Source organism: Agelaius tricolor, unplaced genomic scaffold, assembly GCF_023055355.1.
Source record: "Agelaius tricolor isolate 1412-34295 unplaced genomic scaffold, bAgeTri1.0.p SCAF_2, whole genome shotgun sequence".
In the NCBI taxonomy this organism is placed as follows: domain Eukaryota; kingdom Metazoa; phylum Chordata; class Aves; order Passeriformes; family Icteridae; genus Agelaius; species Agelaius tricolor.
This window is the reverse complement of record NW_027269262.1, coordinates 9,203,116-9,275,204: the sequence shown is the minus strand read 5'-3', so window position 1 is coordinate 9,275,204 and position 72,089 is coordinate 9,203,116. Positions and strand designations below refer to the sequence as shown.

At 38.3% G+C, this 72,089-nt stretch overlaps 1 long non-coding RNA gene across 1 annotated transcript; it reads left to right on the top strand.

The window, feature by feature from the left end:
- The first annotated feature begins 21,571 nt into the window (after positions 1–21,571).
- On the top strand, positions 21,572–33,653 carry LOC139600488 (uncharacterized). The gene is made up of 2 exons (XR_011682567.1): positions 21,572–21,665; positions 33,600–33,653. It is a non-coding gene; the product is annotated as an uncharacterized lncRNA (long non-coding RNA).
- The last annotated feature ends 38,436 nt before the right edge of the window (positions 33,654–72,089 follow it).

Genomic DNA, 72,089 nt, shown 5'->3' with positions numbered 1-72,089 from the left:
TGTGTGGCTGTTGCTCATATGTGTCTCTAACTGAGTTTTTTCTTATGTCTTGCCTGCAAATCTTCAGGGATTATTTTCTTTTCCTGATTCTATTCTATTTAGATAGACAGTGTACTATATAGTAGCAAATAAGAAAGAAAAAGGGGGAAAAGAAAAGGTATTTATATTCTTCTCCTGTTATCAGAGGTAAATGGAACCAAATCTTAAATCTTAAGGCTTTTGCTGTCCAGCCTGCAGTGTCTTGCATACTTTTTATACATTTCTACGTTTTCTTCATGCCTAGGAAGGGATTAAATATGTAGTTTCTGCAATTTTCCCACTGTCCCATGTAGCTGAGAGCTATATTGCTAAGCTTTCTTCATGACTGCTATTTCAGAATTTAAATTTGGATACTGTAACTGTAGCAGTATTTTGTGGCTTTGCCATTAGCTTCTCGTTTTTATAGATGGGAATCCTAAATGCTATGTGTGATGCAAAAAGGTATGATTTGCCATTATGGTTCCTCTCTTAAATCCATTTAGCTTCTAAGTCTTTGTGAACAGCTTCATGGAGGTAAAGATTGGGATTATGAGTCATAAAAATGCCATTTTATTTTCTGTATATATATTGTGGGCAAGGAAGAACCAAAGTAATGTTTATAAAAGAACACCCTGGGAAAAGTTATATTGATTTTATCTAGCCTACCCATGCTTTTTCATTTTTAATCTTAGTACTTTCTCTGCAAGACATGAATTTTTCCTCTTTTAGTGTTTTCAGTAGCTTAAATTTACTCACCTTTGGTCACATCAATGATGGTTGCCACAACTGCTCTCTTAGGTTCCTGGAGCTCCATGAAGATACTCACTGTCACACTTATGAAGGAGAAGAATAGAAAAATCAATTTTACTTAGATGGCAATTGGAAAAAATACATTTCTGTTCTGCATTCTACTTTCAGGATGTTTTATTCAGCCTGCTTTTCTAGAGGTAGTGCTGTTTGAGTTTTGTGATTCTCTTTAAAGTCCAATTCATGCTTGCAATATTACCATTAAGGGTTTTTTTTTTCCTTTTAATACTTTATGAAAAAAGAACTAGAATCAATGTTGGGTATGTGCCGTGACAGTGAACACTTTCTGAGGTGTGGATGTATTTATTTAAAAGGTTACTTAGAAATTTCATTTAAACTTCTACAGGACTAAGCTGTACACTCGATCATAAGGATTCTGGATTTCCATGGCTTCAGGTTTTAAGATTGTTTAAGACTGAAATGTGAAATGGAGTAAATCCATTCCCAATATGCAAGAGCTATATCTTGCTTTCCTCTCCTGGTGGGTTCACAGAACAATTATATTCAGGAAAAGTAAAATACAATAGTGCAAAGGTGGATGAAGCACATGAAGTTAGTCCATCAGTTTCTCCAGTGAGAGGCTTAGTCACTGACAAAAGTCAGGCTTCAGGAGGACTTCTTCAGCTGAGATAAGAAACTCTTCCTTTCCCCCCTTATAACCTACTTCCCTTATCTATGTGCAATGTGTGAGTGAGAGAAATAAGAAGGGAGAAGAAAGATTTTTCTAAATGTCAGCTACCAGGAAAGGAAATGAAGCATGAGTATCTATATGTTTTTGGGAAAAGGAATTTTACTGTATATAATGTGTATATATATATTTATATAACTATATTAAAAAGTTAGATGCTAGCAATAATTGATGAGCACATCTTAGACTGTGATTTTTCAACATCAGATCAGTCATGACTGAAACTATCCTTCTGCTTTTTCTGAAAATATAAAAAACCTGGAAAATGGAAAAGATTATGCAGTTATAATACATTGCATTCAAAGATATTTTGATTTCTGAACACAATTTCTCTAAATTCTTTTTTTGCCTAGTGTTCAAGGGTGCATGATTATCTAAGGAAAGCATAAGCATCATCTAAGCTGTTGATTTGAGTATTAAACACATTTTTTGTGCTAAGATGTGGATGGGTGTTTTTCAATTATTTTTCTTACGCAAAGGAGTTGCTACTCTTAAGCACTGGGATTCTACTTGTAGCAACTCTCCACTTTCAAATTTTGGCTAGTGGGTCCTCCAAAAATATGTGTACATAATGATGTGCATGAGAAAAAAGGCCAGGGCATTATGGTTTTAGCTGAATGTGCTGTATAAAACAACTTTACCCTAGCAGTCATACATGATCTGATCCACCAGAATATTACATTTAGAATATTTATTTATGGGGTTGAAGCTCAAATCTCTAATTAGTAGAAAGAGATTTTTGCAGAAAATATTTTTTGTAACTTAAATATAGGCTCTCAAGCTCTTTTTGGCATTACAAGATTCCAGCCCAACAGTGTTGTGTGGCATTACCCTGGAACATTAAACAAAAGCTGGAGCTAACTAGCACAGCTCCTCAATCTATAGTTGATGTTGTTTTGCTGTTTATACAGATCACCAGGTCTCTGGATAATGAGGATGATGGACAGATGATAGCTTGATTATCCTGCTGCTGTGCTTTTGCCGGGAACTGATGAATCCTTCACACTTTTTACTATCTCAGGCCAATGGTACTGGGGAGGATGAGAAAAAATCATAAAGATGACATGTTTGCTGTCCTGTTCCCTGATGGGGCTCCAATGTATTACCTGGATCTAATTATCTCATCTCCAGTTGACAGAGAGGCTTCCATGGCATGCTTTCCATCACTGGGAGCCTCCGCCAAGCTTCCAGTGGGCTGTCTAATAGCTTGATATATTTTTGGACCTCCTGCTCATTGGATGAACAAGCTGAAGTAAATCATGTGTTGACCTCAAAGCATTTATAAACTGTAGAACATTATATTCTCATCAGAGCCATAGGGGCAGTAAACTATAGTTTCTCTGCTGTGAAACATGGTTTTGGTTATGCACTGTGTTACTAGGGTTGTACTTAAACAATAATATATCATTTGTGGCACATGTCGCCTTCTTTATTGAAAGGCAAAACAAAGAGTTGAGGACAAAAATCATTACTACTTTAGCAATTTTTCACAAAATGCTTTTGTTTTGTACTTGACACACAGATGGGACATTGTACTGCAGTGTAAATGATGTACAGCAGCATGACAAATTTCATTTCCTTTATAAAATGAGAATAAGAATAGTGGATGAATTTGGGGAAATGGTGTTAACTTTTTTTTTTGTTAGTGTTAAAAAATAAATTAAATAGGGGAATAAATTAAAAAAAATAATAAAAAAAAAAGAGATCGATTTCCAAGGGAAAATTCCTCTTGGAAACTATTTGAGCCCTTTAATTGTCTTGGCAGATATTGATCAAAGAGCTTAAATGAAAATATTGAAAACAATAAACTCACTTGTTTTGAATCACTGTGATAGTGATAATCCATGAGCAAGGAAGAAATTCACACAAGGTGTTAATGCTATGCCACAGCTGGACTAAGCAAACAACAGAAGATGAGTTCTGAGGAAAGTAAACTGTATTCTCAGTACTGCTTTCAATCATGGACTCTTTGGTGCTTCAACCATGTTAAAGAAATATAAATGCTGCTTCTCAATCTTCTTGCTTCAATTTAAGTCTGCATCACCAGGGTGTATTACTGTGTGATACATCACACTGTGAAAGGGGTCTAGTTCTGGTGAAGAGTTTTGAATTTGTTTTTGTTCACATGGCATAGCTTTGCCTTTTCCTTTTATGGTGGATTTCAGGGAAACATGACCAAAGTCTTTACTATGTTTCCAACTAGCAAATTTTACTTAACATTTCCTTGTTATTAATCTTCAATAAGAAAACAAGAATTGAATGGCTGTAACATGAGAATGTTCCAACCCATGCACAAGCACCAGGATCCTGTATTGTGAAGTGTTGTGCACACATGAAATGGAGAACAAATTAATGAGAAAATTTCCATTCCTTTCCCAAAACTTTGTGTGAAAGTGTTTTACCTCAGTCCTGTTTCAGGCACAGTTGGAAACCAGTCCCATGGTTCTGAAATACAACACAATTATTTTTCTCTGTTTCAGCAGGAGCTAAGTTTTGCCATTTTCACAATAGCCAAAGCTAAGGAAATTTTTAGCTATTTGGCTTTGTGACTGCCAAAATCCTCAGTCTGGACTGCCATATCTAGATTGTAAACAATTAAAAGTTGGAGGTTTTTCACATCTACTAGTCTGGGGATGGTGTCTTAGAAAGATAATGTCTGTCTGCTAAGTATGGGTCTGAACACGAGCTGTCCTTTGAAGTCCTCTTTCCTTTCTGCTACCAAAGCTTAGAAATATTACAAATTTCTTTGAAGCAGGTGAGGAAAAGATATCCATAGTAGATAAGTGAAAAAAAAGAAAAGACTAGGAAATTTTTCTATGAGCAATGAGCTTATGAAATCTGTAGTTAGGTCCTGTGTGGACTCTCTCATAGTGAATAGTGAGGTTTGCTAATGATGCCATCTTTATCTTAGTCAAGGCATGTTTTTTGTCTTTTTCCTGACAGATTTGTTTTGGAATTAACATGCAGTATTCAAAGTCTTAGAGACTCAGACACACACACACAAAGGAAGAATTATATATGTGTGATTTCCCCACTCTAAAAGAATGTATTTTGTTTGAACAACTAGAACCAGAGACTACAGAGATTTGCTTTATCTTTTCCCCAATGTTACTGTGTTAGAAACTATGGGCACAAAGCTGGAATAAAATCATGGTGACTATCTACTTTCCCTGTAAATTCCCATCACAAGTCCAGTATGATGCCATTTATTTTGTCTACAATTTTAGGTATGAGCTGTAATGATTTGCACTATTTTTCTTGTTTTGTGGTTAAGAGTATTTCTTTCTTTTATTCCCTCCTGTCTGTCTCTGCTTATGTCATAAGAACTTCAGCCCTATCCTCAGCTGGTCTAAGTTGACACAGGTTTGCCTACATTTGCATTAACAATGCTGCAGTTATTTACATAAACTAAGGATATTGTCATGTGTATGGGATCAGCATGAGTCTAGGAAAACAGAGCCAACTTGCCAGGAAGTATCCAGGACAGAGGACTTGTCTTGAAGCAAATAATTGGCCCTGATAATAGAATTGTTTTTCTCCAAATGGTCTCCTTTAGAGAGTATGTTTAATAAAGTTGCTGGATTTATTTTTACCAAGGTTTATTGAGGTATTTTGCCAGCATGTGGTCTGCAGGTTCTCCCAGGGCAGCAAGGTATGTATCATCCCTGCAGCCTGACCTTGGCCTGTTTTTGGTCCCTCAAAGCCTAGGAAAAAGTGGGATATATGAAAGAGGAACACAACAGTCATCACACACCTGGAATTTAGTCACAGTCTAGGCAGACCATATTCACAACCCTAGTCATAGCTGGATCTGATATTTTAATAGCCCTTGTCTAGGGTATACACTTAGAAATCCTTCCTTACATACTGGGCAATGCTACCTTGAATATAGAAGATTGGTTCAGTTGGATTGTAGGAAACATGATTTTTCAGCATTTGTCCAGCTGAACACTGCTTAATATATCCTTTGTCAAAAGCAGCTTCCTGGGTGTCTTATGTGTGTATCCACAGCACCTTCTTCTCTGGCAAGATGGAAGATGTCTGCCAAAAAGAAATCTCAGAAAGATGAACTTACCTCTCTGCTGTTGTTGGCAGAAGCTGTGAAAAGACATCCTGAAAATCTAGAGAGACTTTTGGGTTAATTGTTCTCTCTTGTGCTAACTTTCTGTGGGTATAGCCTTTTGGCCAACTTATGTGAACATCTAAACTAAATGGGGGATCAGTCTTTTCATTAACTTCAGAATTTCTCGCCAGAACTGCGATTTTCTCTTATTAATGTGCTGTGTGATTTTGGGTTTTTTTGGTGGTATTCATCCTTTTCTGACGAGAACTTCAGTAATGGAAATCTGAGACAAAGAAAAATTATATTTTTTTTTACTGTATAGTTGACAGTGGTTGGAGTGGCTCTAACCACCTACATTAGCTGCTAAAATGCCTATTGAGGGTTTCATTTAGAAAGGGAATTCTGACAATAGTGCTGAGAAGGTGAGATCCCAAGGAGCCCAAAGGATAGTGAAGAAGTTAGTAGTAATTATATTTTGGACTTGGAGAAAGAGAAGGCATCAGGTAAAAGAATCTATTTCACATAAGCCATATTGCTGTAGAGAGACGGAACACACTGAGACCAAGCCCTGTGATAGCCATAAACTGCCAGCTGTGGCCAAATCCCTTTGAATTACAACTTGCCATGGCTTGTTGCATGGTGATGCTTGGATAATAATTTAAAGAGAACAAGACTTAATTTGTTTTCTTTTTGACATACAGCTGCAAGTCTAGGACAGGCTCAACTGCATAGGACATGGTAATAATATTCAACCATGCTCTAGACATGACGACAGAGCAGTGAACTTCAAGCTGGCCTAGCTTCAAAATGAGCAGTGTGTCAAGAGTGAGGTACATCTTTGCTTTCAATGACAGGAAAATGTGTCTGGGAATTTCATACTCTGGGCCTCTGTGCCATGCCCTACCCCTCTTCCCCACTGATCAATCACCTCAGGCCAGCCATCTGCTACATCTTGACCTGGTGGGTAAAGATGAAAATCAGGTATGAGCTGCTATCATTCTGCAATGAAAAGATGGAGATAACTTGAAAATCAGGTGAACTGAGATTTAGATTTTAAAGGTCAAAGGATTATGAATGTCTTTTCATTCCATGTGCAGTATTGCAAATACTCTTGATTAGAGAGGCAAATAATATGTAAAGCTGGGGCTGTGCTCCCTGCTTTCCTATAAAAGCAATAGGTACATTTACAAATTCAGTAATTTAACCTCTGGATTACTTCATCTGTGTTTGTTCATTGCTCTATGAGTGCTGATCTTGTTAAAGATAAAGATGTTGCTAAGGAAAGAATCCTTTGTCACTACTTGCTGTTCACAGTACAAATGTGATGCAGAGGGAAAAGCATATCAGGTTGCACTGTAGAAAGGTTGGGAGGAGTGCCACTCCTTTGCAGGTGGGAGAATCAGATCATGGACATCTTAAAACCAGTAGCAATTTTACTAAGTTATGTTCTAGGATTGGGGCTGAAGTGACGTGTTCCTCTAGTTCCTGTGAAGCCTGTAACAATGAACAGTCTGCACAACACTAATCTATTATGGGAGCTTATTTCAAAAATTAAAGCATAATGAAACATACCCTTACATTTTCCACCTGCACCTCAGGTAAAATTAATTTTATTTTAAGTCAAAGTGAACAGATGTGTTTCACAATGTCATGAAAATCATTATGCAATAACTTTTTTTTAACTGCTATTAAGGTTTCTCACATGTGTGAGCTTTTTTCCCTCTGCTCCTTGACTTCCATTTGCAATGTCTCTTTAGGCTACCAGCATTTGGAACAATTTATGTCTTATGTAGATATAAAAGGCAGACTGTTATACACCATAGGTACAACTGTATCTAGAAATGCCTGCTGAGGCGATGACTGGTGAGAATTAGGGTTCATTTAAGTTAAAGACAGCCAGCCTCTGCCCTATGGAGCTGGAATTGATGAATCCAGAAGGGAAGGAAGGTGATAAGAAGAAGGAAGCAGTAGCAGGAGAGTGTCAGTTTGTGCCATGGAGTGAAGCAGTTGCTCCAGTCCAGCCACATGGATGCATGGGACTGAACAGCCATGTGTGCCTGCGCCTCATATCTCAGCCCTCAGGGTAGACAGCAGGAGGATTCTGGTCAATCTTAACTGCCTAGTCACAGTCCATCAAGTTAGCTGTAAAAACTTCTGTTTCAATTAAATATAAGCTCATTGTATTTTCACACAACAGTTAGTAAAATAAAACTCATTAGGAATATAGCATTTAGACTCGAGCAAGTGATATTTTTTTGAATATCACAGTGAAAACCACATTTCCTGTAGTCAGCATCTGCTGTGTGTTAGGCTGCCTATAAAATGTGGTACATTGTTGACAATAGGGAAAGATGAAAACAAACAGGAAAACTACAAAAGACATGGTATTAACATCAAAGTGCATTAATCCCTCCCTTTCCTTGGCATATGAAAAATTATTTTTTCCTTGACCCTAAACAATTTAACTTTCTTTCCATCAATTTCAATTTTGTACAACAAGGGTGAACAAGTAATGGAAACTAAGTAGGGGATTTCATGTAAAGTGAAAAATGAAATGAGACAAAAACAGGAGAAGATAACACCAGTCTGAATAAATTATTTTTTTTTAATGAAATCAGCTCCATTATTTTGGAATTGATTATACAAAAAAAAGTTTACAGAGACAGGAGTACTGACATTTCCATGTAGTTTATGCTTGTGCAAATATTAGTGTTTCTGTAGTAACTTAAGGATTTCATGTGAAGAAATGTATGAGAAAGCTGTGAGAGCACAGTGTGAAAAAAAGGAAATAACAGGCACTGTGTGGGGTTTTTTCCTATCTAAATATGTAACTATTGTTTATTATTCAGTAAATATTAAATATAGAGATGAAACTTGTGTAGATGACTGATTTCAACAATGGACTAAATGCAAATGACCGTGAGTCTATTGTATTTAGTCAGTAAGCTGCTGAATACCTGGGGTGAATGAAGGGAGGTGACTTCCTTAATCATTAAACTAGTCCTTGAATATGGAGGACAATCACATCATCTCTAATCCCATTCATAAACACATCATGGTCCAAAGTTAAAATCATTGTGATTTTGTTCCCTTCTATTACCATTAGGAAATATTTCACTGCTCTGATGGTTAGAAATCCTCCTGTAATTTCCAGCATAATTGTGGCTGGTTTATACCTATTTGTTTTTGTCAGCGCTGTCCTTCAATGTGAATAGCTTTCTTCCTCCCTGCTGCTTACCCCCTGATACATTTATAGACAGCAATCACGGCACCTCTTAGCCTTTGTTCTGCTCTGTTAAACATGCAGCGCACTGTTGGGCTCCTCTAATAAAATAGGTGTTCCTTTCCTTCAATTGTTTCTGTTCAGTACCTACTCTTTAAACTAATCGATCTTAAACGTGTTTGACCCCAATGGGGCTTCATGGTCTGTCTGAGTCCCCATGCACAAATCCTTAAACAGGGGCCATTGATTTTTTTTTTCTGCTTCTGGAATGACTGAACCTGATGCAGCACTGGGATAATACCCACAGTTTTCAAGGACCCAGTGCTGACCAGTGGTCATCCTGGTTGCTGCAACTGTTTCTTTCTACTCCTTCATGTCCTCCACCTGATGATCCCCTAGTTTATGGGAAGAATCATCATCAGTATTTCTTGAAGGAGGGCAAGCTTGTAAGTTCAACATCGAAGTAACAGGCCCAGCCTGGTGCCCAGGTTCCTCTCTTAGGATGGGGTGACTTGACTCTGGAGATTCCCTTCTGTGTTGGCTGAGCAGCCAGACTTTGAGATCTCTGCCAGTAAGGTGGGGCTGCCATTTGAGATGGTATCACCTTTATAATCATCACCAGTACCAGAGAGGCTTCTTCTGTCTCTTGTGTGGCTGCCTCTTCTGTGACAAGCCCTGTCTCTGGACTGTGTTATCAGCAGGTTCATTGACACTTTCCTAATTGCTTATTCCTAGAGCTGTTCCACCTGTTGAAAGTTCTGCATGAAATACAGATGTACAATTTCCACCCTAAAGCCTATGGAGTTGAAAAAGAGTCCCAAGTGATAAAAGAAGCACCGAGAAACAATGGACTTTACTAAAAAGAGCTTTCTATTGGTAAGTCTTTATTTTGTCGATGCCTCTGCTAAGGTTTTAACAAGAAAATCCTGCAAAAATCTCACACATACCACAGGTAAAAATCCTTTTTGAAAATAAGAATTAGGAACTAGTGCATTTTATTTTATTTTTCCTATTTTAAATCAAAATGGACTATATCAGACTTTTTGGACTATACCTATAGGAACAGCAGAGGCCACAGGATGTGGAAAACCAGTCTACTATATTTAGTACATTTTTTTAAAATGTTTATTAGGGTTTTTTGTAAAGTAAATGTTGTCTATTAAAACTAAGGTATTCAAATTGTATAATGTAAAGTAAGAGACAAGAATAAAAAGTTTCAAGCAGGCTGTAGGAGAAAAAACCCCCTTAATTTACCATTGCTTTATTCTATTGTATTTATTACAAACTGTTTAAATTATAATTAATTATTGCTGTAATTAAATATTGTACATATTTTCAGGGGATAAAAATCAGGTAGAAGAGGATGTTTCTTAATTTTTGCATGACCATTTGTGGCAGTGTTTGCCAGAGGACTGTGTCTATGTTAGGACCCTGCTTCTTCCCACTACATTTCCTGTCTGGGTAGTAATGCTACTTTGATGAGACATTTTATTTTATTTACTATAAGGAACACAGGAAAGTGTTTGGGAGCTCCTAAGAGCAGTCTCCAAAGTGGTTGCAAATGCTGTGTGAATGCTCACCTGCATAGTTCACACCTCCCTGTGTGTATGAGGAGTAGGAATGCTCCCAGGCCTGCCCATAACTCTTGTTCTGATATGCCTGGTGGCATGTGAGGACTCGTCCCCTTGTCACATCTCAGGCCCTGCCCTACCTGCATGTTCTCTGTACAAACAGCAAATCTGACCTGAAAGAGGGCATTGCTTTGAGTGGAGCTTGGGTCAGATGCCCTCCAGAAGTCCCTCATTGACCAAATTATATAAATCTATATAACTGATTATTGCTGGATTTCTTCTACCTTTCTATGAAGCACCTTGGTGCTGTTTACTAAGGCAGAATATTGGACTAAATGGGTTTGAAATATCATCCATCCTGGCAAGTCTTGTATTTCCATGTGCAAACAGGATTTATTAGAAACTCAATACATATCGAATGTAGGTCTTCAGGGATCTCTTATTTACTTTGGGCAGGTAAATATTGAATTCTTGTGAATGGTATTTGACTCCATTTTGGAACATAAAGCAGAGGAGGTTAATAGAACAAAGAGAAGAAATCAACACCAGCAGTAAATGGTAACACACATTACTGTATATCCCCTTTGGACATTTCATGTTTTGCATAGCTGTACAGAGCAAACTTCATAGTATCACAGGCCTCAGAGAGGTAGCAGGACTGGGAGGGTGCTCTTGTAGTCTTGTCAGACTTGTTTGTGAGTTCCTTTCCCATGACAGTTATTTCAGCTATGTTTCTTGTCTTTTTGGAAAAAGTCAGCTAATATGGACTTTTTTTTTTTTTTTAATCAGTTACAGGCCAGATGAAATCCTGGTGGTTGCAACTTTTCATGGCCAATGTAGAATGTCACTGGGAAGCTGAGGCACTTTGCAGGGTTTCCCACATCCACTCCAACATAAGGAGCAGGGAGGAATGGGAATGTAAGAGGTCTTAAGGATTGCAGGTGCCCCACACCATGGCTGGAGCCAGGGGACCCAAGGATTTAACCTGGTGCTGCAATGAGTTGTCTTTTTCACCCACTGGAGATACATTAATGACACTCTCATGGGAATATCAGTGACTCTGTGTGGGAATGGTTGGCTGAAGCAGCATCCGTAAGATAGCTGTTCTCAAAATGCTATCATTTCTTGATGGTAGTTTTTCTTTCCCTTTGGGGATTTCCCAAAGGGAAAAGAAGGTTGAAGTTTCACTCCCCCTTGCACAAGTTTTAATAAGTTTCCTAGTGTCCCATGTGATATAAATATCTTTTTGAGATTGCCTATTACTGTTGGTAATATCATTAAAGGACTAAAACAGTTTCCTGCAAACATTTTTCCATTAATTCTTCCTTTTTATTTCAATATAATGCATGCTTCAGTTGCTGAAGATTTCAAGTTTTTGTTGCATCTAAAGTAGAGAAAATGGAAATATTTGGACTCAGTGAGAAGTGTTCTTTCTACAAGTCTGTAAATCAGTAGAAATTGGTATAGGAAGAATTTCAACTCACACTGTTCTTTCAGACCTAGAGACTTGCAAACAAGTCCATACAAATATTACCATCCCATGTAATAAGTAAGATTATTTAAGGCAGGAACTATTGCTGACAAGATAAATAATGCTCTAAATGAAACTGTACATATCAGTTGACCTGCAAGATTTTTTATCTACCTTTTTTTTTTTTTCCTAGTGAACACTACTACATTTAAAAATGTCCACAGGAAAGAAATGTTTGTTTTTACTGATTAAAATGTGCAGGCTGTCTTTTTAGCCTCCCTGTCAGTGTCATTCTTTGCTCTCTCATCACAACACAAAGAGACTCTGTTATTTACCCTGGGAAACAGGTGACTGAACTTATAAAAATCACTACAGGACAAGATGTATTGAGGCCTGGCACAGAATGACAAATTCTGGCGGGGTTTGCCAAGAAGAGACATATTGATTTTTAAATGATTAATAAGGAGAATATAATTGTATTTCATTAAGATGGATGGGATTTCATTTAGTCTGTCTTCTCCTTTTCCACTTCAGATGCGAAAGGAAATCAAGTCATCATCAGTGGCACCTTGTGTTAGCCTGCCATGGAAACGAGGTCATTGATTGAGTAAAAGAAGTTTCTGAGAGGCTAGCCTGGTCTTTAATGGAGTTACTCACATAGATAATGTGGCAAAGATAACAACACTTTGTTTCTCTCGTTATTTTGAGAACAACCAAGACGATATTGATAACATCTCTGTTATGGATTCTGATGCTTTTCAAGTTGCATATTGTCTCAAGTAAATAGATTTGGATGCACAAATACCCAGGAATTATATTTTTTTTCTTTTGAATTCATTTGAAGACATTCTACTGTCTAAGACTGTGAAATTTATAGGCTGAAAAAGGGAGGCAATCAAAATCCTATAATCTGTATGTCTTGTAATTCTTATCAAGACAATCGTGCTCTAAATCATAAGTATACAATTAACTTTTCAGTAGATTTTAATGTATTTTAGGACTGTGTTAAAATCAAACTTTTTCTTCCACTTCCACCTGAAATTGAGGGTTTTGTGAAATTTTTAAGCATTAGCTTAACAAATAGAAGGGAATTTCCTCTTCTGTTATCCAGTACATGTGCCCAGGATGCTAACTCACGTTACTTCTGACTGGCTGTTGGTTTTACTTTTCCAGAAGTTTTTATTCTAGTTGTTGATATTATCCAGCTGCTCACATGGCAGTGTCCAAACTGCCTCTGAGGATGGTGTGTTAAGTAAAGTGGTTTTCATTGCATGGGCAGTTTCTGTGTCTGAGCATATCAGTCGTTTTTGGATCATCAATTACATTGATTACATTGCAGTTTTCATCAGAAGCTCCAGATAAAATACTGAAAATAGTTTAGTGATGGGTGAGACCGAATCAGAGGTATTAGGTATTAATTAATGAAAGATGAAAGAGTATAGCAGTTAAGGAATTAAGAGGGGATGGAAGGAAGAACACATAAAGGTGATAATCATGTTCATACAAAGAATGCCTGCTCTTTTTAAATTACAAATATATTACAGTGCAACACAAAAATTACATATTATTTTGGATGCAATTGAAGACATGAAAGACGTCAGTCTACTACTGCAGTTAGAGGAAGCTGGATTTACAGTTCAACAACATGAAAGTAGGTGAAGATGGAGGGGTGAAAACATGTATGATTAATTAAGAACTGATAAACCAAAAAGCTAATTTTGTATTGAACAGGTGGAGAACAGATTTTCATGTATCATAGATGAATTAATTATAGTGAAGTCAGAGTGACTACTCATGCATTCAGACACTGTAAACTGTAGTTTAAAACTACAGTTGACAATATACAGCATGTTATCAAGCCCATTTTCCAGGGAAGAATGCTGAGAAAAATGAAGTGGAGTGGATTATATTCTGAGGCAGGTTATGAAGGATCCATGAGTTTGTTCCTTGAGCTAGATATTAATTTACTGTAAGAATTTAAACAAAATGCTTAGAAGTCATGCTAAGATGGTGATGTTGGTATTTAGTTACATGTTTCTTGTGAGAATTAAACAAGGTTTTCCATGCAGTTTCCTGTAAGAGTCAGTTACTCCCTGTAATGTGGAGGCACAAAAATATGTATGTATACATAGCTGATAATGGAGCTGGAGGGACATTTCTTTTTTGTATAAGCTAGAATTCTTGCTTCAATGGAGGCTGAGGAGACCAATTCTTGGGATATGCAAATAAGGGGAAAAAGTAGGAAAGTGGGGTGGAAAAGGCAGACCACAAGTGCTTTCTATATCTACATTGATATTGGTTTCAAAACAATGTAGGAAAACTGTTTTAATGGAGTTCTTTGCTACCGTTGGGAGAGATTCTATAGTCATCTTGTTCTACCACTTCAAATATTTACTGTCTGTGAAGCCACAGTTTCAAAGCTTGGCAAAATTACCTTACCCATCTGAGCTTGTGTAGATTCCTCCAGAATGCTTGGTGGGGCTGTGCAGCCCAGGCCTATGCAACAGAAACTGTCTTGGATATGTGCAGCTGTAAAATGACCTCTATTGCATTTTGGAGCACAGCCTCCCAACCCCATACTGCTACCAAAGTACCCAGGAAATCACTTTGCCGATACACAATGCACTATGATTCTCTGATAGGAATTTGCTAACTGATATCCTGCTGGATAAGAGGAGATACATATACATTTTTAGAGTAGTACAGAATATCCTAATTCACTAAGGCATGACTTATCCTGACAGGTTCCTAATGAAACACCAAAAAAGGAACAAATCATGGTAACCAGGAAAAGGAATGAGAATGTGGTTTTGATTCTGGAGATGGACTGTGGTGATTACAGCAGAAATTTTCTAACAAGAATGTCCTCCAAAAGTAAAATGTGGGTTAAAAACCCCTTAAATTTGGGGTTATATTTGAAAGGGTCTCATTTAAAGCAGAAATACTACTATCAAAGTGGTGTCTATGATATGCTGAGGTTTGTATCTGGTTACTGTATCAATCAGGAAAAGTCCTGGAATCTGTGACTTCTGTCTTTGGGATTAATAGCTATGATGAGGCAGTAAGGGTAATTTCTCATTTCTCATTGCATAAATTTGTTGTAGATTTGAAAGACTTTAAATTCAAAGAAAGGATGGAATAATTTTGAAGACTGAAACCTTTCAGTGGTATGGGAAAAAACATGTAAGTTTGGCTTTGCTAAGGACATGTTCTCTGGTTTTGTCTCAGTTTTTTGGGATGTTCAGCATTTCATTTTTGACGATATTAATCTTTTTCTCAGAAAGATCTTATACTCTTCTATCTTAAATGTATGGACCCTCTCTGTATAAAAATTGTTTGACTGTGTTTTGAATCCAGAGCAGTGTTAATCATCACTTAATCTTTTTTCTTATTTGGTTAAATTATTTTGTTCTAGCTTTTCTTCCTTTTCCTTTCTTCTTATGAAGTCTATAAATATGCATTCAGGTCTTCTCTGTTTTGTTTTGAGAGGCTTTGGAAATGTCTGAGATGATTTCTCATCGGCTCTAACATCAAAACCAAAGGGATGAAGAAATTAGATATTTAACAAAGTCTTCATTTGTTCTGTAAAGTTAATTAGTCACTCTTGACCGTCAGATTAGATTAAAATTAAATATGGGTCAATTAACACTTGTTACTTTTGTTAGCTTCATTTCTGTCCAGTCACGCTGAAATTATCACTGAAAACCACAAGTTTATTTAAGTGGAAATTAGGATGCAGGATTAGCTTTCTCATTTTTACTAAAATACTACTGGTTTTTTGTTTTGTTTTGTTTGGTTTTCTTCAGAGCTTAAATCTGGTAATCTTTTTTATTTTGGTCCAGTGATATATTTAAATATGAGGCAGAAGTTTAATGTCAGAGAAGACTCACACCTTTTTATTATGTATGAATAGATTGTTTCCCAAGAACTTCTTAACTTTAATGGTTAATAAACTCCCCTGACCAAACTTCATTGTTTACACGAATCACATACATTAGCTCTTAAGATTGTACTCCAACAATTTTCAAGTTTTGGAACTAAATCTTGCTCTTGGTCCTTTACCCTGAGTCAACCTTGTGCTACATCTTAACAGAAGAAGATTGTATCCTTGATTTTTGCTTGTAACCAACAAGTTAGAGCCTTACCTTCTTTCTGGGTGTCCACTAGATCTGCTCACTTACTGGACAGTGCCTTTACACCAAGCAGACTTCTCAGGACTGCAGTTTTCCTCCCTCATATTTCTGACAAGCTAAAAGTCAGGGTAAGGTGTCCTTTCACTTTATCAGGAAAACTGTGGCAAAATCAAACATTTGCCAATTTGATTACCACTTTCTCTGTTTTTACCTTCTGAGCTTGTGGCATGTTGCCATTATTGCCCTGGTTATTATGGATCCCCACTAATTAAAACATGCTTTTGACTTGTTAATATAATTTAAAACCAAACAAACTGAAGACAAACCAAACAAACCCACTGTTTCAGGTTAGAAATTATTTTCAATTACCTTTTTTTCTTTGAATGTTGCTCTGCTTTCCCCACCATTTTTTCCATTCCTTCCTTTCAGTCCATAATTTATTTTTATTGGTTACAGTAAGACTGCAGGCTTTTCTGCAGCTGAGCACAGCTGCTAATGTTTTGCTATTGATTCCACATGTTAGCTCAAAAGTGTATAATAATCTGTTTTAATCGCTGCCTTTGGCTTTTCCTCTTCTCACTCTGAGAAGTGCCCTCTGCCTCTGGCCTGGCATGGCCATAACCAGAAACTGATCCTAATTACATCAAACCGCTCTCTGCCAAAATGCCCAAATATCCGTAACGTGTTTGAATAACAACTGTTGGGAGACATAACTCCATCCGGCTCCCTGAAAAATGCTTCAAATTATCAACTGTACATGTGCTGACAGAAAGAAAATCTTGTGGGCATGGTAGGAGGCTAAGCTACCTCTGGCCCAAAAGGGAATACCTCGGCAGTACAAATGTAATGCTATTTAAGTCCCCCCCTGCTTCAAATCCCTGCAGCTCTGAGGAAGCTCCAAATTATAACAGGGCTCCTAAGGGAACGGCACATAATCAGCCCTACTGAAAACATGTTGAATAGCGCTAAATAAATCCCAGGTCTAATTATGTTACTGAGGCTGCACGGGGACTGCGCATCTGGAAGTGCCCCCACCAAGTCCAGTGGTAGCTGCACAGTGAGGCACAGCCAGCTCCTCCAGTGTCTGTGCTAGCTCAGCAGCCATCTCCAGGAAGGAGCTGTGGGAGTCCCCTCACAGTGCAGGAGTAGCCCACATTAAATCACTGCTTATTTAACCTGTCAAACTCCTCTTCTTCGGTCTAGGGGTGGCTGCTGGGGCTGGTGTGAGGAGCAGAGCTGTGGCATTGGCTGGGAATGGCTCACCTGCTTTCTGCTCTTTGCTCCCCAAAACAAAGCCAGTCCTCTGCCAAGCACTTGGTACACAGAAATAATAGAATCAACTTGGGGTTTTGTCTGCAAATAAAGAGGGGGGTGTTTTGTTGGTGCAAGCAAGAGCTTTGCCACTGGTTTCTCTGGGGCTGTGTTTCAACTGCATTGGATCATGCACCAGTAAGCACTGGGAGAATTTGCTTAAAAGGCTCAGCACCTTGCACAGTCTTTTCTGTAGGAAATGAAAGGGTTTTTCTTAACCTCAGGAAGTGTGATTCCTTATCCTAATAGGAGTGGCACCTTTCTCAGAAGCCCTTGCAGCTACTGTCATGACTTTAAGTTGCAAACACATACTACCTGGAGTAGACCTTGCTGTTGGTAGCTGACTCAGACTACATGGCAGGTGTGAAAATAAAGCCTCTTGTTTAGGATCCTGGATTTTCTTATGCTACTCTGTTTTTCATCAGTGATTCTGAAGAAAAATATCAGTGTACATGTATCAACAAGAGGTAGAAAAAGCTATTTACAACTATTTGCATTACTCTCTCTATATTTTTCTTATGTTCTGCTTCTGTTAGTTGGCTGTCAGAAAAGAAGATGACATGCTAATTACTTTTGTAATTGTTATACCAGTATAGTGCTGGTAGTCAATATTACTGTGGTCTGCAGTCAGATTTCTGCATTGCTACATATTATTATGCATCAGTGATTCTTGATGATATATGAAGTGAATATTACTAGGCTTTCCAACTTCCTAAAGAGGCCTGGAAGCACCCTGAGAATCTGAGTGCTAATTATAGAGACCACAGAGACAAATTCTTTCCTCTTTGCTGCATTAGAAAACACTAGAAACCAGGAAATTTTGGATGGTCAATAGTCGCTCTGTTTAGTGTTTAGAAGAACTTGTAGAGAATATTTTGTATTGCTAAAATATATGGGGAAAAAAAAGACATTTAAATTTCTCTGTTCTATGGGATACATATAGCTATTCTTTGATAAAATACTCCTTTAATGTTGTGCATATGAAATCAGGTCTTTCTTTGAAGTCAGAAGGAAAAAGTAAGGAATTAAATTTCCTGTTCTTTGATTCTCCCCAAATTTAGATCATTTATCTTAGAACTTTATTAAAAAGAGGAATTTATTTTCTCAGGTTTTCCCTCTCCACGTGCATGTTTTTTCTTGTGGCTCATTGCATATAAATATATTCCTTTTTCTTTTCTCCAATCTGCAATTCTACCCCCAGTATTAAGAGTAATTTAATTTTTGTTTCAAAATATTTTGTTTCAGACCTTAGCAAGACTTCATAGGCAAATTTCTATTAAAAAATAACTCAGATGCCTTCCCTACTTCTCTTGAAGTGACCACAGATTGACAAAAGCTGCCACATTTGCATTCTGTACTCTCAAAAAAATGTTGCAGTGCAGAAAATGCAGATTTTCTTTCATCTATGGAGGGCTGGTACCACATAATGTTTTTCTCTCCGTGCAGCAGTTTTTGGGCACAAATGGAAAAGTCAAGCTAGACCTTTTGAGTCTCACCTCTCTTGAACTTCACTCTAGTCCAGTGATACCTGCAGCACCTCGTGCCACCAATATTTTCTGCAGTGCTGTTTGAACTGTGTGCCTGATTAAACAAAAAAACTGCTGAGTTCCCAGAAATGAAATTTCCAAGTGGAAGTCTCTGAGGCCTTCAGGCTTTCTCCCATGGCTGCTTTTACTGATGAAAGCTCTGGTGATGACTGTGGCACAGTGGTGCACTGAGACCCCCAAGAAATTCAGAGTTGCTCTGGAATAGTCACTGCTTAAATACCCAGTGAGAAGGAGTAGCAGGGGTAACATCCAAATCTTTCACCAGGGGCAGTCACAGTACAAGCAGGTGTTGCAATGCTCTTAAGCCTTTCAAACAAGGGGTGAGAAGTGTTTGGGAGCTGTAAGTGCTGCCCTTTCCTGCTCCTTGCTGATGCCCTGTGTCACAGCCAAACACAACCAAGGGAAAACCACAGAACTGCATTTCCAGGTTGGCCCCTCAGCAACCCTGACTGAGACACTGGAACTGCTCTCCTCCTTCAGCTCAGTGCTGCATGGGCTCTTTGTCTCCCCAGGCTTCTACAGAGCTGGTGTGTTGGCATGATGTACTGTCTCTCTCCTGACATTTAAAAAGAGTAAGGGGATGCTGACAAGGGGATGGAGCTACTTCTGCCCAAGGAACCCTGAGGTAAACCAAGGCACTTCAGCCCAGCATGGAGAGGGGAGAAATGTGGGTGAATCCAGATCTGCCTAACCTGTGGAAGAGTTAGGAGGTATCAGATGAAGCCAGAGTAGCCATTTCAGAAAAAAAAATAAATCAGTGTTCACAAAGGACACCGCAATGCACTGAAACTACCTGCTACAGGGTGATTGGAATCAAATGGTAGCACAGGTTCAATAACTGGATAACTTTATGGATAAAAAAGTATGGTGGTTATGGCAGACACATTTGTTGAATTAAACATCTCCCAGTTAAAAGCTGGTAAAGCATTTTGGAAAAGTACCTTTATATACAGCTTTTCCTGTTGCTTGGTCCTTTCATCCCCTTTTGGCATTGTCAGACACAGGACACTGGGCTAAACAGACCCATGGCCTGATCCAGTCTGGATGCTCTCAGGTGTTACTATGCTTTCCTACAAATATGTCACATCACAGAAGGTCCACAGGGTACCTGTGGAGTTGCTTAGAGGAGAAACCAACATTGTTTATTTTCAAAACTGATCTGCTTAGAGTGTGGCTTGTGCCACAAAGTAGTTTCTTTCCCAGGCTAACAACTTCTCATCATTTGCAATGCTCTTGCCAGGACCCAGGCTTTCAGGAAGGGCCTCATGCTGCTATCCACTTTGTTAAACAGAAGTTGATTTTATATTTAGTGGTGCATGGAGTGTACAGATGAAACAAATCACTCCTATAGACTCAGCAAGATGAATAGGTCCTGTTGAAAACTAGCAAGGAAGGCTGAATGCAAGATTAATATGTAGTCCCAAGTTATGCTTCCCACAACTTTTATTGATTATTTGGTAAGTAAAAAAATCACACAATCCCTTATATAATTTAAACTAAAATTCTTGTGTAATCATTCTTAGAAGAAAATAATTTGTCTGTGAGGAGAGCTTTTTTGACTGGTTCCTCTTTGAGGGGTAAGAGGTTTAAAAGCATCCTGTCATCATTTTAGTATTGTTTGTCAACAAATTCTCAAAATAAGCACAGAATTCACAATTAGAAGAATTGGTCTGCCTAGAAGCTTCTCCATCCTGGAAGGTTGTCCCAGGCAATAGGAAAGGGCATGTGATCTATTGGTTTTTCCCACTTCTAACTTTGATTTGTAACTATGAGCTGGTGACTCTTACTGTGAGACAGTAAACATCCCAGTTCTGAGAATGTGATGGAGAACTGGCATCAAGAAGTGTTCCAAAGTTCAGGGGCTGGACAAGGTATAGACTGCAAGCATGTACTGTGTTGTGTGAAGCTTTGATGTTTGAATGCTGTCCTGTGTTTTTTCCTCAGCTGCTTTGTAAATTACCTTGTTGAAGAGATGTACTTTCTGGGTTAGGGAAGATTCTTTCTCTTAGAAATCTTGTAGTAGCATGTAAATTGTCAAATGCACACAGAACAGAGAATTGCAATGTCTTCTCTTCTTTCCCAGTCAATAAGTAGTGCAATTATCATTCATTTGCTGTCTTAATTATATTTTTTAAAATTAATATGAGTGCTTTCAAAATCATCAATGCCTGGCTGCAGAGGGGAAATTCTGACCAAAATATGAATCTATAGCACGTCATCTAGAGGATGTGAAAAATTATATCCTGTAAGGTCCAATGCTTTGTATTGATCTTACAGAAGAGACAAATCTCATGGGTCAAAGTTGAAGTGATATGGACAAGAAAAATCAATAATAATTTTAAAAAGAGACATTTTTTTCCTTTTCTTTTACTAATTCATGAAAAAAAAAAGAACACCATAAGACTTGCACATTATTGATGTTTTACAGATTAATACTTTTTTTAAAAAAATAATTATGTTTTGGAAAATATTTTGTGCCAGCATCTTGTTGGCAAAAATTATTTTCAAAGCTGAAATCAAATATTCCTACCCTAATAGATCTGGCTTCTGTTGTGGCATGGCTAGTACAAGGGTTTTTGGTACCTTGAACACATAAAAAATTACAGCTTTCCTTCTTTCTTCAGTAACAGTCAGAATTGCCTGTGACAGGATAAAAGGACCTCTGACATTCTGTGATGAATCTCACTGGCTGATTTCCGACTCTGATATTCCTGTCTCCCCAGGCCTTTTCCCATGTCCTCTGAAGGCAAAACCAGAAGGTAACAGGTACCTGTGCTCCAGCTGACTAATTTTCAGTCTGGTGTAAAAATGCAGTCCCATCTGCACTGCCATGGTAAGTAAAATTAGCTGAACAAACTGCCCAAATATTTCCTTTTCTACTGCTGCTCCTGAGACTGTAAGCACTAGTGGGCCAGGTAGGCTGTTGGAGATGCTAGCCCTTTAAGCAGTAGCCTCCAGAACTTCTCTGAAATTATGTCTGTGCAAAATTATTTTTTGTGCCACAGTCCTCTCTATATTTACTGACTGCTTGTGCTAACTCATATTTGACAAATCTTAGTCTTTTTAGATGCAGAAAAATCTAGATTTTCCTTTGTTTTGTGCAAATAAAAGCAGATCCTCTGGGCTTGAATTTTTTGAAAGCTTTCTGTCACTGAACCAATGGTAGCAGATTTAGAGTAAAGCTGATTGCTTGTGAAACCTTGCAGTCACTGAGGCCCTTGATCAGGGCTCTGGCCACAGGGGATGGGAGATGAGGCATACTGTCCTATCTGCTCTTAAACAGAGTCAAAATCTAGGAGAAATCTCCTTGGTTGAAAGTATTCCAGAGCTTCACTGACTCCTGGAGGCTGGTTTGGATTTAATCTAGCATTATTTCAGGTTTCAACAGGAAAATTTCATGCAGCTTTACCCTCTTACCCACTCTTTGCCAGCACACAGAAATTTACCTGAAAGCTGCTTAGCTTTATTCTTTCTCTCTTAGGAAAATCAAGCTATTGTGGAGTTTTTCCATGTACAAATACTCCACCTCTACCAATAAAGATGTCCCTCTGTAGTGTTTTCCATGATACCCACTGTCCACCTTCTTGAATGTCTGTGTGCTGGCTTGATCACATTAGTGTTTTTGTTGAAGACTAAAACGGAGGCTAGTGTTCTGCAGCATATGCCAGAAACAAATTTCTCTTGGCTGGCACCCTGGTGACAGCTTATCCATATAAAAAATAAAATAAAGTTAGAAACCAAATTTGAATTATTTTGTGGAAGGGTTCGGAAAAATGCTTCATATCCATGTTCCTTCTTTCAGTAAATACTCCCAGTATTTTGCTCCTTCCTATGTCTTGTGTTGTGGCTTCTTTGTTGAAGAGAATGAAAATCCACCTTAAATAATAACAACATTTAACAGCAGTTTAGTTAAAATCCTCAAAATACTGTACTGAATAGACCACTGTGGAAGGTGTCAGTCATCAGGAGTGGTTTTGGCTCCTCCTAAGAGATTATTGAAAAAAGTGTGCCTCGTACCTTTGCACTGGAAAACTCAACAACTAGAGACCGTGTGCGTGGGGGCTGGGAACAGGGTAGGAGAATCTCACACACCTAATCATAGTCTTTAATATTGCATAATGCATATTAACCATTAAAAAACCAATTGTTTAATTTCTAGACTCTTCTAATTGAACATTAGTCACACATTCTCCCTTGCCCTTGACTTGCTGTGTTAAAAATCATGACCCTAAAAGTGCTTATTTGAATATTCCATAATTAAGGAGACACTTGGTCCAGGAGTGTCCTTTCAGCAGCAGACATCCCTTTAAGTGAAGGGATACACCAGTGTAGCCAGTGGCAGAATCCAGCTAAGAGTATATAGAATCATAGAATTCTTCAGTTTGGAAAAGAAATTTGAGTCCAACCACTAGCCCAGCATTACCAAGTCCACCACTGGACTGTGTTCCTGAGTGCCACATCTACTAATTTTTTTAACACTTCCAGGAATGATGATTACACCACTTCCCTGAGAAGCCTGTTCCAATAACTGACAACCCTTTCAGTGAAGAAATTTTTCCTAAAATCCAATATAAATCCCTCCTCCCCCTCCACCCCCAGTTCAACTTGAGGCCATTTCCTCTTGTTCTATCACTTGTAACTTGGGAGAAGAGACCAACCTGACAACACCCTCCTTTCAGGCAGTTTTAGAGAAGAATAAGGTCCCTCTTGAGCCTCCTTTTTTCCAGGCTAAACATCCCCAGCTCCCTCAGCTGCTCCTCATAGGACTTGTGCTCCAGACCCTTCGCCAGCTTTGTTCCCTTCTCTGGACATGATCCTCAATGCATGTCTTGCTGTGAGGGGCTCAGAACTGAACAGAGGATTCGAGGTGTGGCCTCACCAGTGCCAAGTACAGGGGTAAAATCCCTGCCCTGGTCCTGCTGGCCACACTGCTGCTCATACAGGCCAGGATGTCCCTGGCCATTGCCCTGGGCACCCACTGGCTCATGCCCATCCACTGTCAACCTGCACCCCAGGTCTTTTTCTGCTGGGCATTTGCCAGCTGCTCTTCCCCAAGCCTGTAGCATTTAAAAAGTGCAGTGGGAGGTGGATGGAAGGAGTGTAACGGAGCAGATTGAAATGGAGAAAGAAAAACAATAGGTACAAATTTCTACCAGTTTCCTCAGGCATCCATAGCAGCTGCTTAATGATACATGTATCATTATATCTTGGAGTAGTTGGAGGGCAGAAGCAGACTTGATTACACTACAGACAATTGTTTCACAATAATTCTGGACCATTTTTCATTAGCTGTCTCCCCTCACAGCGAAACAAGGGATAATTTTTTTCCTAAAAAATCTTATACCTCTAGAAGGTTGTCCAACAGTTAAAGATTTTTAATAATTCATCATGCGAAACATCTTGGACTAAATACTAAATTTCCCAGCAATAACAACAAAAGATGAATGAAAGGAGCTGAGGTTAACTTGCTCTGATAGAAACAAAAGGGTAAATAAAAAGAACGATGCTATCACTTTTCCATGATTTATCAGTACACTTTTATTACGCCCTCTGCTTTGACAAGTTTTGTCACTCAGTCTGTTGAGCCAAACCAGTTCATTCCAAGGAAGCTGATTAAGTAACTGATTAAAACAAAGAAGCAGATTTGTCTGCCTATAATCATTTACCATGACACAGGCATTAGGTGGCAGCCCATATTTGTGAGTGCAGCTGCTGACATTACCTTTCACAAAAGCTAAGGGCTTTTGGTTTTGATCACCTGTCCTAGACCAGCAAGCCCCAAGGTGATATGATGTAGTAATGTGACCGACAACTTTTATGCCAATTACTTTGTTCTCTTCCTTTTGAAACACCTTTAAAAATAAATGTTTCATTCATAGTAACATTTATGTGTGGTACTCTTGACTTCATTAGATGGACTGAATGTATCCAGCTAGGAGGAAGGAGCAATTTGTTGGAAGAGAAGCCTTGGTAATTCTTTTAGGTCTGCTTCCCAAGACACACACTCTGATTGCTCCACCTTGGCTTTCCATGGATAAAGCAGGTGATGGTGGCAGTATGCATAATTTTCAATTTGCTCCTAAAACTTGTTTTGGGAGCCTGAGGATGCAGCTGGATCCCTAGGATTTACCAAAGCATATTGAAGAAGTGAAACTAAAGAAACTGAGAGTGAGAGACTCAAAACAACATCTGTGGTTTTCAGTATGAGATAAGGGGTCTATCAGGCTATCTAGCCACCTGCCATGGAGTGTGATTAGCCACAACAGGGTCTTCCAGTGAGATATTTTGAGTATGGCTGTGATTGGTTTAGTACTAGCTGCCTGCCTTTTTAAAATGCCTCAGCTCTGGAAGTCAAAGCAAGAGGCCATTGCTGTTCAGGATCTCAGTGATCCTGGACACAGGCAACGTGTCCAGGAATTCTATTTCCAAAATCTGGTCTTGTGAGCAAAATGATGTGAAGCAGCTACTGCAAATGGCAAAAATTATAAATTTTGATTCTCTGTCTGCAAGAAGAAAATACATTTTTCTTTCCTCAAAGCATCACAAATTTTCAAATTACAGGAAAAAATCTTCTCGTCTTTAGATACTGAGTCCTCAAAATACTTAAACGAGAATATATGTACAAAATGTACTCACATTCCCTACTTCATCTTGGTAATCAACAAAATGAAAACTACTTCTGAATATAAAGCCACTGGAATTTGGAAGCGCTTCTTAAAACTGTTGGCTTAGCAACTGATTCTGAGATCAAATGTGTTCTGAAATGGTGGATCCTGCACTGGTCACTGCTTTGCAACCCAGACACTTCTCTAATCTTACTCAATTCATCATTGCCTTGTTTGAAGATTGCAATTTTGGTAGGTTTTCAGAGGAAAAGAGGATAGCAACTAACTACAGAACACAGCAAACTGTAAAACATCCTGCTGTGTTCACTTTTACATTGCCCTAGCAATTGATGCGGTTTCTTCTCTTGCCCTGTGAGGTACAGCTTCAGTAAAGCGTTGCCAGATTCAAGTCAGGAGGCCTCTGCTGGCACTGCAGAATGACAATTCTTATCTGTTTTCTATAGCCTGACATTTTCAGTAAGGCCTGGAAGGTTTGGTTAATAGGGTTTGTCAAAAGGGAGCTACAATATAAAATGTTGAAATATGGAAGGAGAGCATAGCAGAGAACCCGTGTCACGTTAAATGTTACCAAAGCAATTTTTAGGAGACTAATTATTCACAATAGGTAACTAAACTGTAAATCTCTATTACAAGTGGGGAATTGAATGTGAGTTTCCTTGGAAAGCAGTTCTGAAGTCTGCTCCTTTAATAGCTAATGCATAAGGGAAAGGGTAGATATGCCAGAGGCTCTGGAAGATGAGAGGTCAAAGGATGAATGGACAATAACTCCTGGATTCATTCCCTCTGCAAGTCCTAAAAAGACATATTTGCATTATAAAATGCCTGATAGACTTTTTTTTAATTGTCTGATATTGAAAGAATTCTGATGTAATAATTCTTCATGACTATTGATAACTAGAAAAGGATAAAGGGACAGACATCTAAAGAGGAGCTTCTATATATGCTTAGGCATTGCTAAGCTGTATTTTCAAAGAACAGTGATAATCAGGTACTTCCTAAAATTTCATGTCCTGCCTTTTGGGTGCAAAGTCCCTTCTAGGATGGCAATTGCACTTGCTAATGTCCCTGTGAAATGCTGTGCCCTATTACCTGAAATAGCACATAGTGGGTAATCTGTGTCCTGAGGCAGTATTTGTTCTTGTCCTTTCTCTTATGAGGCATTTTGTGGGAGGAGTGGAAAGGTAGTGGACAGTGCCTGTGACAAGAGGCTTTCTGACATATTCTTCTGTGGTGGTTCATACAACATTTCTGATTTCTCTTCTCTAGATGCTACTCAGCCTTACAGATCCCTTTGGATGTTTTTATTTATTACTAAGTAGTTTTTAATAAGTAGACAGTGCATTGTGACTGAAACTGCAGGTCTGACTATAGTTTCCCGTATTACCTCTGCTCTGCCTCTTTATTATTGCTTCTGCAATAAATTACATTTGCCCTGTAAATATGTGGAGACTTGCCAACACAAGACAACTGCTGTGCAACTGAAAGTGTATTCTTGAGTAATAGAGATGTAACTATACTACAGGTTGTGTGAACTCCACTTTCTGATTTAAAGGGTATCATCCAGCTCATTAGTAAAGCATACTTAAAGAAGCTCTTGCTTCTTTATGGAAAAGTTAAAAAGCAAAACTGCTCAGGAAGATAATTTCCTTCTTGGTGTCTATCTACAGCTGTAACAGTTAAGAAATGAAGTAAGGTTGTCTCTGGCAAAGCATATGCTCATAAGTGGGGCTCCAAATCTTGGAGTTGTTGGGTATTAATGAGGAATGTTGATGTCTCAAGTAATTGCATTAGACATGATTTAAATGTAGATAGGATAAAGGAGAGATGTATTTCTTTTTTCTTCTGCTTACAAACAAATTTGTAATTTTTTTAAGATCTTACCATATTGCAGAAAGTTTGCAAATTCCATTATTCCTTGCCATAAACATGAAAATGTTCTTTTTGCTTTTTTCTATTGATAGCCAGCAGTGATCTGTATGACTGGTAAAAAACAAACCCAGAACTTTTGACTAGGCAGTGACCATGGTGACACTCTGTATTATGATGGTGGAAGGTCCTGCTACCTACAAATGTATTTGTCTAGTTGATGAATTCTGTGGACTTCAAGCAATAGACCAATTCCTGTTGCCTGGCCGTGGGTTTAATCTGTGCTTCAGGACTTCATAGGTTTGGAGTATTTTCAAGTACTGTGCTCTGACAGGCAGGATGATTCTCTCTGTTCTACTGCTATTTTGGACATAACTGCAGCAGGCTGGTTATAGCTAATGTGCAGTAACTCTGTGTGGAGAAGCCTTTTTCCCTGTCTTAGAAAGCACAGAGTGATGAACTGCATGCATCAGACAGTCACTGCAGATCCACACAAAGTGGATATTTCTGGAGCTGACTTGTTTATTATGCACCTCTTGTTATGACTTGTGAATCTTAACATATCAAATTTATTTGCTTCACTGTACATCTAAACTAGGACTATTCATGTCTACAGAGTCATGAACAGAAATACAATAGCTCTTGTCCAGGGCAGTCTGTCTTGTATCTGTATTTAGAGAGCAGCAAGTGGATTGTTACATCAAGGAATGAACTATCAAGGAGCTGCAGATAGGAAGTGTGGACTGCTTTACTAGTGAAGTAACTCTGTGCGCAGAAATGTTCCTAGTTGTTAAGCTGTTTGCACTCTCATACTGTAGATGATTGTCAGATTTATTCTAGGAAATCTCTGATCTGGTGAGCCTTTAGATCAGCCTCATAACTTCAATATCTTTTTTTAGTAAGGTTGCTTATTTTTTACCTGCAGCAAAACTACTATTAGTATCTGTCATATATTAACAGTAATTATGCATAAGTGTGTGTTTAATTCTTTCTGTGCACTTAATTTTCATTTATTAGAGTGGCATAATTTTATGTGTATTAATTCTAATTTAAAAGATTGGCAGTCAAATTGTACAGGACAGTATAGCAATAAGGAGTACAACAAAATAAGTACAAAAGCAGAAACAAAATTTCTTGAATTTGAGTAAGATGTGATTTGCTATGCAATGGAGCAGTTCCATCAGAGTTGCAGGACAAGGGAGTGCTTCATAGGTAGTCTGCAATAGGTGGTTGCTACAGCAATAAAATATGAAGAGAGGCGTGTAATAGAGAAAAGATAAGCTTAGAGTCTGATAAATGGAGAGTGAAACAGGGGATTAAAGGTCTGACCTTCTCATGATAGTCTCCAGTGTTTTCGTCTGAGTAAAGTGTAGAGATTCTCTTCCATCCTGGTGTAGCTCGGGTCTCTGAAATTTCAGAGATGTTGGGACTTCACAGAATATGTGGAGTTGGAAGGGACGCACAAGGATCATCACGTCCAACTCCAGGCCCTGCACAGAATACCCTAAGATTCACACCATGTCCCATAGAGAGCTGTCTATACATTTCCTGAACTCTGCTAGGCTGGTGCTGTGACCACCTCCTTGGGGAGCCTATTCCAGTGCCCAAACACTCTCTGGGTGCAGAACCTTTTCCGGATACCCAGCCTAAACCTCCCCTGACACAACCTGGGCTGTTCCCTTGGGTCCTGTCACTGGGCACTATGGAGAAGAGATCAGTGTCTGCCCTTCTGCTTCCCCCCTTCTGTCAGTGCAGGGGCCAGAGGCACAAGAGGGCATATTTGCAGAGCCTTCAGTTGTAAGAAGCGCCTTTCCAAGTGCCTTTCCAGCAGAGGACACAGAGAAGAGGTGAGGATCTCATTGCTGAGTGCTTGGGAAATCTGTCTGATGCTCTTACACAGCCATTGATACCTTGATCTGTGTTAGTTCTCAGACCTGTGTTGCACCATTTGGGAGTCAAATTCAATTTCACTATTAAAGGATTCATACATATTATTATACAGTGAGGAACTGGTAATTGATGGGGAGGATGAAAATGGGGATTCCTGGCTAATCCTTTTTCTAATATTTTAAGGCTTTGAGGCCGGACAAAAGGGGTCCTTTACACTGGATTTTAGCCTATAAATGTGAATGCAGTAAGAATTCTGGACATACTATGGGCTATGTTATCTGAAAAAAAAATTAAAAAATAAATTATAAATATGAAAATTTCTAGGAATTTATGGATGTAAGGGCTATTTCTTTTGCTTTATTTTTTTAGAGCTTTGAATTTATAACTGAGTTTAGGCAGCTCTCTTGCACAAGTGATTTTCAAGTGAATACTCTTTTGTTTGAGAGCTTTGGACCAGCTCAATTCTTGAACGTTAATATAAAATATTAATATGGTTTCTTATTTTCCTCACTTGACTTGATTCTATAAGAACTGCTGCAGTTTGATTATCATGTAACTCTTACTAAGTGTTCAAGAAACATCTTGGTGCATCTTCTTTGTAAGAAAGCGTATTTTCTGGAAGATTCTTTCAAAAGCAAAGATGCCTGGTGGTGCAACTTTTTTTATTTGTTTGTTTTATTTGTGGCAATTTTACATTGACTAATGCTTGCATAAGCTCCATCTGTACCATCTTTTTTTTTGGTGAGGAGCCCTGTCAGGCACCAGGTCCCAGCAGTGATAAGGTGTTAAATAGGCTGTGGATGAAAAAAACCCAAAATGTTTCCAGTGATTTTCCTTGCTTTCATTCTAGACACTCATTCAAAAGTTTCTTAGTAATTTGCTCAGCAGTCTAAATGTATGCAAGGATAGGAAAATTAAATTTTCTCAGAGCTCTTTGGATTAAAAGTGACTTCCGTCCCTGTAAAAAATGTCACAGAACAGTGAAATAAAATTTCTGAAAAAACTGTCACTAGTCATAGAGTTGTGGTGGAGTCAGCTCACTCCAGAAATATCACAGAACATGCATGGGGGAGGTGGAGCCACTGGGGTGCTGCTGAATACTTTCTGGTATAAAGTACCAACATTAATATGAGATTTTCATAAACAGGTGCTTCCTCTTCTTCCTCCAGAAGAGGTTGTAAACCACACTTCTGTCTTTTGAGACCAGCACCTACTAACATGTTTTGGATATGTCCTTTTATTATAGGGAGTTATTAAAATGTAGGATTATCAATTGCTTTGCTAGACATTACTATCTATATTAAATGATTTCTATATACTTTAGAGAGAAAATTTAGGCACAATTGCCACTGCTATCTCTGGTGCAAACCATCAGCTACAGCAAATAACTGTTTTACTACAGAATTATGTATTTCAGTGGATGGTTAAAGTTCATTCATTGTAGCATCATATAAACATACAGAATGACTGAAATGGAGGGAAGAGTGTTCTGGGTTACATGGTTTCTCTTTCTTTATTTAGGCTCATACTATATTTTTTAGTATATTAAGTTGCAGAAACAGTAACCTAGTTTTTAAAATAAACTTTGCCTGGCACTAGAAGCAAAGGGCAGAAGATTTTTACAAGCCATTTACATTTCTTTTCCAAAAATGACTCAGTAGTTTGCATTCTCTAGGAAGAAATTGCTTTTTCCCCTAAATAAGCCATCACATTCAAAGTTGATTTGTTCCAAGGAAAGGAGCTGAAATTAGTTACTGACATGCAATAACTCATTTCTTATTTTACCAACAGTAATTAAATTGCCTGGAACTGTTGTCATTTAACAGCTTATTAATTGACTAATGTGCATTACTTGCACGCAGGCTATAGGTAAAATCCAAGGATTAGGAAAGGAAGAAAGAGAAAAATAACCTCACTGCTTTTTGTGGCCATCATAGATGAATGATTAATTTATTTCTTAACAGAGTGTCATTTCTGCAAACACTAATAGGTTAGATTTTAAAGATACAATTTTGTCAGCAATAGTCCTAGAGAAGGAAATGGTAGTCAACTAGTAATTCTTTGGAGAGGAGAAAAATGAATAATTTGTTCTGCTTTCTTTTAGCCATATGAAGGTTGTATAACATTTTCTTCCTTATAAACCAATGATTTCTGCTTGGATCAGTATTTACATTATAAAATTCCTTCCTCTAATCCTATGATTGGCCAAATATTCTGAAATTTTCCTTCTTTTGTTCCACCAACATGCAAAGAAACTTTGTCATATGCATCAGGGAGTTTCAGCCTAATAGAACTACACACAAAAGTGGTTTTAGGCAAGTTCAGCAGCTTTGATTGTGTCCAGTCAAATATGATACATTCCAGAGCTGCATTAGTGGCCTATGTGGGGGGAAAAAAATCAATGAGGTCAACATCTAGGTCCCAGCTGAGAATAATCCATTTCATAAAAATAAACTGAAAAGTTCTCAGTCATCCCAGTAAACTCTAATTTATAGTGTTGGGGGCTCCTAACAGGGTCTATGACTGTGTGAATAGACAGGGAAACATGGGTCAAGTTTTTAAAGGAAGAAATGTGAGATGGGCTTTTCTGAATTTCCCAACCATCAAGAGACTTATAACAATAGTGTCATTCTAGGAAACTGGAAATAATCAATTAGAAGATGTGGGGAGGGAAGTGAATTAGTTATGTGACCTGCCTAAATGAGAGAGCAGCATGGAAATTCAGTCCAATGAGGTAGCAGTTGAGACACTGATGAAAAAAACCAAATAATATGGAAGTCATTGTATAGGGCTACTCAGAGGATGAAGGCAAATGGAATAGCTCCAGGACACAAAGCTGAAGAGACCATCCATATTGCTCAGTTTATAAACCATTGCTGGGAGTTGTTTGTCCAAATGCAGGAATCAATAGTGCCCGTATCTCCATCTGCTTGGCTTTGCAGGTCTGTGATAAAAATCAGGCAATTCTTAGTACTGCTTTTCCTCTTTCAAGGCACAACAGGTGAACTGTAAGCACTCTGCAAGTGCTTCCTTTTCTGCATTGAACAGGAAGGGAGTCTGTACCAGCAGATGGGATGTAGGGACTTCCACTGTGGATCTGTGAAGTGGGAGAAGATTAATCCCATGTGGAAGTACTTGCCTGTCATATCTGGGGACTTGGCCACATGCTTGGTTCTTAATTGTCACTGAACCTGCACCAGGCCCAAAATATGGTGGTGGTTTTAGGGTCACCATCATTCCTGTTGTTCAAAAGCAGGCCAGGGGTAAAGTGAAGGCTTTGCATTTTTGTGATCATGGTGCAGAGAGAAGGAAAAAACACTGAGCGTGCAGTCAGACTCCCTGGAATTCACTAGGCTGTCTTTCAAAGCGCAACTTCATGTAAGTCCATAACGTGCTTGTTTTTATTTCAATAAAACAGTAATTTTGACAATAACTAAGTATGTCTGGCAGAATAGATGGGAAGGCTATGAAACTATTAATAACATTTGGACACCTCCTGCACTGTTTTAATGCATCACAAGTTAGCACAGTATTGATTCAGTATCAAAGTTCTGAGAAACAAGCCTCTTACCAATATCTAGGATCCGATGTTGTAATTGAACTAGAAAATGTTAGATTTCCAGCATTACTGCTGAGAATTCTTCCCAATAAATGTGTGTTTTCCACTGGGGCTGAAATCACTGCAAGTGTTAGTTTTAATTTTTTTCCTTTTTGTATTTTTTCTCATCATACAGCTTCCCTTTCTCCCCCCTGTGTGTAAAATAAACATAATGGGGCCAACTCTTGCATTTTACTACCTTGACTTGTGGGAACATCCTTTCACATACTTGGGCTAGGTAATTAAATCTTTTGTGGAAGAATTAAACTTTGTAGAAAGGAAAATGGGTGGTATTAGAAAATACTATGTAGGGAAAGAGACCCAGTAGGAATCATGGGCAGAAGAAACCTTGTCAGTGTGTGAGGAAAGAGGAGGAAAGAAAAAGAGAGCCATTGTTATGACACTGAAGCACAAGGAAGAATCAAGACTTATTACTTAAATGAGAAATGAAATAGTTTGAAGGAGGGAAGCCTGAAGAATGGATGTGTATGTAATGGCTGTAATGAGTGGGTGCTGGTATATCAAAAACAGATTGTACACTGGTTTCCATTTATGTGCCTCCTTATTTCAGCATGTCCCCCAGATTTGCATATTGCTTTTATTCAGCATCTTACATCTACCTCCAGAGTTTGTCAGTAAAACTGAACAAATGCCGAATACACCTTTTTTATTTCCAAAGCTCATTTTGATTTTTCTTCTTAGGTCTAGGATCACATTAGTCTGGTTTCTTTCAGGATCATAAAAGTAAGACAAAATGTTGATTTTTTTTTTTTTTTTTTTTGTTTAGTATCCTTGTCTTTGTTAGATGGCAGTGGTTGTTAATTCATGCAGTGCACCTGCATCTACAGAAGAGTGTCATTATTTCTTTCCTGGTAAGTGGCCTCAAGTACAACATCCTGCAAGGTAAAAAGCCTACTTTTGTTGGACAGCAGAAGACAGAGCTATGTAGAAGGGGTTAGAGGAAGGAAATAGAGCGTTAGGAATGTCACTGCCACTGCAGTAACACCTCTTGTCAAGTTACATCAGTTAATTTATCCAAAGTATCTCAAAACTACATTTTTTCTTCTAGTCTGTGAACTACCAATGCTGGCATGGTATAGAGGCATTTCCCTCCCTGGTGGCTTTTCAAAGTGCCTGGATTTTCCTTTTCAGAAGTTATGCTGCTTTTGTTGAGAGTATATGTTGTGTGAAAAGATATGCTGAGTGCAGAAAATCTTATTTCTGGTAGGAAGCCAACAGTTCTTCTTCTTATCCCTATGTGTTCATGACATAGTTAATGCCAAGTGGCTGAAAAGCCACAGCTATAAATAACTGGCTGGTTACATGTATTTTGTTCTTTGATTGTTTTTCCATAGCTAATTATGTATAACAAAAATAACATGTCAAGTGTAGATGACCTAGAAGTTATTTATCCTTTTTCTTATTCATCCTAGATGGCTTCTAACCAAGAATAAAATATACCAGCAAACCACAAGTGGCAAAATCTGAACCTGTAAGTACCTGTGATCTACTTTAGATACATGTTTAGCATTTAAAACGGAAGTGACACTGGCTTCACATCATTGTACACATCAAAATTTCAAAATCTGAAGAATTTTTGAACCTCCTATGATTTCTAAACAAGTACGGTTCAAAAAACATTCAATCTTTCTGACTGATTGGGCTATAGAAAAAAAAGGAATGTCAGTGGTCAGTGGTAAAATTTTGTTCTGTACCAAATGTATCAAAAAGATACAGAAATTATGAATTGTCTGGATCAAAAGTAGTTCCCAAGGCCATCTGGCATATCATCAGGCTCTGTGGTTCTCCATAATGCTGTAGAGTTAATCTACTGTCTCATTAGAGTAGCTGACAAATCTCATTGAAAAGTACTGCAAATCTGTATATCTCTCAGCTGTAGGAGCACAAGGGCAAGTAGAGACAAATATTTCAAGAAGTTACCTTAGTAAGGATGCCAACCTCCTGACAAAAATACTAAAATAAGATTTATGTTTTGGTGGTTATGGTTAATGTCACAGAAATTTATGCTAAAACTAACTTCTCATACTGGTGTATGCACTTTTGGACTACCACACCAGTCAGCTTGAGCATTCCATTCCACATTGAAACAGGTTTTAGATAAATGGAGAAACATAACTTGAAATTTTCTAGTCACAGATCTGAATGCCTTGCTCTTTCAACTGCAGAAAAGCTATTCTAAAATACTTTTGAAATTTTCCATTAAATTTGGGCATATAAAAGTAATTACTTGACTCTGCCTTTACTTGCTTCTCATTTCTCATCTATTTACGAGACAGAATGCCATTCCAGTTGCAATGTCCTGGTAGAAGTACCTGTGCATGAGAATTTGTACTTGTAGCTGCTGATCCTGTGGTGACATAGTTCTATGTGTCCATAACATCATTATTATCCTAGACGATGCCAGACATTTGTTTGCATGTGCCGTTGTTGCTGGGACAGGGGTCTTGTCATTTCAGGAATGGTCTGATGTGTTGTTGTTCCAATTCAAAATGAGGGGCTGTATATTATTTAGTGCACAAGTTTTAGTTGCTAGTGTGTGAAACTCACATGTTCACAAACCAACAAAGGGAAGAAAAGAGAGCACATAACATGGGATTCAGAAATAATTCATGATGATTTAGTTTGAGTTACTATAACCCTAAAGCTCCGTTAAAACCTAAAATGAATGCTATTTCCTCATGAGAGCAGAAAACAATCTGCTAACTTTTGCCAAGATGAGAGCTATTATGGTGTACAGCATGAATGCCTATAAATTACAAGGTTTATATTTGCTGTTTTTCCTAATGTTAACTTTGACTGGCACGTCAAATTAAAAGCAAGAGGGAAAGAAAAGGAAAAACTTGGATCAGATTAAGAAACATGTAAAGAAGTGTAATTTCTAGCTACAAAACACAAGACCTTCACACTTCAAACAACCCAAACAGGTTTTCTTTTAATGATTAGGTTTCACTTTTTTCCCCTTTTTACTAAGGATGCATAGAGAACTACAGTAGTATTTGGAAACAATTCAGTAAGCTGGGTATCTCCCTTTTTCACAATTCTAGTAACACTGGGGAAGTTTCAGGTTTCCTACTGTTATTGTTTGGTGCAAGGAATACAGGAAAATTAAAAGTAGGTTGAAAATTACTGATTGAGACCAATGTACAACATTAAAGAAAATTTTAAATCTCAGGACATGGCACTGAAACTGTCCTGAACACTCTTTTAATGGCACTTGCAGCCTTGCAGGTAAACAAATAGGAAGTTGCTTTCCATTAAGGAAGACAGATGCTGCAGAGAGTCTGCATCTCCCCAGAGCAGCTGCTCTATCTAAGATCCAAATAGGTCATTTAAGCCCTGATCCCAGAATGAGAGCTATTGGGTCAAAATGTGCCTATCCAGGGACTAAGTCATGACCTGATAAAAGTAAAAAACTGGGATTTTTATATATACTTAAAGCATGTTTTCAGAACATGAATATTTCAGAAGAATATTTTTCCTGCCTCACTCTTTATATTTGATACAAAGAGCTTCAACTTTTGCTCATTTTAACTCAGCTGATTTTTGCTCCCATAGTTCAGTTCTTTTTTCATTCAGATAGTTTAATTTACCCACTCTTTTATACACAGAGCTACTGTGTTTATGGATAGCAAAATGTTTTTCTATATGTCAAATGAGCTTTTAAAAAGTATTATACTCTGCAGGCATGCAGGGGATGATGTTTAAACATAGCTTTCTCTTGCCTAGGCTTCCAGACGATTGAATTTTGAATCTCCTATGCGGTCAAAAAATTGATTATGGACCATTTTGGATAGGGTTTGGAACATAACTCTATCGCTATCTATTGATGTGCATTACCAGAAGCATCATAAAGCAACTGGATCCAGGATGTCTTTTTAAGGAGATTATTGGATAGAGAATGGCCTAAAATTTCTAGCTTCCTGTTGAATATTTTGAGCAGGGAAGGATATTGCAGCACAAGTCGTCTGGAATATTGGAATATTACCTTTTCCCTCTTACAGAAGCTAAGCCACTCACCAACATGCAGTAGTCTTGGGATCTTTTGGTGGTCGCTGTGACCCTGAGAAATGTTAAAAGTCTCTTTTCCCAGCCCGAGCGCTTGAAGAATGAGTTGGAGCTCTTCAGTTCTCAGTCTCAAGGTTGTTTATTGTATCTTATCTATAACAAATTTTCTCCTGTCCTGCCGAGTTCCATCCAGCAGGACAGTTCCAGGCACTCTGCTTGCCCCCGGGACAGTGTTATGTCTTTATAGTGAAAACTACATTTACAATTACTTTCCAATATTTATCACCTATGTTAGACAGTGAGCTTCTACTCTAAACCAATCTAAAAGTGCCACCATCACAGCAGAAGATGGAGGCCAAGAAGAAGAAGGAGAAAGGCTGGACATGCCCAGACCCCTCCATCTTGCTTCCTGAACCCCCATTCTAGAAACCCCAAAATTTACTTTTCCACCCCGTGATAATTCACAATTATTCTACTTAAACTGTTGTGGCTTGCTGATCTTCATATAAGGTTGGTAATTTGCTCCACGGGTCATAATCAAAACCACAGGTGTTTTGGGCTCTGTGCCATTGCTTCTGAGCCCCCTGGCAGGGGTCATGGCCATCCTAGACAGCCAGAGGGATGTCCTGGGTTCCCACACAGTAGGAAAAGCAACAACTGCCCAAGAAGCAAGGGGCAGTCAGGGACGGATGGCAGGGACAGGCTGAAGGATCACCTCCCTGTGCTGGCAGGGAGCTGGGACAGCTGATGTATGTGGTAAGGAGGATGGAGAGACTGCCCATCCCACTGCTCTGCATTGCCCCATCCCACATGCCTTCTCTGCCACTGAGACTTGCACCAAAGCTTTTGGCTTCAGTGGCCAACCCACAGTTAATGGCATCTCAGATGCCAGCAGGAGTGAAAATATGCTTTCTCCACACAATGAGCTTTTTAAGATGTCTCAGTGTTGTTCAGTAGTGGAATTAAGAAAAGGCTAGGTCAAAGTGGTAATTTTCCCTGTTTTCCTTCTCTTGAATTGTCTCTTGTATTTTAACCCTTTTCTTACTGAAGAAAATGTGAATTTATAGTTCTTACATCTTTGGTCTTTCCCTTTTCATACTTAAAAGAATCAACTTCTAATGTTCCCTGCAAGTCTAAAACATTTCCCAAGTCTGTTAATTTCCTTACTGTATTATTTACAATTACAAAATCATCAGTCTCAATTCTATCACTGTTTTTGGCCTTCTCACTTTTTTTTTTCCATTGTAGTTTCAAGTTCACTCTTTTATTGCTGAAAAACCTAGTATTTTTATTCCTGTTCTAAATCTCACTGCTTCCAAATCCCTAGGGTTCCAAGCCAATATGTTTGGTAATGACTTCATATAAAGGAAAAGGAAACAAAGCCAATTTGTGTTTTCCATTGTTGTGATAAATGCACATCTGAACTTTCAGCTGGTCTTGGCTTCTAAAAATGAAGTAACCAACTTTACTGGGTGACGCTATCGTCTGAAGAACAAACATAGTTTTCTTTATTTATTTTTTTTGTGCTCAGGTGACTTATCCTCCACTAGTCAATTTGAAAGCAAAAGTAAGAGATGCAGCCATAAAATTGAAACAGAGGATTACTATAATCATGAAATTAGAATAAGGTCCAGGCATTTGAACATAAGATTAATGTCATCTTATAGTAGGCACTGCATAAAATCCCACAAAGAAAAGCTATGCCCCTAAAGAGAGCGCAGAGGTACAGATGACTAAAAAGCCTTTGAAAATAACCATCACAAATTCAGGTTTTGAGGAAATCAACATTTTCTCTGGAAGACACCAAATATTATCAGGGTTTTCTGTCAAGGGATATTTTGTTCACATGCATGAGGGTAAACCCTCAGTAAAAGCTACCAATATCCCTGAATTTTTGTGGGATATTTTTTTTTTCCAGCTGTCTCTTGAAGTGACTGTATGCTTCATAAGAGGGGTGATTGCAAAGCCTTTACCAGCTTCCCCTTTCTTCTTATCTTACCTTGGAGTTTAAAAAATGAGATCAGGTTTTGTTTTCTTAAGAGTTCTTGTATATTCATACCCGTGCTAAGGCAAACTGAACAGAACACACATGTGTAACCATGAAACTGAAAAAACCCTCAAGCAAAACAGCTAAACTTCAGCACCACCACCACCCTTACAGCACCTGCTCATGGCCAAGTTTTCTGTACTAGGAGCCTCCCAACCCACTGTGAGTAAAACCCCTTATCTGGACACGTTGGTTTTGGGGCAGAGCTCCCAGTGACCCCTTTAAAATCAGGACAAATTTAGTGGTGAGTGTGTGCTGCTGTAGCTCCATAAGTAGTAGGAAATCTGGCTGATACGGACCAGGGTTCTGTATCTCTGCCTTGCCATGCAGCCACACAAAAGTGACATTAATACAGATGTGCTTAAGTAATAGTATAATACAAGTGTCCTCAGAGGATGAATTGTACTGAGAACCAGTTCACTGATCCTAAATTGTGCACTAAATTGGAGGCTTAAAAATGAGGAAGCTAGTAAAAAAGATGTTAAGGTGAAAAGTGAGGAAATTAAAGTGTTGCAGCTCAGCATGGGGGCTACTTAAACATCCCATAAAATGAGTAATAAATTACTACCCCTAGGAGGGAAAAAAAAAAAAAAAAGAGCAACTCAAAGAGTAGGATTTCAAATTAATAGGTATCGGTAAAGGAAAAATTCTGGAAAATCAGAGTGTGTCTTTGTACCGGAAGGGAAGATCTCAGCTTATGAAGAGGATAATAATTAATGGCAGGTAAATATGAGACAGAAATGTGGGAATACTAAAAGGCATTTTGCAAAGCAAACAGCCAAAAGCATATAAGCAAATAACAAAGAATTTGTTTAAATCTACAAAGAGCAGGAAGCCATCTAAAGCAGACAGAGCCAGAGTCAGCTAAAGGACAAAGCTCTGGGAGAGGGGGAAGAGGAGGAAGCAGCTGTGTGGTAACACTCCTGGCTGCTTCTCCTGGCCATGCTCTCTCCTGACCTGGTGTCCCCTGCTCTCAATAGTTCCTTTTCTTGCCACAGGCCTTCTCAAGTCGTTTTGAATGTCTTTCTTTCCTATTTTTCTTTGGTCTGTGGACTTTGCTCTATCACTGGGCACAGTCTATGTCTTGTGTTTCCAACTGTGCCCTGGAGAAAGGGATATTTCCCCAGGATTATTTAAGTCTAGAAGCATTTTGAAAATGAAATGCCTGTAAAATCCCAGACCCAAAAGATCCTTAGGGAATTTAATCTCTATAAATGTTTTGTCAACAGTTTCTTTTACCTCTTTTGTGGCTTATATCGCAATGATTGAAATGTGGGACCATATGGTATAACATAAGATATTAAAATGATAAAGAATACACAAAGCATCCTTGCAACAGCTTTGTGCATCTGTTTCAGCATCTTGGCTAAATTCCAACATGGGTTATTAGATTCCTAAATTCCCTACTCTTTAATTGTCTCTGTGATGATGTTGAATTGTTTCTATTCTAGTGTCCTGTGCATCTGTGCCTCAGTTTCCCAGCTGTACTGGCCTCTGATTAAAGAGCTGATTTAGGATTAACCCTTGAGCCCAACTGCTAAATCTTGCTGTACCAAAACAGTCCTTGAAAACAAATTAATGTTTTCAGCTACTTTTCTGGGTTGCTTGTATTCTGCTGGTGTCTTCGGAGGGCTGAAGTGGGTATTTCTCTCACCTTTTTGAAGTGTCCTGAACAGGGCACTTGAAGAGTAAGACACTTTGACAGAGCCCATGTCTTAAGTAATGTGCTACTAGTACCTCATTCCTCACTAAGCACCCTTTTATACGGTGAGCATCCACCAAATTCTAGTATTGGGAATAATCTGTGAAATGTAGAGGGGAAACAATTTTAAAATAATTTAAATTTATAGCATGCAGCCTAATACTGTTCTAGTTTGTTCTCTGAATATTTTGGGAGTGTTTTGTATTTAATAAGTAGAATGCTGTCTTTAAGTACTTTCTTTGCCTTAAGCTCTTAAGATATTATTCAGGCACTGAGAGTAATGGTAAACCACTAGTTAACAAAGAAACCTGATTTTTAGATGAGGTAACCACTTTATTTGGTAGGGTCTTATTCTATATTACACTATATTTAACAATAGACATAGATCTGGGGATGAATGAAGGGAAGTAGTTGGTTAGTAAAAATGATGATAGATTTCCTTGTGTAGTCATGAAAATGACATAAAAAACCTTTTCCTTTGTAGAGGAGAAAAAATAAGCTGTGGTTTTGAAATGTAGCTTAAGGGAATGGCTGGTTAAAAAAGTGCTGAAAAAAGTTAGGAACATGTGCCAACAGTAACTGCCTGTGTTTGTTTTGCTTTTGGTTAAAAAGTCAGTTTAAATTGGAAAAGTGTAATTGAGGATTTTGATAGTGAATGAAACAGAACCTTCAGAATTTCCACAGGTTTTGAGAAAACTGGACTTTTAAAATTATAAATCATGTGTTTTAATGGTTTGAAATAATATGTCTAATAATGCCTATGTATATATATGTGTGTGTCTGTATACATGGTATCCAGAGAAGGTGTGAGTAGGAGGAAAAGAACTTCCAATAACTTGGTAGTCATATAAAAACAAACATTAATCAGAGTAGGTCAAAATTTCATAACAGGAGATGTAGAGAGCCAAATTATACTCCCTGTGCACCATTCAAATCCATAACCACACTGTGCTGTGGGGAGACCTGGGGGCAAAGGATCTTCCCACCCAGATGTTCCACAGCTGCAGCAGGGCAGGCAGAGTAGGCTGCTTCACTGAGGAAAGCACAGTCATGTGGGGAAAGTGTTTGGCTGAGATCTGCAAAACTGTGGAAGGAAAACACTCAGGTTTGTTAACCAGCCTTCAAACCAAGGTGACCTGGAAATTTCCAGGCTTTTTATTTTTATTATTATTTTATTATAGTAATGTTTTTTGCTGTCTTATGGGGAAAAGAAATCAGAGCTGTAAGAGAGGCTAGTCAGGAGATCAGGTCACTAAGCAGTATTTCAGCTCATTCATTTTTCAGAGTTGGTAATATTGTCCCAAATATTTTTTTTTGTTTTCCTAAAGAGACATGACTTACTATAGAACTAGAGGCCAGACATCACATTTTTATTTGTATCTCACCCACCCCTGAATCAGGAGTGCTTGGAATTAGGTCACTGTTCCATCAGACAATCATATCAGAGAAAACATTTAATTGTGGATGTGCTAGGCACTTTTAATGGAAATGTTTACCTAATGCACATGATGTTGTGCTACTGAATAGTTGTCTTTCCTCTTCTTTTATCTCCTGTGTTACTTCTAATGTAGACCAGACACCAAACACCCACATTGCAAACGTATCTTCTTTATACAAACCACATTGGTGTAACAAAGCTTAAAATAACTGCTGTTAAAGAAAAAAAAATGGGACACATTTTATTTCCTTGGCTTCTATTTCTCATGCATTAATGATTATGACTGTTAAAAATCCACTGCAGAATTTTTTCTGTTTATTAAATTTATGGGCTTGAAGTTCCTCATAGAGCTGTTCAGCTCTGAGCTCTAGGAAACCTTGATGGAGGAGAGAAAAATAATAGCGAAAATATGGGTGACAGAGGAAATAGGTGTCAGAAGAATATCATAGAGAAGAAAACAAATTCTATCAGAGTTATGTTTCTGATGGTAATATGACTTCATGTTTCATCTCTTGTGCTCCTTTTTTGACATCTGTCTTGCCCACGTAGACGCAAATTTGTTGTCTCCTACACCATGTGGACCACAGGGTGCTCAGCCTTGTGAGCAGCCTTGGGAGCAGCTCAGCCAGCAATACTTTCTGCTCCAACAGAAATTGTCAAATTGCCTCTCTGTTCACAGCCTGACTACATCCCATGCTCAGTGATGCCAGACTCTGGGAAAACAGTGTCTTGTCTTGGGCAGCCTGCAAGTCTGTGATGAATCAGTGAGGTTTCAGAAACCTTCAGCTCTCTAAATTAGGGTTGGATTCCCTAAAATAGAAACCATCCTGCAGGTCATCATCCAATGGCTGTTATCCATCCTCAGTCCTGTTGGGCCACAGATCCTCAGTGCCTTGAAAACTCACACTGCTTCCATTCAAGCCAAGAGGGTTGGCTGTGAAGCAAATGAAACACTTAAATCATATTTCATGCTTCTTATCACCTGCTCACTTTGTTTACTAGCTCTTTCACACCATAGCAGCCAGTGAACTTTTTTCCAAATAATGACCTTCCTTCCTCTTTTCTGCCCCCTCCCCCTGTTATGCTTTTCATGATATGCTATGGCTAAGAACAGCCAGGCCTGTGTGAGGAAGAAGGACGTGAATGAAACCCTGCAGAAGGAGATCCAGGTGATTGTGCACCTTGTGAGAAACAACCATCACTTTTGACACTTTTTGCTGACATATTACATGATCCATATGGAACACACCAAAAATTGCAAGTTTATGATATTTACCTGCTCTTTCCAACCTCACAATCTATGGGCACTGTAACTCTGAGGATCTTTGTGGGAAGCCAGAGTCAAATGGTCAAATATTCATAAATAAATGGTTTTCCCAATACAGCTAATGCTTTTCTGCTGATCTCAAAACCATTTTTCAGCCTTATACTAAAAAAAAAGAAGTTCTGATAATTTATGTTACCCAGATGTTTTAAAATTCAACAGCTTTCTCTACCCATAAATTTAATAGCATTAAACACCTGCTGGCTCAGAGAAGCAGTTCTTGCCAAAAAGAAAAGCAGGAGCAGAGAGATACACTGCTAATGTGCTCTCTTTCTTACTGTCAGAACTAAGGCTCTGAGCTGGAGCCCAACACAGCATTACCCCATGCGGAGAAAGTTTTTCTGCCTCTGTGCTTCAGAGTAGAGGACTCATAACATTTCTAGCCTGCCAAATAATTAAAAAAATAGGGGAAAAGAAAAGTAAGTTTGGAAAGTTTTGTAAGGAGAGTTGTCTTAGATACTGGTTGAAACTCAAAAAAAAGGCTGATTATTGAAAACTGTGGAGAAATCTATAATGAAACATCAAAGTCTGGAGGCTCTTGGGACTGGGAAAGGAGCACAGGTCTGTGACAGTCAATGGCACTTCCATCAGTCTGGGACCCACACCTGGAATGTCAGAGGAATGTGATGGGTCAGACTGCAACAGGCATTGTGGTGGTGGATAAACTTCAAAGGACAGGTTTTAAAATCTGTGGAGAAACTCATGAAGGGAAGGCTGAAAAGGAAAGGGAAATGCTTGAACAATTGAATGAGGTGGGAAGTCATTTAGGAGTACAGTTTTGGAAGGAATGCCAATGCACTAAAAGCATAGGAAAACAATGAGGAGAGAGAGCTTTAACAGGCTTGGCTGAATGTAGCACACAGAAGTTGTCAGTAATGTTCTTGCAAATATAATCTTTAACATAGTATCACCAGGTTAACAAGCCTTCTATTTCTTTATTAACAAGCATTTGAATGGATTCTTTATTTATAAAATAGTTGCTGAAAGGGAAGAGCATAAACAATGTTTCAGAGAGAAGCGAGTGTTACCAGATTGCTGTGGGTGAGTTGCTAATAAAGACGTGGAGGAGAAGGACTCTGCTCTCCGTGATGGACTTTGGATGCTGGCAGCAGGGAAGTGGAGCATGTCTTTGGAAAAAAACTTTCTAGGTGTTCCTGTGGGATTTTGGAGGAATTGGCTAGGAATCAGGCCATGTTTGCAAGATGGCATTAGTGAATAAATGGAATGGAAACGTTCAAAGTTGAAGCTCTGACAGAACAAGGAACTGTGTCCTGTTTGACTTCCATGAGACTGTACCAGTGAAAAACCTATGTGTTTCAGACACTGTGAGCAGCTTGGAGTGTGGACTAGGAGCACTACCTTCTCCCAGCAGAGGGTAGTGTACAGAGCCAAGTGACTGCTGGCTCCCACCTCAGTCCTTGCAGAAGGACTGAACTGAAGCAGTGCTGCTTTTAGGAGCAGCTGATTGACAAATCAGTGAGAACTACACACTTCAAAACAAGTAATTTGTGTGAATTAATTTTTCCAGTGTAGCTTATGATGGACCTGTGCTTGTATGTGGTATCATAGTTTGATTTGTGAGGAGGAATAGACTTGAGGCTTTTGTTAAGAAACATCTCCAGGTAGAAGCTACAATAATAATTTTTCACAAATAGGAGGCAGTTTATGTTTCACTTTTGGAGCAAACCAATAATGTACCTCTGACTCCAAAGGGAAATATGCTGTTAATGGAAAAATTGTCTTCATCCTCTCTTTCTATTTAAGGCAGTCTTTGTTGCCAGTTTATCATGACCACATAAAGGTCTAATGCAGTACGGATTAGACTGAATAAAACTGAGAGAGCAGCAAGAACTCCAGATGTTCATTAGTGGAGTGGCTATTGTAAAAAGCCACTGAGGAACTTCATCTATTCTGTTCTCTCAAAGATTTCCAGCCATTAAATAATTTTCAAGGGACTCATATCAGCAAATTCTGTTGTGTTTTATAAAACCTTTCCTTTTGAACACTGCATGCTTAGTTCACCACTGGCATCAGATAAAGGGTTCCATTGCAGGTGCCCCTACTTATGTTAGTGCTGAATTCAGCCCTCTGCACTTGTGCACACCTACTGCAAAGGGCACTCAGGTGCAATGACAGATGGGGTCTTAAAACTTTATTACCCTGTGTCTAGAAGAATAAGTAATAGTCAGTTTTGCATTGCTCTAACATTTTTTTAAAGTAAATTGGATTTTTTGATTGTATTTCATTCTTGCTTTTTTAATAAAGTGTAGCAGGCATACTTACAGGGTTAGATTTTCAACTTATATAAAGAAAAGCATTTTTTTTCCTCCAATCAAGATTTATTTCTGCTATTGCAGTGAGCTGCCTCCTACCATACACTGTGGTGCCCTATGCTGCAGAGAAATGCCTTATCTACTAAGAGGAAAACCCAGTGTTGATCTTGTTCTGAATTTCAGAATAGCTTTAGACATAGCTAAATAAGAGGCTGGACACTTATTTATTTTGTTTCCATTTTGTTTTTTTTAATTTATGTGTGAATGGTGGGATGTTTAGAATGTTTTTACCCCCTTAAAAAGAGGAATGGTCCTCTGGGTCACCCAGAGACCCCTACTTGTTCCATTTTTCCAAGTCTGTTGCACTTTTTCTCCTCCTGCACCACTATCTTTTCTTTGCTTTAAAGTAATAACCTTGCCCTTATTTTTTGCATAATTTCTTATGTTTTATTTGTAGAAAGAAAAGGTCTTTTTTTTTTTTTTTACTGTAAGAAACTTAGACACAGTTTCTTACAGAGAACCCCAAGATGTGCTCTGTCGTATTGATCATCAGAGCATTTAACTTTAAGGATAAAAATAATAACATTAACCTTAGTACCAAGCATATGAAAGTGGATTAGCTACTATGAAAGTTCAGTCACTTTGGTTGTCATTTCCTTTCGATTTTCAAAATTGCTATTTTCTGTTTAAAGTCAGTGAAGCTGTTAGTTGTAAAGCATGACACAAAAAACGTTTGTCTTGCTAGTTGAATATACAGTCCTCAAATAGGGTCTCTTCTAAAAATGGAAAGAACTTGCATTTTATTCTCATTCCTTTAATGCAATAGTTTCTGAAAACAGCCTCAAATATATACCTCTATGTGTATATATATATACATATATATATATATATACACACACATATAGGTAGAGAGAAAAATCCCTAGAAAAAATACATTTTCATAGCTTTCCATATCCAAATGAAATAATGCTACATATTGTTAGAGCTGTTCCTAAATACTCTTTTCTAAAAAAAAGATTAGTCAGCTAGTGAGAGGACAGAATGCTATTTTTGACTTTTATGCCTTCATGAATCTATTGCCTCTTATTGGCTTAAAATTGATCTAAATACCACAAAACCATCCTGCCTTTCCTTTTTAATCAAAAGGCCCACAGTTTCTTGCAAGACCAGTTTTTAGAAACTATGCATGATGCTTTCTAATGTTTGATTCAGAAGGGTTTTGAACACAGTCTAAAACTTGATCTTCTGTTACAAAAACCCCAACTGTTACTTTTTTTGTTCATTGTGTTAAAAATATGTGGTACAGGGGGCACACACCTTTGTTGTCACAGGTGATGACAACAAATTATGATTTGGCCGTTTGAGGCCAAATTCAGTCCTTGATTACAATGAGAGATGGGAGAATGTACCTGTAGGGAGAAAAGTGTTCTGGATTTCTCAAAAGTTTTTGATTAGGCTTCTCTTTCATTGGGTGTATTAAAACCCAAGACTTTTCAGCTAAAATAGGAAGCCAGACAAAATACATTGAGCCATATCCTTACATGATTTCACTCAAAACAATTGTACAGAAGCATATTTGTGATGGTGGAAGACTGAGATATATAAGTGCCATTCCTGACAAGTTCCTGGATCTGTCAGGGCAGATCAATTCCATACTTCCCACAGTATAGTGAAATTAGAGTCCTCACAACAAAATATATACTTATGAATGTACAGACATGAAGCTTAATCAATAACTGCATTATTGTAAATAATTTCCTAATTAGGTATATATATTTAGGGCCAAAAGTAGGTGAGAACTTAATGGAACTGATCCCTGGTTTCAAGACTTGTGGCACCATAACATAATTTAATGCCAAGTAGAATTCTCAAATTAGTTGTTATTTTTATACTTTCACTTCCCTTGTTTTGCAACCTGAAAACCACAGATTATTTGCACTTAACCCAATACTAAGCCCATTTAGTTCAAGGCCCATTGTTAAGCTTTTGGGCAGCACCAGCTCCAAGTGGAATCCAAAGCCTCAGGTTAACTATTTTCTCTGTACAGTTCCTGGCAAAAGGAGGGCTCATACAAAGGGCAGAATAATTGCAAAAGGAGGGAGAACTGCAGCTAGCCAGGGCAAAATTCTCAATGAAGAAGTGGCTTTAACTCCTATTACTTCTCAGAGCTGAGTTTTCAGTGCTGTCTCCACAGGACCCATGGACTGGCACTCTTTCCTTAGGGCAGGGGCCCAAAAGAGTTTCTTTTAAAGGGCTAGCCAGGTTAACTTTCATAAAGCATTTCCAGCAGGTGAAATGAACCTTTTGTAAATTAGCCTTGTGATTAATGTTCTCATCCAGGTGCAAAGGCTCTTTAATCTGCTATTCTCAAAGGAGGTCTGAAAGCACATCTCCCATGTGGAAACCTTAAATCCCAGGCTGTGAGGTAAAAACAGCTTGGCCATTCAGGTGGAGGAGTGGCACACTGCAACTGGACAAAAATCAGGGGTCTGGTTCATGGATAATATGTTATGAGACACATGCTCATTTATCTTGCATGCTTTCTTTGACAGAATGTAGATATCTGCTCTCAGATATCTGTAGATATCTGCTTGATATCTGCTCTCAGAGCTGCTTACATGTATTACATTAAACTATAACAAAATAAATAGCAAAAATAATTTTGAGAGTGACATATACCTTGTTTCAGTGGCTTCATGGGGGAAAATCTAGTAGGTCTTTTCAGAGTTTGAGGACACTGATAATCATGACTGAATTTAGAGGAAACTGTGGGCACATTACACTTTCAGAACCAGAAAACTGTGTTTCATGTTGCCAGAGTAAAGGTACAATACTGGCATATTTGCAAAAATACTTGATCCAAGGAGCTGATGTGTCCTTCTTGGTAGAAGGCAGGGTCTCCAAATAAAAGGATTTGGAATTAAAAAGAGAAAGAGAATTTCCAGGCTTGGTATCCCTAAGTAAAGGTTCTTGCCTTTTGAGCTAAAGCCAAAATTTTAATGACAGAAATCTGGAGAAATCACACGCACTTTTGTCCAGTCCACAGGATTTGTGAAGCTGACTAAGTGATTATTTAGAAAAGATTATTTTTCCCTTTTTTTTGATCATCTTGTTTGTCTGGTTGATTTATCCTCCTGTCCTCCTTACACTGTCTACACTTTAATCTGTTTCTGGTTTATGGGAACTATAAAAAGTCTTTTACACTGAGAGATTTACTTTATTTGAATGCAAATTAAAACTATTATCTTTCAGTTACAGGCCAAAGATTGCAAAATAATGCTTGTTTATATCTTGAAAAACTAATCTCCCCCCTGTAATGCCATGTAAATTGTTCAGTTAAAGTCGAAATGTACAGTTAATTTTTGCCAATCATTTATATGTTTTATGCTAATTTACTGAAGTAGATAACAAGATGTAGAGGAGTTAGATTAGAATGATATGAAACTACAATATACTTTGCTGCTGCTGCTGACTTTCTATAAATGCAGTCTTAGGCTCAACCTGCTCATGGAGATTCCACTGAAACTAAAGAAACCATGACAGTCTATGTCTGGTTCATATTTTTAAATTACTGGTTATGAAAATGTGAAATGGAATTCACAGAAGGTCTGCAAAGAGAGGGAGAAGAGGAAGAACATATTACCTTTACACAAATGTGATAGCACAAATGATATTTTGAGGTTAGATAAAGAAATAAATGCATTTCCCACACACTGACCTGTTCTCTCTGTCTATGAGAAACTATGGGTAGCACAATCAGGTCCTTTTGTATGGCAGAGAATCAAATGACCCAGAAGCTGAGTGTGCAGTGTGCTCGTGTAAGGGGAGTGTTTCCTCATTCACACATTCAGAAATTAATGCAGGCTCAAGGCCATGCCAGTAACTCCGGCTTGATTTAATTCTTAAAGGCTGATCAGACCAATCAGTGATGGAAGAAAAGACATTCTTAAAGGTCAGACACCTCCAAATCACATCCCTTTTCTGTTTTACCAGTATTGTTATTAGCTGACATGGAACATTTTTGAAGCTGTGAGAGCAGCTCTCTTTAAGCAGTGAAAGCCACTTTTGATTGCCAGCATTCTGGTTGTGGCTTTGGTGTTGTCTGCTTGCCAAGAGAGCAGTTGGGTCAGCTGAGGAAGAAAGAATTGTCACACTGATAACTGATAACACAGCCAATATCCACTGCCTTCTGCCTAAGAGATTTTGCTTCAGCTGCAATTCTTAATTTCTATTAAAGAATTAAAGTGTGATATTTCATAATCGTGAAATCCTTCTAGAAACCAGAGTAAAAACCACTACTGGTTTTCTTTTCAAAAGCTCTCAGTGGGTTGTCACAATATGAAGCCTGGGATCTTCAGTTAGCACAGAACGTGCCAGTTTCTGCAATATAAAATCAGTTCACAGTTTTGTCTGCATTTGGTAAATATATTTGTGGGATATTAGGTTGTTGCTGAAGAACACAAATCACAATCTTTGGAATGAAAAGTGAAATTACAGTCTCTGTTTTTCTTTTCTCTTGGTCCCAACTGTTTTCCTTAAGTCAATCAAAATTCTTAATTTGAAAGTATGTGTGATTTTCCTCTGTAGAAAAAAAGCAATGAAAACATAATGCTGTTGTAGTTTCTCAATGCCAATTGCAAGACAGGGAAATCTCATTCAGGTAGTTATTTTTTTCTAGTTGGAAGTTTTTTGTTTAAAAATAAGGTTTTCATAACCAAAATTTACAAGAAAAGAAAAGTCAGTCTCCCTGAGAGTTTTAGAAAATTCTAGCAAGAAATTCAAACTTTCATTTGGAAATAACGTGTGTAGATTTGAAGTGTTTCTTAACTAAATTATTTGAACTTTAAAATACCTGTATTTATGTTCTGCAGAGATGTTGATTCTGGATTAATAAAAAATATTACAACTTGGAAGGAATCTTCTGCATGTGAACTGATTGACTCTCTGGAAAAAAAAATCTAGGACGTATCCAGTAAAATTTCTCTTAAAAAACTGTGGTTTGTAGACTGTTTCTGCTGGAGCTTTTCTTGATCATTGCTTTATATAAACTGACTTATTCCTAAATAACTTGAATAGATAAGAAGGGGACCAGGGAATACAGATACAATCTTTAAATACTGTTTCTGCTAGTGTTATAAGAAGTGGCTTGGTTAATTTTGACTGATATACTTTTATGCTCTGTTTTGAAATACTTTAATTTGAAGCTTGAACTGTGAAATAACAGGGCCAGAGGAATTTCCCTTTTGGTTTTTACTGCTTCCAAAATTAAATCATATGGGTAAGGATCTTAAAACCTGGCGCCAATATGTGGCTTTACTAATAGTGTCTATGTGATCATGTCATTCCTGAGAAAGCCATATTTCCAATAAAAAGGAAATGTCAACCTTGAGTATGTTTTATTAAATCTCTTTTCGTCTTCTCTTCAAGTTCAGCTTAAGCTGGCCACTTCCTTTGTCTGGTTTATTTTTATTAGAAATGGGCAGATTCATTAACTGTGCAACTTGGTGGTCAGGCAGCGACTGGATATGTCCAATAATGGGTAATAGCTGTATTTTTCATTGGGAGACCAATGTTTGCTTTGGAGATCGCCTGGGGAACAGATGTAATCTGAGACGGCACCATGTTTACCTCTTGTTGCACTGATATGCCGAGCATGTTTGAAACCAGTGAGAAAGAAAAACAAACATTTGAAGAGAAGGAACCTGCAAGCACTCTCTGCACCCCAGCTGGTGTCCCTAGACTCCAGTCAGAAACTGCAGCAGCAGAGCTGCACACGTGCATGTGAAACGCAAGCACACGCATGCACATGTACATTTGTATGTCATGGCACAGTCACGTCCTGAGCCCGCCTCTCCAGCTGATCCCATCAGTCACTTTTGTGCTGTGAGGGTGACGAAGCACTGGCACAGGTTGCCTAGGGAGGCTCCATGCTTGGAGGTATTCAAAAGCAATTTGGACATGGTCCTGAGGAACCAGCTCCAGATGGCTCTGCTTGAGCAGGTGGCTTGGACTGTGTGACCTCTAGAGGTCCCTTCCTACCTCAGCCAGTCTGTGATTCTGTGATTTTATGTGTATCTGAGCCATTTGATGAACTGCTTGTCAACTGATGCAAGTCAGCACCAAAGCTACTGATCAAAGTCTTTCTGCTCATCAGAAAATTTTCTTGATTTACAAACTTTCATGCAATGGGTTTAATTTTATTTCTTTTTGCTCCTGCCATATCTCTTGTCTTTCCAGCAGTTTCTGTTTCTACGTGGATATTACAGGTAATCAAGGCCATTTTAAGAAGTAGTTGTATAGTTAACTCGGGAAACAATCTGAGGAACATAAACAGAAGTATTCGAGTACTACACACAGTAATAATATTAATATTAAAATAATAAGGTTCTTGTCTCCTCATGGTGTTTTCAGCATTATTTTCCTTGTCAAAATGACGTATCTCATGCTGCAGTTTGCATGTATGCAATAAGGTAAACGAGGAAGTGGAACCAACAACATTTCATATTGCCTATTTCCCAAAGCTGTCTCATTACTCTTTGTTTCTTTTGCCAAGCAATCTTCCCATGGCAGCAGAATAAAACATTTATCCAAGATTTACACAGTTGCCATATGTACTCCAGTTCAGTCTTACTTGGTAGAAATTGCTGTGGATGTGGACTCTGGGAGGCATTGCCCTCTTCTGTGGGTTACTCTTTGGTTCCCAAGGAATATTCAGTGGCCAGTGTGTTTCTTTGATGTGGTTCTAGCAGGCACTGGTCTTATTTAACATGTCATGGCTGGACAGGGAAGGAGTGACTTGTCACAAGGGCTGTTCAAAGTCTACAGTGTTGGTTTGTGTAAATGAAATGTGTTTCAGTAATTGGTAAAAAGACACATTTTCCAGGAGGTGAACTCTTCCCAACAGTTACCAGTTTCTACTTCTGCAGAGTGGGGAGAAAGGGGAAAGGCCAGGTCTAAGGACAGACTGAATGATCCTCAGTTACAGATAGGTAAAGAAAACTCTGTGAAGGACCAGCCTGTCACTGATTCCCCTGTGGCACTCTGTATGTGTTTTCAGATTGCTCCCCAGGAACAGAGATCCCCAGCTGGGCAGGAGATAGCTGAAGGCTTTCCTGAACAAACAGAAGCTTTTACTGAATAAACACCATGTCACTTGTCACAATAGTTGGCAGATTTTGAGGCTGCTCTGCAATAAATTGAATGTGTACTGTATTCAGGCAGAGAGCAGGTCACAAGCTTTTGAGCTTTTAAACTAGCATTGCCTGCAAGTGGGATCTGGGTTTGCTATAGGAATTGTGCTCTACTGGATGCTGGAGTGGCTGTCTTGTGGCAAAATCTCTGCCACTAAGGAACTGGATACACCTGTATTGTTTCCCAGTGGGAAGCCCCCTCCTTTCCTGACAGCTTTTTACAGCTAAAAAAAAAAAGCTGCAATTGGGTGGAAAAGGGATATTGTGACTCATGCTGCTTCTTAGGAACTTTTTCAGAGCTGATGCTTTTAGATTGGCCAATTTCCAGAAACAACACGAGGATTCAGGCTGGACCACAAGACAGAGGAAAGAGGTGGGAGAGGAAAGATGGTTCTGTAGTGGGGACATTATTTTCACTATAGGAAACAAAGATATGATCTAGTTACAACACAGCATGTTTGTATGGCTGTTCCTACCCTTCCTGCCTAAAGTGGGAGAAACACTTCTCTGCTTTAAAGGCAAGGAAGCAGAGCTCCTCCTGTCATATTCTGTGACAGAGCTGATGTCAAGTGCCATGGTTCTCACTAGCTGGGTCTATTCTATTCTGTTACAGACTCTGGGGATGTGCTCCTGAGTGATCCATTTTCTAGCTAGTAATATTGCATTGCTGTAATATCCTGGTCTTTTGGCTGGAAGTCAGGAGCTGGCAGGTAGGGCTCCTACCTGACTTCCCAGCTGGTGACTCCACTATTGCCTGCAGTTTTGTCAGTGGGGAGAGGTTCTGGACTGTCAATGAACAGGGAGAGTTGTTTAAAAGGAGAAAGGGAGATGGTCAAAAGCAAGGGCCTGGCAGAGGCATTGGTGTTACCAGTCATGCTGTTTTCAGGAAGGCTTTGCCCATTTTGGCACAGCTAGCTTTACTCATGGAATCTGTCACATAAAGAGGTGCCTCACCATCATGGCAGCAAATCAGCACACTCCATATTATCATGGCAAACAATGGGAAAGCATGGAGAGCTTTGGGAGTGTGTCTGCTAGACTAGGAGTGAACAAGCAACTCCTAGACAATATGATGTATTATGCATATGCTTGTCTTGTCACAATCTTCTGGTGCTGGAATTACCTGGGAAAAGTTTTACAGGAAGGATGTGGTGGATTGCTTTCATGTGTCACAGTACTTGCCCTTTCACGCCCCAATCTGTGGGACTGCAGACTGTTAAGTAATGGGATTCCTCTTCTCATTTCTTTAAAGATGAATGTTAAAGGCAATGTTCAGTTAAAGACTTTATTCTGAAGTCACCTGAATATCTGAATCCCTCTGTCCACTCTGTTGCTCTTGGGAGCACACTATAGGCTCTTGAGACTTGCTGGTATCTAGATACTGTTTAATAATTTTGTAGCTTGTCTTTTCTAAGGACAGTCTCTTGACAAGGAATGAATCACTTCATGTTGAATGAAGTGATTCATGTTGAATGTTGAATCACTTCATGTTGTTCAAAATGAAATCATTGTCATATTTAGGTTTGGAAACAACAGATGAAATAATTTCAGAAAAAAAAAAGACTGAGGTGGAGCAAAGCAGGTGATGATTGTAATAATTGTGGTATTTGAATAAATGCACAGTACATCACACTATTAAAAAGCAAATGTGCTTTTTTATAGCTAAATTTTTGTCAGTTTCAAATTAAAACCAAGGTCAGATTTCTGGCCTGACTTACACCCCATGTGAATTCATTAAATGTGGAATGATTCCATGGCATGTAACTTGGCACTGAAGTTAGTTTTCAGTGTGTGGTTTTATAGTTCAGGTGCAAAATACTGCTCTGGCTCGCTTGTATCTAAAGGTTATTACACCTTGGACTGTACTTCTTTTCTTTGTTCCAAAATTTAGCAGATCAGCTGAACTCTTGATTTTCTCAATTCCCCTCTGCTCTCTCCCCTTTATTGAAAACAGGTTTATTAAAAAATTACTGATTGTTCATCCAGAATGTGGGCTAAGGTCAGTTGAAAATTTCAGAATATTAAATCAGACAAATGAATCATATTTGAAAATTGGCTCTTTGACCATATTTGACCAGCCTTCTTTTTCCAATGTGCAGATCAATAATCACAATGTAGTAGCTACCATTTGTGCAATGACAGTGGGAGGGCAAGAGAAAGGAAATAGTTTTTTTGTTTTGTTGTTCTTTCTCTGTGCAAAACACAGTGACAAAATACTCTAAGTAAAACTGATAAATTTTCTGGCTCTGCAGGTATCCTATAATTAGGAAATGTAATTTCTTAGTGAATTTCTTGGTGTCTAACAAAACACACTTAGCAGTGAATTCTTACACATGAGAATGTTTTGTTGAAAAGCACTATCACTGCGCTTCATACATACATTGAATCAAGTACTGCTAGACCTGCAGTGTATCTCAGTGTAACAGGTTATTTTCTGGTATTATAGTATTCCTTATTAAGATTGTTCTTGCCTCTGAGGTTTGAAGTCAGGAGAACCTTCAAAGGCTCCTACAGTGCTAAGAATGATTCTCTGTTTGCATTCCTCTTGTGTTTCTCTAAAAGGTTGCTGACACATTACTAGAAGACATGCCCACCTTGTACATCTCTTGTGATACATGAATGCTTAGCAGTCAGTTTTGAGATGTACAGTTAAAGTAATAAAGCAGTTGCCTGTTTACAAATAATTTTTAAATATCAGGTGACCTCAACCAGCTTTCTGGCCTAACAATCTGCCAAATATAATTTTAAGCTTAACTAAACAATTAAGGTTTTTTACAGGACTGTATGCAAAATTGGCACCTATTGGATTTCAAAGTTCTGTCTGAGGAGAAAGGATGAACAGGTGAATACAGCAGTGCAGATTGTGACCTGACTGTTGTGTTGTACTCTTCAAACCAGTATATAAACATGGCAGAAATACCTTCAAAAAATGGTCAATCACTTGCCCATGAAATTATTTCAATGCTTCTTTCCAGAACTTGGTCTCTCTACAGCTGAAGTCTTTGGCAATGTTTCTTAGTTTTCACAGGGAGAAAATCAGGATGATGAAATAAAGCTTTGGGATAAGCAGCCTTCTTTAACCTCTAAGAAGGTCTAGAAGTGCTAGATTCACTTGTAACTTATTACACAGAAAGAAAGAAAATCTGAAGGCCTGAGATGGTCCTCAAATAGATGGCCTCATTGACACCACCTCAAATTGTCTACCTATCCTACAGATGGCAGAAAATTCCCTTTCTTATGAGATTTCCATTACTTGGACTTCTAGTTACATTGGAAGTGTTAAGTGCTTGCCCCTTCTGAGCCTGCCATTCTGTTTTCCAGCTGCGTCTAGGTAAGAGATGGGTTATCTAAAAGGGAGCAATATGAGGCCTGCTTTTTAATGTTTTCAAGTTTGACATTTAGTCAATTCTGGCTCTACTAAGGTAAAATTTTTGTTTGAAGCTTTTTCTATAGTTGAGCTACTCATAAAACCACTGCTCCTCTCTGTCTGTAAGCCTTCACACCTCTAAACCTTCTGCTAACAGGGATGGAGTGGGCCAACACCTGGCAGTAACTATGAGGAGTGTGATAAGATTAATTTCCCTAAAAAGCCAGGATTCAGTTGTAAAACTTTTTAATACCTATAATTTATATCTTTTATTTCATATATATTTGTTATTTTAGCTGAACTAGTTTATGTATATGCTGTCACAAAAGAATGAATGAAGTTGACCCAGCTTTGAGCAGGAGGTTGAATTCGGTCTCCTCTGACCTGACCTGAACTGACCTATGATCCTATGGTCTAACAGCTTTTTTCTGTCCCTATATCCTGCTGCCCTACTTTTCTCCCCATGCAGAGGGATGTGAACTGGCAAATAACAGGATATTTGACTGGGATGCCTCTCTGAGCTGTGAAAATGTCTCTCTATCTCATGCACTTGGAAGTTGCTCTCACTGTAATAGTAATGCTTCCTTGTCACTTAATTGTATCTGCCTTTCCACTAGAGCTACATGCTGTGGATGACACCTGTCCCCTAGGTGCCCTCAGCTCAGTGTTTATATGACTTGTATTATGAAAATTGCATTTCTGATTATGTTAATGACAAAAACCTGCCTTTGAGATATGATGTGTAATACACTGAGGGAACAGCTAAGCATAAAAAGTATAAAATTAAGTCACTTGCAATATTTTGTTTTCTTTTTTCTCATTTGGCTGAATTCATGCTGAAGTCCATGTGTTTGTTTCAGCCCTTTTGGGACATAGTTCAGCACGTTATTTGTACAAAGTTACTTCAGTGGCTGATTGTTATTAATTACCACCCTGAGTTCTTTGCAAGTCAAGCTGGACTCCAAACGAAGTTTGCTTTCCAAAGTAATTAGGAGTTAATGTTGCAAAGTGTGTTACTTATTGTATTGTACTCTTGTAATAGCACATTTACAAAATTGTTTATTTGCTTCAGAACCCTCTAATCTTTCTCTGAAATGTAGAAAGTACTTTGAAAAATATTAGAAAAGGCAGGTTTTCTTCAACTCTATGCATGTTTGACTGGGTGCAAAGAGTTCACGCATTCCTGTTATTCTGTCACTTTTTGGGTTTAAGACCCCTCACTGAAGGTGGGACGCAAGTTTGAACAGAACTTATATTGCACTAGGTAGTTTAGACCATAGAGTCACTGTCTATACACTCACAGCATAGATTCCTTTTAGACCACCTTACAGAGGTGCTCTCTGATTTACTACTGATCTGAAAGTTTGGTTTCAGCATCTCAAAATATAACCGCTTAGTTTCTTGGTTTTTTAGCCAGCATCTTTCAATCTTATTTCTATGTATAAGGAAAACTGATGAGTTGAAAACAAAAAAAAAAAGATGATTTTTTGGGCTAAAAAATAAGAAAGGGAATAACTGCATAATAATAGATTTTCATGATATAAAGTTTTCTGAAAAATTATGATATTCCAAGTTTATTTTTTTTTTAATTAGATAAACCTAAAAATTGTATCCATGGTTAGGGACTGCATGCCAGCATGGGGATTTTTCATGGGAAGAACAAGAGTCGTGATGTAGAGTGTGTTTTTATCAAAATACCAGGTTTTCCTAAACTATTCTGTTGTTGTATTTTATACACTCAGATACAAAGCCATCATATATTTTCTTTGCCCATTTACAGCTTAATTTTACATTTTTCTTCTCACTAGAGAATACAGGAATTTCTGGCCTACTCTTTTTCATGTTTTTATAAATCCTACTAGAAATGGTGACTGGCAAAGAAATTTTAATGTTTGTAACATAAACTTCTTGATGGTTTTGCTTATTTACATGCTTGGCTACGACTTTGCAATTGAGTACTGGGTCAAAGGTTGAAGAAAAAAATGCAGTGACCTTCTGGCCCTTCCTTACCTATTTCCTGTAAGAGAGAGACATTTCAGCCAGCCATGAGGCTCTTCAGAAATTTCATTGTGATGCGATGGCTGATATTCAACTATCATGGTCTTTAGATGAGCAAATTTTGAGGTGGCAAGTCTGCTTAGAATGTTTCAGAAGACATTTATGATTCTCTGAAGATCTCACTTTAAATGGGTGCTCTTCATCAACTCTCACAGTTCTTGGTTTCCCAAAGTGTAAGGCAACTTGTGCATATTGTTGAAAAAATTAAAGTGCAGAGGGCACTTTATTTAGAGGGCAGAAAGCACAGACCTTTGCAGAAATCCAAGCTATCAGAGAGTGATCCACTTTGGTAAGAACATACTTGTAGTGACTGTGAGCACATCACACACACCCTTGAATATTATTTGTTTCATGCAGCAGTTGTTAAAGGTGCTGCCAAATATTCAGGGAGCAGAACCTGATTTTTTTTTGTTGTTGTTTTCTTTCACCCTGAGATCTTTTTGCAGTCACCTGAAGCCAGCAGCTCTCTGCAGGTACTTTTCCAGACTGGCTTCCCTGTTCCCACTGCTAATAATGTGGTGATTCTTGAGGTGAGGGCAAGTGGCGATAGAGGCGATGGAAAGAGGAACCTGACAGGCATTTAACACGTAATCTATTCCTTACACCACGGGGCTCCGAGCTCTGCACACCAGGAGAGTTTATTCCTGGTGTCCCTGTTGTGTTATTTACCTCTGCTCTGAGCAGTTAAGTCCACCACAGCTATTTAGTAAATTATCAGTTTTCTTATTGGCCCTAAATTGCGCCTAATTAAAAATCTGACCTCCACAAAATAGTCGTCTTCCTAAAGACACAGAACATAAACAGGAAAAATCAGCTAATTGCTGCAAAAACTGTTTTTGTGGCAATGTAATTGGACCTCAGTGAAATAAATGAACCCACTGGGGATTCCCTAATGAATGTTTAACTGCAAACAGTAGTTGGGCACTTAAGCAGCAAGGCTGACGGTCCCTAATGAAATCAAATGAAATCAAATAAAATCAAATAAAAGAATCTGGTACTTTACTAACCAGATTTCTTGGCATCAAGATATAAAAATAATATAATTCTGGATAAATAAAATGTAAAGAGAAGTTATTTATAAAGCAGTGAAAACTTAGCCAGTCTGGCTTGGATTTTCTTTCTTTTTCTAGTGAAAAAACCCACCACAGAAAACTCTATATAATGTCTCTAAGCTTCCTAAAGAGCTTTTATTTATTTTTCTCTTTTCCTAAAAACACTAAAACTTTTTGTGTTTCCTGTTAATCACATTCTGTGACTTGATTTTGCAATGTTTTCCAGAGGCTAGCTGTGGAACTGCATGATGTTGGCAATTGATTAAGATCTTTTTTATTTTTCCAAACCTTAACAAGGAGAGAAAGTCTGATGACCTCAGCAATGTGAGCTGTGCTTTGCTTCCAAATATCTCTTTAACATGATGTGTAAGAATCTGGCCTTGGTGTTTCAAGTGACATAGGACCTCAAGACTGCATTAATGCATGAAGCAAGCTTAAAGAATCTGGGCTGTGGCACCACTACATAACTTTGTGTTTAATTTTTTTTTTTTATTAGTAGTAGTAGCATATTTTAACCTGTGTTGCAGAATGATGGGACCTTGTAAATTATTGACAGTGTGGGTTACATCAGTCAACAACTTGCATAAAAGATCTTGAGTGTTTGGTTTGTTTTTTTTTCAAATACAATTAAAAATGCTTCTTGATATTCCACTATTGAGTTGCAGCATTGATGACATAAAAACCTGGTCAACTGCATTTTCTTTTGTGTCTCACATGTTTTAAATCTTTGCTGAAATTTGCTGAGGCTATATGTTATTTTGCAAGTATTGCAATTTATCCAAGTAAGAACTGGAGAAAATTCAATTTAATAATGTACTGCTAGATTTATTTAAATGTAGAAAAAGTGCTACTTATCAATGTGTCTAGTATTCAAATACATATAGTTTGTTTACATATTATAAATAAAAAGTCTGTTGCAATATGTTTTCAGAATTATGAGTTAGAATATCTGCTGGCTGCTTCTTGATATGTGTGATAAATGCACATTCAACCTTCTTATTAACAACAGGTAGCATTGCAATTACTTATTGTTGCCAGGGAAAATATTTTTCACAAATAATTAACACAAAGAGAGTGAAGTTTGCACTATGATTTAGCTTCTAAACAGCACAGTTAGAGCAGAGTTTTCCTCCATTCTGAAGGGCTTGTGAAAAAAAGTGAAGTATAAAATTATTAATATATATATATTTATATATACATGGCAGAGGGGCAGGGGGTTTGAATGACAGCTTTGCATACTGAATGATGAGTTGTGGTATAGACAGGAACCAGCAGTAAATCTCATTATGGCATCAGTTGCAAAGTAGCTGTTCTCAGAAGAATCACGGAATATTCTGGGTTGGAAGGGACCCACAAGGATCATCAAGTCCAACTCCTAAGTGAACGGCCCATATGGAGTCCAAACCCACACCTTTGGCATTGTTGGCCTTGTTTCAGATACTGTAATGAAGGAAAAAAGGGATTGAGCATTGGTAGCATCAATTATTACCAACCACCTCCTGGTTGTTACCCAGTCTGGTTAGCATGGCTAACAAACAGTCCCGTCTTAAGCTCCATTCCACTTGCACTGGTGAATGCAGACACAAAAAAATCCATCCCTTAGTAATCTCTGAGTGAAGAAATAGTTACCAACCCGACTTGTAAAAGCAGAAAGTACTCTCACTTTCAGAAGGCAGTCAAGATGATGTTTTAAAATAAATCAAAGATCACCAGCTCTTATCCATTCAGGGTTTATTGAAATATAAAAATGAGTGGTAAATGCTGACTAAAGTAGGAGTTTTCTTGAAAAATTGGGTCAAGAAACCTTAGGGATACATATTTCATGATGGGCTAAATCACAGCTATGAAAGAAATCCCTCATTCTTCAAGGAGAATCTCTCTTTTGAAGACTGTAAAAGCTGAGATGTGCTATGCTGGAGCCAGCACTGAGGAAAATTCATAGTTCTTGTACAGGAAATGCACCCACTGTATTGGCTAATTTGCCATGTAAATACTTCTGAGTGTTTGGAAGCGATGGTGGGGAGAAAGAGCATGTCTGTATCTACGTCTGAGATCCTTGTTCAGTACACTGGTGCTGAGTTCAAAGGACCTCCTATATGGACTTCACACATTGGCACAACTGTTTGGTCCATTACAGTCAGATGCAGAATGACAGTATTTGAACTGAGTATAGAAGAATTGAAGAACATTCAGCATGGAAGAACATGTCTCAAATTGCAGCTCTTGGCAACCACTGCAGGGACAAGTGGCATTATCTTTCTATGTCTGGTTTTTAGTTGCCAGATCACAGTTAGAAAATGCACAGTTTGACAGTATTATTATTATTTGCAGTGTCACATAGCATTTCACATTTACCCAAATAGCTTCTTGCAAATTTTTGTCATAGGTAAAGAGACTTTAAAATTTTTTCTGATAATTTGTGAAAGATTTTGGAGAACACAAGTTTGCAATTTTATTCAAATACTTGTATCATGAGGACACAGATACTGGAGGAACACCTAACCCATTGCTATTAGTTATGCTTTGAGGCTTCATGAATAGATGGGTACTTTCTTAATTGAAAATTTCAGCTCCTTTTTGGTGAGCATAGATTTTTAGAATTAAAGTAGTGTTATTAAAGAAAAGTTGGTGGGTATTAACTGACAAAAAATTTAATTTCCTTTGAGAATAGACAGCAAGACCAAAGGATGGTAAAAAAAAAATTAGCGGTATAATGGGATGAGAGACTATCAGTGACATTTTGAATAAGGACATTCAGATGTTGTCACTGTATCAATGTCCATTTCAGGATGGCAGCCCAGCAGGTGATTGTGCAGAGTCACCAGAACTTCCCCATCAGGGCTGTGTTTATTTCTCATGAATGAATCAGGATCTTCAAAGGTAAATCTGCAGGTTTTCGATATTCAAATGTAAAAATGTATAATATAAATATTCAAAACTTTCCAGGAACATTTCTCTAAACATAAAACTTTAAATGATTACTGAAGATTTATTAGCCAGATTAAGAAATTTATTAAATGAGAATCATGAAGACTCACAAGTTCATATGGATAAAATAAAATTAATTCTTTTATTCAGGGCTCAAGATGAAAAATTTGAGCATATCTCCCTAGTGTGCTACACTGCTTCCAGTTACCTCTCTGCACTTTGCCATTTGCACAACTTTCCAGTTCACTTCCTCCAATGAATAACAATACATTCTTCATGCACAAATTAAAATTTTGAGGTTTTAGTTTTATTATAATTTTGTGTGTCACCAGTTGTAATTTTAATCCTCTAATCCAGTGTCAGAAGATGAATCTGTCCATAATTACAACCCATGGCAGAACCAATGGCCACTGAGGGCACCACACTGGGTCTTTCACAGAGCTTCCACCTTCCCTGCCATAGCCAAGGCCCTTGGCTGTCCCAGGCCAGTGCCAGCAGGACCCTGTCTCCTCAAGATTATAGTGCTTATAAAAAAACCAGAAGACATTTTCATTTTGCAAAGTAAGTTTAATTTTATTGAGATTGTCAGCTGATATTTTTGTATTTACTAATTGTTAGAGTGTGAAAATTCCTGATTTTCTACATACAAAAGCAGTGAGAAAAGGTGAACTTTATTCTTCTGTGTAAATACATGTATCAGATATGAACGTGCATCAAACAAAAAAAATCCCCTTTATTGTGAATACAAATGCCAATACTTCTTACCTAGAGTGGAAAAAAATTACTGCTTCATTTAATAATCTTGTATTCCTTCTCCTCTCCCCTTTCTCCAGTTTTCAAATAATAGCATTCTTTTAAGCCATGTCAGTTAAGAATCACAGAATATTCTGAGTTGGAAGGGACCCACAAGAACCATCAATTTGATGACCAGTAAGCATTTTTTTCCATGTATTTATTTTAAAGAAAGGGATTTGCATTAGTTACTTGCAAATAGGCAAATTCAAGAATGCTGGAGAAGCACATCAGGCACAGAAGTTTTCCTGCCAGAATTAATAACTCTTTATTAGTCTTTGATTTCTGAAAGTTTAGACTCACATGTCATTCTGTGCCAAATGGTTTCTTTGTGTCACCATAAATCCTTTGTGTGTTCCACTTTTTCACTCTGTTTTTCAGGAAAAAGGATTAATTTTTTTGAAAATTGGCTGCTACAGGTTAGAGTTATTTCTCCAAAATTACATCTGCTTAAGAAAATACCTATTTATAAAATTGATCTATGATTAATCTGCCTCTGTGTCTGCCCCCAGGAAAGTCCACAACAAAGCTACTGCTTATGCCAGTGGAAGCAGTATCAGTCTTCATATGGAAGGTATTTTACATAAGAAAAATAGGAAACAAAAATGTTTTCCTACTACTGGAAAATAAGAGGAACATACTGTTAACAGTAGTCTCTCTCCTTCTTTTAGCTTGTACAAAAATGGCCCTCATTTTTTAACCTTCAGTTCTTCTGCATTTGCAATAAAGCCGAAATATTTCATCGTCTCCCACTCCAGTTAAGGAAAAAAGACTGATTTTTTTTTTCTTTAAAGATCCTTAATAGGTATAAAGGTATAATAGATATAAAGACATATGATAAAAACAATATTTTTAAAATCACTTCACAGCAGTAGGCATAATTTAATAGTTTTCTATTAATAATTTTATATTTATAGACATGTAGTTATCTACAAAGATATATTTGTCTGAATGATGTACCATCAACTGGTCTGACACCTGGTGTGTGGGTATCCTTTTTTGGACTGTGACCCTCTGCTCTGGGTGGTGCTTGGAGATACCCATGTGTGACCTGTTCACCAGGGAAGTTGGACATTATGCTCCTGTGTATGCATGGCATGAAAGACCTCTGGAAAAAAAAGGCTTACAGGGGTGGGAATCTCAAACTGATATTCTCTGAGGGGGTTGGAAGAGGAGAGCAGGTGTGTGGTAATGGCAAGACCAGTGTGTTTGATGTGGGCTGTGGAGTAAGGTGGGAGTTGAACTGGTGGCACTCAGCCTTGGGGGCTGAAGCATGGCTCTGCTGCTCGAACATTTGCTGTTCTCAGCCCTGATCATGAGCAGAAGGGAAAAGTAATTTTCCCCAATAATACGTTACACGTTTCATTGACCGAAATGATGCATTTCTCAGGCAGGTCTTTATTACAATTCCAGCTGTGAATCACTGCTCTAGATTTCCTCTAGCACAACTGAGATCAGAGTCCCTTCCACTCAATGTGTCACTATCAGAATGCTGAAAATCAATCAATGATTACAATTTGTGATTATTTGTGTATCTACAGGAGTAGCATGTATTGATTCCCAATCTCTACATTGCCCTTTATGCTGACAGCCATATAATGAAGAAAAACAATAAGGAAAAAAAAATAAGAGATCAAATAAAACAACTCTTATGTAGTCTACGTTGTTGCAACTGGATTAAAGCAGTTGCAAGCATGTTCAACTCCAGTCTTACCAGTTTTATATTTGTTTTATATAGAACCAGAAAATTTAAAAAATATATAAAATATGAAATAATCATGCATTAATGCATCACCTGGAAATTAAAAACAAAAAAGTGAATTTCTTGGTCTGACACCATTGTAAGTGCAATGGGAGTGAATTATTCAAGAAAGAATAAAAACTACTTGCAATGTGGGGAGACAACACAAGGGAGCTGAAAAGCATATGCCCATAAACAACAAAGGAAAAAAATACTTTTTTTTCTTCTTCTTCATTTTAGGCTTCTGGGATTAATAAGCAAAGGGGAACTTGAATGCTAAATTTTTTTATGTTAAAAGGCTCATTTACAAAAAGACAAAGTAAATGGAAGAAAAATAATTTATGCAGTGAACTGCTAATCCAGCTGTTTTGCTTCTGGGCTTAATTGGATTTACCTAGAATTGATATTTGGTGTCAGCATGTGTTATATCTTCAGCACAAGCAATAGTTACCAAACATAAAGAATCCTATCCAAGGCAAAATATTAATTTATTTGGCTCATACTTATTGCAATCACTTGTTTATTCACGTATGTTACTACTTAGTATTCCTGCTTGATGCCATTTCATATACGTGATCCAGTCTTAGTTATTCTATCTTAATATCTGAAGCAGTTCAGCAATGTAAAGACTCACAGCTGAACAAAATGGGCTAGGAAATGGTTATTCATATCTTGTTCTGCCTTGGAGGCAGCTGTGCTGGCTATAAAAGTGTGCATTGTACCCAATGGCAGGTGGGTGACATCTGAATTCTTGAGTAAGACGTATCCTGTCGTGTACAGTACCTTCAGCAGCAAGAACCTTACTGGTTCATTCTGGCAACGTGGAGTTACCTTCAGTGACTGAGCGAGATTTGTCAGCCAAGAAACTTCGCTCACATATAAATGCAAACCTGAATCTGTGCAGCGAAGCAGGGAGATTGGAGTCTTTCTGCAGGACAGGGGAAATAGTCTGTGGGAAGGATGTATTTCATTCAAAGCATGCATCTCAGACTCTTCAGAATGTCCAAATTATCTTTCACCTGCATTAGATGATAAATATGGCATTTTTCTCTATGGTGAGATGATAGCAATTCACGATTCACTCTATACAGGGATTCAACAAATATTTGGATGTTGTCTCCCAGCCTGAAAGGTTTTGGTGATCTGTTCACTTTGCCTCATTTGTGGTGATTGGTTTCCTCAGCAGCAGTTTGTCCTGACCCCTCTTGTGTCAGAAAATATTGAAAAAGCCAAATAATTAATGTGACAAGTGACAAATAGACATGAATTGTGCATGTTGTTCATGAATGGATATCCCTATTTTCTGGTGAGTGCAATGTTCCCCTTTCCCCAGGACCCGCTCCCAATATTATTTAAACAAATTATCAGTGGTGATGCTCCGTTTCAGGGCCGTGAGTGTTTCTGCACCTACGTGGCAATATATGGTGGGCAAATGGTCAACGCTCCTCAGCACAGGGGATTGATTTTTAACAGTGGAGAATAATGGAACAGGTGACCACATCTGAGTGTTCACAATCAGAGTCTTGGCTGCATTTGATCAGCTTATGAACCCAGCCCTAAACCTGAACTGCTGCTACACCTCAGCAAAGGAGACCACTGCCTCACTTCCCATCTTCTTCTAGTGCTTGCAACCCATCCTGTCCACCTGTTTGCTGTTATTTCTGCATGAGGAAGATGGGAGAGCAATTGGAGACTGTCTCATTTGTTGTGGCCCTCAGTCCAATGGCCACTAAGCCCCAGGGATTGTGGTTCTTCCTCAAAGCACATTGAGAGCCTGGCAGCTCTGCCTTCTGTCCTCGTGCCATGGCCATAGCCTGGCATGCTGGCATTGCCTCTGCACTGGGGTGCAGTGAGAAAGAAGTTCTTTCAGTGATGTGCAACAAACTGGGGCCCTTCCAAGCCTCCTGATAAAACACCAACTGCTACACAGGCAGCATTATCTGAGGCAGCGTCACTCAGATGGGTTTGAATTAAATGCAAACAAGATCATTCCAAAAGCAGTAAGTGGTTATTATCACACCTTTTATTTGTTGTGGGCTGGCAAATATTCTCACACCTCGTATGACCTTGGTGAGCTGGCAAATAGGAAACCCAGAAAGACCATCTTAGAATTTCTGTCACCAAGAGCCGGACAAGTAGAGCTGCCACACCTTTTTAAGTACCTTAGGTAGATCTGGCTGCCTCACCAGCTGTGCAAGGAAGGAAGAATTTAGAAGCTTAGTGTGGCTGTGGCTGCTGCTAATGGACATTTGGCTACTGCCTCCTCTCTAAAGCACAGGGATAGGGTATGTGTTTGGGAGCTGGAAGTCAAACGGGGGAGGATGAACTTCTTAAAACAATCTCTTCCTCTGGGAGTTCTCTAGGAGTGTCTCATCTTTGATCTCTGCAGGGTTTTCTCTAGGAGGTAAAATAACTTCATTTAGAGTCTTATTTTGCTTATAAAACAATTAATTGTTAATAAAGCTCCACTGATTCCAACATTTTCCTATTGAATAACCTGTAGAGAGAGAGAGGTTTAGTAACTTGGTCTACTGATACTTATGCTCAGGAGGTGATTAATCCATCACAGTTTGCTAGACAAGTTCCACCCTCAAAGTCAATACAGTGTGTAAAAATAGTAAACACTTGAAAAAGAAACTGTGAGGAGTCAAAGTGGAAGAGGCAACCTTTTGCCTGCAGATAGCTAAACTCATTGTCAGGATAATAAAGATTTGCTGGCACTGAGCAATTTGGATAAAGTAAGAGAATGTGAAAGTAAGTATTTTGCTAGGTATTTTGTCAGGGAATGTAGGGCTGATATTATTTTTCATTCCACTCATGTTCTTCTCTTTGATATGGCTGACCCCCAAACAGATGAGAGCTGAACTGTAGCTGTTTTCAGAGCAGGCATGAATGAGGGTTATTCCTACCATACCTTTCCAGCCATGGGAAATATCTCTGCTGGTGACATTTCACAACGTCAGCAGCAGAGATATTTCCCATGGCTGGAAAGGTATGGTAGGAATAACCCTCACCCAGGGAGTGGGTGGCAAGGGAAGACTGTGGTAAGCAAGAGACAATTTACAGATTTTAGGAGGAATTCCTTCACAGGAGGCATAGTTAGACATTGGAATGGGCTGCCCAGGGAGGTGGTGGAGTCACTGGCCCTGGAGGTGTTTAAGGAAAGACCGGATGTGGCATTTTTGCCATGATCTAGTTGGTATGGTGGTGTTTGGGCTTGACGATCTCATAGGTTGGGCTTGATGATCTCAGAGGTCTTTCCAAACTAATTTGATTCTATGATTCTGTGATTCTGTAAAACAGGCCTGAGCAGCACTGTCTCAAAGAGGCATCTTCCAGAATTCCTGTGTACTATTTTTTCTCCATCTTTACACCACAGCCTCTGAACACAAGATAGCTTTGGGGATCCAGATTTTCATCAGCCCTAGAATTACTGCTGTGCATGCTTATGCCTACCTTAATGATTAATGTCACTTAATCACAATTTAAGCAAGCAAAATGACCCTTACATTTCATTTGTACCTAGTCCTCTGGTGACTATGATAAAGAGTATTCAGATCTTTGCAGTACTGAATGAGGACCATTTTTTCCTGAAGATCTGAGTAGTTTCCAAATTGGAACTTTTGATATGGTTATTATTTGTTATAGCTGAAAAATAGTCCTAATACTTCTATCTCTTCAAAGTTATCATCTTTGTGTCTGTTTTTCTTACCCACAGGTGCAGCTGCTGCCATATCATTAGCAGAAGTGCTAAGGAAAAAGGAGTGATGTGTGTGCTTTTAAAGTGTCAAACGCCTTAATTTTTAGGTATAATAGAGATAATGTGAGAAAATTATAATTATAAAAATTATAATTAGCTGCTTATTTACTTGGCCATTTTGAGAATGCAGGCAATATTATGCTTGGGGATATGTACATGGGGAACAACAGGAAAGAGTTCTGCTTGTATGCCTTTAAATTTGGGAAACCAGTTTAAATAAAAACTGGACAACACTATGTGGTGATATTAATACATGCCCCCAACAAATCACAGGAAAATCTTGCAGTAGATAACTAAAAATGCTGCTTATACATTCAAGAAATAGTTGTGGTAGAAACTACTGCCAACTTAGTGTTATAGCCAAAGCTATAATTTATACTATTGTTTGTTGATTAAAAAACTGTGTCATTTACTGGACTAACCACGTTGTGAGGCAACCTGTCTGTGGTTTTCCTTGACATCTCCACAGAAAGCAGTGTCGACTGGAACTCTATAGATGGCAGCATTTCACAAAGAACTCGAACTCCTTCTTTCTTCCTTTCCTTATTTTCATTCTTTTCCTTTCCCCCTTTTTTTTTTCTTTTCATTCTCTCTTCTCTTCTCTTCTCTTCTCTTCTCTTCTCTTCTCTTCTCTTCTCTTCTCTTCTCTTCTCTTCTCTTCTCTTCTCTTCTCTTCCTCTTCCTCTTCCTCTTCCTCTTCCCCGGCCATTTCCCTGATCCATCCAGGACTAAGAATTTCTGTTGTTTTACAGGAACTATATAAATACTTTTAGTATTTTGAAAACATCTAAACTATATCAGAGTAGTTAGAAAATATTTTAGTATGGAAAAGATATCAAATGGATATTTATAGCATTTAAATCATTGCCTAGGATTGGTGTGAATGGGATTCTGAGAGCGCACTGTTTGCAGTACCCACTTTTGAATTATTTTGTCAGATCCTAGTGTGATGGGACTAAGGTTCCAAGAGAACAATTCTGAATGCTTGTGTGTTGAGGTTTTGGTTTTGAGGGTTTTTTTTGAGGACTGAGCAAGTGCCAGGGTAGAAAGTATCTCAAAATAAAGTAGAAAAATATTAAAAGGGCAAAGTCACCACTTAAGTATGAGAGTGAATGACTCCAAGTTCTGTAATATTCCTGATTTATTATTATGTCATCTAAAACCTGCACTGCTTCAAGACAAAACTCTTGAAATTTGTTTTGCATTTCAGAAAGAACTTTCTTTCTGCAAAGATTTATTTTGAGGGAGTTCTAAGTTTTCTCCCAAATTAGCTTTTAGACTGGTGTAAATCTCCTTATCCTCAGTGGTTTTTGCATCTCTGTGAACCTGAAAAGAGAGCAATGAACTTAATTTTGAGTTACACATGCAAAAAAAGGATGATATATAAGAAGCAATAATGTTGTTGAGCCATAAATGAATACTGGAATTACAAATTGAACCATTTTATCACATAATTAGGTCTCTGAGAGGACAACATATTTTGATCAAATGGGAAAAATAACTGAGAAGTAAAATTAAGAAATGTAGAAAATACAATATATGCAGCTGGTGTAAAATATATAATTCCTCTGTGACACAAGCATTTGATAAATAGAACTATTCAGTTATTTTTACAGAGGATTCAGGCTTATGTGAACAAATCTGGCCATTTGCCCACAATCCAGTTGGGTTTAGAGTCTGTATGATTGTATTTATACTAATCCCTGCAGCTTCTACTGAATACTTCAAACTGTAGGAATTAAGTCTAAGCATGTCAGACAAATGTGTCCATCTTTCCATTTGGTCTGGGCAATATTTTGCATCTTCCATTGGCCAGAAATGTGAGAAATCTGGGTGGAGTATTAAATATATGTGAAGAGGTTCCTTCTGAAGTAGTACCTGGATATTGCTGAGCTTGTTTAATCTGAAAAGGCAGTGTTTAGGTGGGAAGACTTTTTTGATTACCAAGAACTCCGGCATGTTCCATGTGATTCTTCCCTAACAATTTGCTATCACTGTTTCTATGAATGTTGATGTAACTGTCTCCTTCCATCTTAATAAATAGCAAATTATTGTAACTCTTTTGCAGAATTCTCAGAAGATCCCTGAGAATCTGTGTGGTTAGGGCACTTATTGGGAAGGTGGCAGACCACAGGTAAAAATTCTCATTGGCTATTTTAGACACTTAAAATAGGTGTTTCATATGCTAAGGTGTGTGAGAGTTTGGTGACTAATCACCAATTTATTAGGCTTTTCAATGTGTGTGTGTGTGTGTCTTGTCTAACAACCTATTGTGGACACACAAAACCTTTGTAACACAAGCACTGGATTTGACTGAATGATTCGTTACCAGCTCTATGTGGAACACGTGGGTTCAAACCCTGGTTCTGCTACAGATTTCTCATGTAACCTCAGGCAAGAAAATTTATCTGCCTAAAAATTAGGCACCTAATCTCAGCTAGTCATCTAGGCTCCCACTATAGTCAACCTCAGAGATAGGCACCTCCAGAAGGCAGCTGTAAGCCCTGGTTCAGACCCCTATCTTTGAAGAAGATGAATCACCCCCTGCAGGTGCCTGGATCTGCACCCATTGATACTGAGGGAGCCTGGGTGTCTGGCCTAAACAAGTTGCTTAAGTATTAAGTAGCTAAATAAAAGTAAAAAGCATTTCACTGTGGGTATCCCTGTGCCTCATTTGCCTGTGTGCACTGAGAGAAATTCAGGCTGTTTGTGAGGGATGATAAAACAGACACATATGGGCATGAGGGCTGTGGGTGGTTTGCAAAACTTGGTTTGTCGACATCACAAGCCTTACAGTCTCAACATGCAGGAACCAAGGGGATGATTTTGTCTACAGATATCAAAGTATATTCCATGTTTGCAAGTGGAGGCACTCTCACTTTCTGTTAGCCCTATAGACAGAGATATAGAGCAGAAGGAAACAGACACTCATTTAATCTAAAAGTCTTCTTTTTAGCTGTGAATGTTTTTAAGGAAATCTGTGATCTACACAGATTTTGTATCTTTGACCTAGATGTCAAGTGACAATAAATGTGAACATAGCCATTTGTGTTCAACTGCTTTCTGCTAATGAACCAACCCTGAATCATTTGATCATCCTTATGCAAGAATGATAAGAATTTAAACAGAAAGGAAGGTCTGTGTTAGTCTGTGAATTTTTTACTTCATCCTCCAGTTTTATATTTATTGCTAGCTATTTCAGGAATGTTTGCTCCTCTTCTCTCTATTAGTCAGCCCTTTTAGAGTCTTTTCATTTGTAAGGGAGCTGTTCCCAGTGGAAGGGACATGTTTGTAAAAGCAAGACCATGTGCTATATAGCCTTGTGCTACAGTCTGGTACCATCATCTGAGGCTATCCTATATAAAAGTCAGAAAGACAATGTTAACCACATGGCCAAGGATGACTGCAGGAAGAGGAACAAGCTTTTATTCTTCTCTTTGTCCAAATGCATGAGATAGATAGAGTATTTTGGATAGGGGAGCTGGAATCAAAATAGAACAATGGAAGGAATGTTTTTCTCTTTTCATTTTTCCTTGGGGCTGCTGTGTTTCCATCCTGCTGTGGTTAAATCTCTCTTAT